Below are 54,154 nucleotides of genomic sequence, written 5' to 3' on the forward strand. Positions count from 1 at the left end.
GCAACTGCCACTCAGACACCACAGGCAGCTCCGGTGTTCGTGCCCTGGAAAGGATGCTGGGTTTGCATGGGGAAATGCACACGTGCAGCCTGCCACTTGAAAGATGGCCATAGGAGAGACAGGACACCCGAGCCAGTCTCAAGCTCTTATTTCTCATAAGAGCAATGAATTAAAATGACATGGGACTAGGAAAAGACATACTTGGTTAAGATGAAGAAATCATTGCCATTAAATATCATTAGAATAACATACCCAGAAAGCTTCATAAAAGGAGATATCATATGACTGAATGCTCTCCAGACCCTCATTTTACACAGACCCAAAACACCAACCAAGAGTCTCTTGTAAAATCCAACTCTCACAACTTTCTGAAGGCTTTTTGTGGATTTTGTTTGGCTGTGGTTTTTTGTTTGTTTGTTTGTTGCTGTTGTTTTTTTAAATCCTGAGGAGCTTTTTGGGTTTGCAATTGAAACTACAATTCCTTTAGTTCCTGGGAAAAAAAATAAAAATCATTTAACTGAAGCAAATGGCATTTTTGCTTGTCAAAAATATTTGACACAACTCTGACAGACTCGACCACTGTCAGTCCCATGCTTCGACACACTCTCCCCTACAGACCATGCTGCCTAGGTGCTGCCCGCTCCATCCCAGTGCTGATGACAGGAGGTTGAGCAAACAGGGAGCAGTCCCACCAGTTCCCTCCTGCAAGCCAAACCCCACCAGCCCATATTATCCTGCTCATCAAGCAAACAGCCAGCTGTGGTAGCAGGGAATGGTGATCCCCTCCCTCTCCTTCCACCACCTGTATCTGATAACAGCATCGACCGGGATGCTCCATTTCCTCAGCCACCCCGGTACCTGAGTGCATCAGCATCTGTCCACCTCCTGCATCAGCCATGCCAGCATCGTGGCCACACATGCCATGACAAAATGCAGAATGGTGTCAAAACCACTTTCAGAATCCTTCTATCCTATTCAAGCCAGCGAGGCTTATCTGCATGGATTTATACTGTTTGCCCCAATATTTAGCTACTGAGCTGACTAATCTGTGTGTAAGAAAAAACCCTGGTGGCTCAGAGGCTGAGTAATCTACATCATTCATCATTTAGATTAGCTATTGTCTTAATCCTCTTTAAACTACTGTATAATACATGAGAGGAATGGATGTCCTATCTGCTTGGGATATGTACAAAAAAACAGCCCAGGCGGAAGCTCAGAAACTTGGGCAGAAGCTAATGTGACAGCTCTTACTCCACCACAGAAGAGAAAGGAAGCACCTCCTGAGAGCTGGCTTGCCTTCTCCTTGCTCTCTCCACCCCAGTGGCCTTCAATTATTTCACAGCCAGCCTCCTACAGCAACACACCACATCCCTGCCCTCTCCCTTCATCACAGCCTCTTTATGCCCTGGGGACCCCAAGCCTGCCTGCCTGATGTGGATTTGCTAAAGCCACAGCTCCTGCGAGCCAGGATGCCCCCTGCAAGCATCAGGGTTCTGCTTTTTGGAAAAGTGGCTCAGTGCAGCCAGCACCACACTTTGCATGCTCAGGTCAAGGATAAAACCGTTCCGCTCTCCGGGATCACTGACCCCCCGACCCAGCTGGACCCCAAAGCATCCCTCCTCCTAGGCAAGCTGTGCCAAAACACTGTGCACTGTCCGACCACTTCTGGAGCAGATTCAGGTGAGAGTTAGAAACCCTCCAGCACTTTTCCCCCAAATTTAAAAGCATTTCATACAATGTACTGGGTCGGGCTGGGATGTTAACTTTCCCTGCAGCAGCCCATACAGTGCTGTGCTCTGCATTCGTAGCTAAAACAGCAATGGTATCACACCAGTGTTGTGTCTGCTGCTGAGCAGTGCTGGCACAGCATCAGGACTCTCTCTAACCCCCCTACGGGTGGGCAAAGATGTGAGAAAAGAAACATCACCAGGGCAGCTGACCTAAACCGACCAAAGGGATATTCCATACCATATGATGTCACACTCAGCACTAAAAGGTGGAAAAAGAAGGAAGAGGGGAGGGGTGGGCTCTTGTTGTGAAAACATCTGTCCCGAACACCGGCTACGTGCGTTGAGGCCCTGCTTCAAGGACGTGGTCAAGCATCGCTCATTTGTGGGAAGTAGAGAGTAATTTCTTTCCTCTGCACTTCCACATAGCCTTTACTTGTTTTGTTTAGTTTTCCCTTTCCCCCTCCCTTTTCCCCTTTCCTTTTTTTTCCCCTTTAGTTAAATTGTTAATTTAATTTTAAATTGTTTAGTTAAATTGTTTAATAATAATCTTTTCTTAATAATTATTTATTATTATTTCCTTAATAATTATTTCTTTTTTTTCCTTTAATTAAATCATCCTTATCTCAACCCGTGAGTTGTTCTTTCCTTTACTTCTTCCCCTCCTCATCTAAGGAGGGGGAGTGAGAGAGCGGTTGTGGTGTTCAGCTGCCTAGCACGGTAAAACCACCACAGTCCTTTTTGGAGCCCAACGTGGGGCTCGAAGGGTTGAGATAACAGTAGAATTGATTAAAACGCTTACAACTAACACACTTACTTGCTAGTCACCACGTTCAGTGTCCTGTTAATATTGGCTTGTTTGATCATGTGTCATGCAATCCGTGTCATGTTCTCCTTTCTCCTCTATATCCGATCTGAGAATGTGCTACAATCTGTGTTCGTGTTTTTTAATTCACTGTGCTGCCAAGCACTGGCCTGGAGTTTAATCTGGCATTCAGGCTCTGCACTGTTATCATTTGGGTCTCATGGAAACTGTCTTTTAGAGAATATTCAGAATTACACTGCCTTCCTTTCCTCATCTGGAAGTCAGTTTATGAACTCCTCCTCCTTCTTTCACAGTGGGCTAATTACAACAGTTTCTGAGTATTTTGAATATCCATGTGTAACCCATATATTGCTATTTCTAATTCTGAATAACGGGTTTCCTCTTCTCTCTAAGATTAGTCGATTGTTTAGAAAGCTTACCCGGGAACCTGTCCCGAAACAGTCTTGTGGCAGGTGGCAAGGTGTGTGGGAGGATATAGGCAGGTACCTGTCACAGGTGTCTCCTCCAATAGTTTTGAACTTCACCCCTGAACAAGTGCAAAATCCTAAAAACCTGATAGAATGTTTGAGAGTGGTATGCCCTGACCCTGATAATGCCGGAGAACAACAGCTTGCAGCATTGTGCTGGGTCCTGGCTTACTCTTATCAAACACAGTTTAACATCATCCAGCACCTTGAAGAGAGGGAGGAAGTCTCTGAATCTGATGACCAGATAACACATGCTGTGACTGACCCAGAGGATCAACCAACTATGGTATCAGACACCCCCATAGTCAAGTCAAAACAATGGAAACAGAAGTCAGCTCGTTTACTAAGGGAAGAAGCCTCTCCTAAGAAGGAGGGAGAAGGGGAGAAGGCAGGCACCTCTAAAGCAGAGCCATCACAAAAACAGCAGGAAGAAGAGATGGAAATCTTAAAGGAATCAGAAACCACCCGATCCCTATCCCTGAGTGAGTTGCGAGAAATATGAAAGGATTATGGTCGACACCCAGGTGAACACATCCTCACCTGGCTGCTTTGATGCTGGGACACTGGGGCCAATAGCCAACAATTAGAAGGCAATGAAGCCAAACAGCTGGGATCCCTCTCTAGAGAAAGGCTCATTGACAGAGTAATTGGGAGAGGGACACAGGTTCTCAGCCTCTGGAGGCGACTCCTGGCAGCTGTGAAAGAAAGGTAGCCCCACAAGGAAGATATTGTATATCAAGTAGGCAAGTGGGCCACTATGGATAAAGGTCTCCAGCATCTGCGGGAATTAGCTGTGCTGGAGATGATTTATAGTGATTTGGACAATGCCCAGACACCTCAAGATCCCAATGAAGTCCAGTGCACAACATCCATGTGGCGTAAATTTGTGCAGAATGCACCATCATCACATGCCAGTACACTGGCAGGAATTCATTGGGATGAGGGGATGGGACCAACAGTGTATACTATATCCTGCCAGCTTCAAAAATATGAAGACAACCTCTCTGCTCCGCTATGGGCCTGTGTCTCAGCTGTGGAGAAACTGTCCGAAAGACTTGACCACCTCGTAGAACGAGCATATCCCTCCTCATCCAGACGGAGTGATATTTCAGCCACTAAGAATCAGTATTTTCCTGCTTGAGAGAGAGAGTATCCAAGACGCACACCACGTGGCACCTTGTGGTTTTATCTGCGTGACCACGGGGAAGATATGAGGAAATGGGATGGTGTACCTACTTCAACCCTAGCTGCTCGGGTACGTGAACTGAAAGGAAATACAGCAGAAAGAAGAGGGGCTCCTAAGAAAAATGCTGCTCCAGTTTCTGTTGGGCAGTTCCCCAGAGGCAGTAGAAGGGCTGATGTTATTCTTGACCCTGATGAAGGGACCTCTGCTTCTCATTTGCAAGAATTAAGTGGCAGATACTCCAACCAGGACTAGAGGGGCCCTGCCTCTGGCCAGGTAGAGGAGAGGGATAACCGGATTTATTGGACTGTGTGGATCCGATGGCCTGGCACATTGGAACCACAAGAATACAAAGCTTTAGTGGACATTGGCGCACAATGTACCTTAATGCCATCAGGCTACCAAGGGACAGAACCCATCTGTATCTCTGGAGTGACAGGGGGATCCCAACAATTAACTGTATTGGAAGCTGAAGTGAGTCCAACTGGGAATGAGTGGCAAAAGCACCCCATTGTGACTGGCCCCGAGTCTCCATGCATCCTTGGCATAGACTACCTCAAGAGAGGGTACTTCAGGGATCCAAAAGGGTACCGGTGGGCTTTTGGCATAGCTGCTTTGAGCACAGAGAAGATTAGGCAGCTGTCTACCCTGCCTGGCCTTTCAGAAGACTCTTCCGTTGTAGGATTGCTGAAGGCTGAAGAACAGCAGGTACCAATTGCTACCACAACAGTGCACCGATGGCAATATCGCACCAACCGAGACTCCCTGATTCCCATCCATGAGTTGGTTCATTGGCTGGAGAGCCAAGGAGTGATCAGCAAGACTCGCTCACCCTTTAATAGTCCTATATGGCCAGTGCGAAAGTCTAATGGTGAGTGGAGGCTAACGGTGGACTATCGGGGCCTGAACGAAGTCACGCCACCGCTGAGTGCTGCAGTGCCTGACATGCTAGAACTCCAGTACGAACTAGAGTCAAAGGCAGCCAAGTGGTATGCCACAATTGATATTGCTAATGCATTTTTCTCCATCCCTCTGGCAGCAGCATGCAGGCCGCAGTTTGCATTCACTTGGAGGAGCATCCAATACACCTGGAATCGACTGCCCCGGGGGTGGAAACACAGCCCTACCATTTGCCATGGACTGATCCAGTCTGCACTGGAACAAGGGGGAGCTCCTGAACACCTGCAGTACATTGATGACATCCTCGTGTGGGGCAACACAGCAGCAGAAGTTTTTGAGAAAGGGAAGAAAGTAGTCCAAATTCTCCTGAAAGTTGGTTTTGCCATTAAACAGAGTAAGGTCAAGGGACCCGCACAGGAAATCCAGTTCTTGGGGGTAAAATGGCAGGATGGATGTCGCCACGTTCCAATGGATGTGATCAATAAAATAACTGCTATGTCTCTGCCAACTAGCAAAAAGGAAATGCAATCCTAGGCCTTGTGGGATTTTGGAGAATGCATGTTCCAGGCTATAGTCAGCTTGTGAGTCCTCTATATCGAGTGACTCGAAAGAGGAACTATTTCGAGTGGGGCCCCGAGCAACAACAGGCTTTTGAACAACTCAAACAAGAAATAGCTCGTGCAGTAGCCCTTGGGCCTGTCCGTACCGGACCAGCTGTGCAAAACATACTTTACACTGCAGCCGGGGAGCATGGCCTCACCTGGAGCCTCTGGCAGAAAACCCCAGAAGAAACTCGAGGTCGACCTCTGGGTTTCTGGAGTCGGGGCTATCGAGGATCAGAAGACAATTACACCCCAACTGAAAAAGAGCTACTCATGGCATATGAGGGTGTTCGAGCTGCTTGAGAAGTTGTGGGTACAGAAGCACAGCTCCTCTTGGCACCACGGCTACCTGTGTTACACTGGATGTTCAAAGGGAAAATTCCCACTACACACCATGCGACTGATGCTACGTGGAGTAAGTGGATAGCGTTAACTACACAGCGGGCTCGAATGGGAAAACCTAATCGCCCAGGAATCCTGGAAGAGATCATGGACTGGCCGGAAGGCAGAGATTTCGGAGTGCCGACAGAAGAGGTAACCCGTGCTGAAGAGGCACCACCATATAATGAGTTGCCAGAAGACAGAAAGCAGTATGTGTTGTTCACTGACGGATCCTGCCATGTGGTAGGGAGCCATCGGAAATGGAAAGCTGCTGTGTGGAGTCCCACACGACGAGTCGTGGAGGCTATGGAAGGGGAAGGCGAGTCGAGTCAGTATGCAGAAGTAAAAGCCATACAATTGGCCCTAGAAATTGCCGAAAGAGAAAAATGGCCAGTACTGTATCTCTACACTGACTCATGGATGGTGGCAAATGCTCTGTGGGGGTGGCTGCAGCAGTGGAAACAGAACAACTGGCAGCGCAGAGGTAAACCTATCTGGGCTGCTACCCTGTGGCAAGATATTGCTGCCTGGGTAGAAAACCTGGATGTAAAAGTACATCATGTAGATGCCCACATGCCCAAGAGCCGCGCAACTGAAGAACATCAGAACAACGAAGAGGTGGATCGAGCTTCGAAAATTGATGTGGCTCAGGTGGACCTGGACTGGGGACGTAAGGGTGAGCTGTTTGTAGCTCGATGGGCCCATGAAACATCGGGACATCTGGGGAGGGATGCCACATACAGATGGGCTCGTGATCAAGGGGTGGACCTGACCATTGAGGCCATCACACAGGTTACCCATGAGTGTGAGACCTGTGCTGCAATTAAGAGAGCCATGAAGGTAAAATTTCCCTGGAACAGGGGGAGGTGGCTAGGGTTTCAATATGGTAAGGCCTGGCAGATTGACTACATTGGACCACTCCCACAAACCCGCCAAGGCAAACGGTACATACTCACCATGGTAGAAGCAACTACTGGGTGGCTGGAAACATGTCCAGTAAACCATGCCACGGCCCGAAACACAGTCTTGGGCCTAGAAAGGCAAGTGCTGTGGCGTCATGGTACACCAGAGAGAATTGAGTCTGACAATGGGAGTCATTTCCAAAACAATTTGGTCACCTCCTGGGCCAAGAGACATGGCATTGAGTGGGTGTATCACATCCCTTATCACCAACAAGCCTCTGGGAAGGTTGAGAGGTACAATGGACTGTTAAAGACTATGTTAGGAGCATTGGGTACTGGGACATGGAAACAATGGGACATAAATCTACCAGAAGCCACTTGGCTAGTTAACAACAGAGGGTCCGACAACCATCCTGGTCCTGCTGAAACAAAACCCCTACACACGGTGAAAGGAGCTAAAGTCCCCGTAGTGCATGTAGGGAAGTGGATGGGGAAGGTGGTGTGGGTTGCTCCTGCCTCGGGAAACGGCAAACCCACTCATGGGATTGTCTTCGCCCAAGGACCGGAGTATACCTGGTGGGTCATGCAAAAGAATGGTGATATCAGGTGCATGCCTCAAGGACATTTAACCTTGGGAGAAAACTAATCTTTAATCTAAACTGTGTGTTGTAGGAAGACACTGCAGAACCAATGACAGGCGAACTTCGCAAGGAACCGGGCAAGCGCAGCAACGACTCGAGCTAAACTGGTGCTGGCGTCCAGACATCCAACTCCGCCTGTCCTGAGCGACCACTTTGGCAGATGAAGACTAAATCATCACCAGTTCTTATGAACGTTTTTTGAGAACGGCCTATAGAATGAAAAGAAGTACAGACCTATCAATCTGTTAAAGGACAAGGAACAGTGGCAATGACAATACTTATACGCTAAAGTATGTGGGACCTGAGTGTGACACAAATGTTATGGAATAAGGGGTGGAGGTTGTACTGGGTCGGGCTGGGATGGAGTTAACTTTCCCTGCAGCAGCCCATACGGTGATGTGCTCTGCACTCGTAGCTAGAACAGCACTGGTATCACACCAGTGTTGTGTCTACTGCTGAGCAATACTGGCACAGCATCAGGACTCCCTCTAACCCCTCCCCCCAGAGCCAGCAGGCTGGGGGTGGGCAAGAGGTGAGGAAGGAACATCACCAGGGCAGCTGACCTAAACCAACCAAAGGGATATTCCATACCATATGATGTCACGCTCAGCAATAAAAGGTGGAAAAAGGAGGAAGAGGGGAGGGGTGGGCTCTTGTTGTGAGAACGTCTGTCCTCCCAAACAGTGGCTACGTGCGTTGAGGCCCTGCTTCAAGGACGTGGTCAAGCATCGCTCGTTGGCGGGAAGTAGAGAGTAATTTCTTTCCTCTGCGCTTTGTGAGGAACAAAGTTGTGTTTTTGCAATAGAAGGTGTTTTTGCAGTGGAAAATTCCACTAACCTTGCATATTCAAAAGTGATTGTGTGGCATAACAGTGGGCAGTATGTTAAGCAGATAAGGGGAAGGTCCCACTGTCCCAAAATAAGGAGGATAGCTAAGAAAAACAGGATGAGCAGTACAAAATCAGTAAAAACAAAAATCGCGGGCCCTCTAGTCACGAGTGAAGGAAAAAAAGGAAAAGGAGAAATTAACAGTTGGCCAAATAAAATTGTACATATATGGTATAGAAGTATGTCGAGTAGCTTGTGAACCTGTAGTACTCAGCCAATGAGGAAACAGGGGAGAAATCAGGTGTCGGTTAATAGGGAATAAAAGGATATGATAAACTTTTACTGTGCACTCCTGCTTGCAGGACACCCACCATTGCAATCGCGAATAAAATAGCTTCACAGAAGATCCCGTCTGAAGAAAATTATTGAGATTTTTCTCACAACTTCCACACGGCTTTTGCTTGTTTTTTTTTTTTATTATTATTATTATTATTATTTATTTATTTTCCCTCTTCCCCTTTTCCTTTAAGTTAAATTATTTAATTTATAATAATTTTCCCTTAATAATTATTTTTTTCCTTTGATTTATTATCTTTATCCCAACCCGTGAGTTGCTTCTTTCCTTTTCTTCTTCCCCTCCTCTTCTGAGACGGGGGAGCGAGAGAGCGGTTGTGGTGGAGTTCAGCTGCCTAGGAAGGTAAAACCACCACACAGAGCACTGGAACAGGTTACCCAGAGAGGTTGTGGAGTCCCCTTCTTTGGAGATATTCAAAACCCACCCAGATGCAATCCTGTGCAACCTTCGCTAGGTGACCCTACTTGGCAGGGGGGTTGGACCAGATGATCTGAGGGTGCACTCGAGCCCCTCATCCAGATCATCGATAAAGATATTGAAGAGAACTGGCCCCAATACTGAGCCCTGGGGGACACCACTAGTGACCGGCCTCCAACTGGATTTAACTCCATTCATCACAACTCTTTGGGCCCAGCCACGCATACAGTTTTTAACCCAGCAAAGCGTACACCCATACAAGCCTTGAGCAGCCAGCTTCTCCAGGAGAATGCTGTGGGAAACAGTGTCAAAAGCCTTACCGAAGTCTAGGTAGACCGCATCCACAGCCTCTCCCTCATCCACTGAACCTGTCACCTTGTCGTAGAAGGAGATCAGGTTCGTCAAGCAGGACCTGCTTTTCATAAACCCATGCTGACTGGGCCTGATCGTCTGGTTGTCCTCTAAGTGCCGCGTGATGGCACTCAAGATGATCTGCTCCATGAGCTTCCCCAGCACCGAAGTCAGACCGACAGGCCTGTAGCTCCCTGGGTCCTCCTTCCGGCCTTTCTTGTACATGGGCGTCACATTTGCTAGCCGCCAGTCAACTGGGACTTCCCCTGAAAGCCAGGATTGCTGATAAATAATGGAAATCAACTTGGTGAGCGCTTCCACCAACTCCCTCGGTACCCTCGGGTGGATCCCATCTGGCCCCATAGATCTGCATACGTCTAAGTGGTGCAGCAGGTCACCAATCATTTCCTCCTGAATTATGAGGGCTTCATTCTGCTCCCCGTCCCTATCTACCAGCTCAGGGGGCTGGGTATCCGAAGAACAACCGGTCCAACTACTAAAGACTGAGGCAAAGAAGGCATTAAGTATCTCAGCCTTTTCCTCATCTCTTGTCACTGTTTCCTCCCCACATCCAATACAGGATGGAGATTCTCCTTAGTCCTCCTTTTGTTGTTCATGTATTTATAAAAACATTTTTTATTGTCTTTAACAGCAGTAGCCAGGTTGAGCTCCAGTTGGGCTTTGGCCCTTCTAATTTTCTCCCTGCACAGCCTCATGACACTTTTGTAGTCCTCCTGAGTGGCCAGCCCCTTCTTCCAAAGTTCATAAACTCTTTTTCTTCCTGAGCTCTAGCCAAAGCTCCCTGTTCAGCCAGGCTGGTCTTCTTCCCTGCCAGCTCGTCTTTTGGCACATGGGGACTGCCTGCTCCTGTGCCTTTAGGATTTCCTTCTTGGAAGGAGTCCAGCCTTCCTGGACTCCTTTGCCCTTCAGGACTGCCTCCCAAGGGACTCTGCCAACCAGTCTCCTTTAACAGGCCAAAGACTGCCCTCCAGAAGTCCAGGGTAGCAGTTCTACTAACCCCCCCCTTACTTTTCCAAGAATCGAAAACTCTATTAATTCACAATTGCTATGCCCAAGATGGCCTCCAACCTTCACATTGCCCACAAGTCCTTCTCTGTTCACAAGCAAAAGGTCCAGCAGGGCACCTTCCCTAGTTGGCTCACTCACCAGCTGTGTCAGGAAGTTATCTTCCACACACCCCAGAAGCCTCCTAGACCGTTTCTTCTCTGCTGCATTGTATTTCCAGCAGACATCTGGTAAGGTGAAGTCCCCCACGAGAACAAGGGCTAGCGGTTGTGAGACTTCTCCCAGCTGCTTATAGAACGTTTCATCTGCCTCTTCACCCTGGTTGGGTGGTCTATAACAGACGCCGACCAGGACGTTTGCCTCACCGGCCTTCCCCCTGATTCTTACCCATAATCACTCAACCTTGTTGTCACCATTATTAAGCTTGAGACAATCAAAATACTAACATACAGGGCTACCCCACCGCCTCTCCTTCCTAGCCTATCCCTTCTGAAAGGGGATGCTTTAGATGCTTGTCATGGTTTCAGCTAGGATAGAGTTAATTTTCCTCCTAGTAGCTGGTAGGGTGCTGTGTTTGGGATTTAGGATGAGAAGAATGTTGATAACACCCTGATGTTTTAATTGTTGCAGTGCAGTGCTTACACTAAGCCAAGGACTTTTCAGCTTCTCACTCTGTCCTGCCAGTGGACAGGCTGGGGGTGCAGCAGGACCTGGGAGGGAAAAGAAGCAGGACAGCTGACCCAAACTGGCCAAAGGGATATTCCATACGATGTGATATTATGCTGAACAATTAAACTGGGGGGTTGGCCAGGGAGGCTGTTGTTGCTTGGGGACTGGCTGGGCATCGGTCAGCTGGCAGCGAATGACTATGTCGCTCATCGTTTTCTTTGTTTATTTTTTTGTGTGTTTTTTTTTCTTTTTCTTTCCTTTTTTTTTTTGGTTTGTTTTGGTTTCTGTTTAAACTGTCCTTTTCTCAACCGATGAGTTTTTGTTCTTTTCTTTTCAATTTTCTCCCCCATCCCCCTTGGAGGGTGAGCGAGCAGATGGCTGTGTGGTGTTTAGCTGTCTGCTGAGTTAAACCGCAACACGTGCTTTAGAAGAAAAGTGTAAGAATGAACCCATAGTAGGTAATGAATATTCTTTCTAGTTCCATCCTTTGTTAGTTCTTCCAGATTTCTTTTTTATCAGTTGTCCTGGTTTCAGCTAGGATAGAGTTAATTTTCCTCCTAGTAGCTGGTAGGGTGCTGTGTTTGGGATTTAGGATGAGAAGAATGTTGATAACACCCTGATGTTTTAATTGTTGCAGAGCAGTGCTTACACCAAGCCAAGGACTTTTCAGCTTCTCGCTCCGTCCTGCCAGCGGGCAGGCTGGGGGTGCAGCAGAAGCTGGGAGGGGACGGACCCAGGACAGCTGACCCAAACTGGCCAAAGGGGTATTCCGTACCATCTGATGTCATGCTGAACAATTAATATGGGGGGGCTGGCCGGGGTGGGGGGACCGGCTGCTCGGGGATAGGCTGGGCATCGGTCAACGGGTGGTGAGTAATTGCATTGTGCATCACTTATTTCGTACACATTATTACTATTAATACTATTATTATTATTATTATTATTGTTATTATTTTTCCTGTCTTAATAAACTGTCTTTATCTCAGCTCACAGGCTTCACTTTCCCGTTTCTCTCCCCCATCCCAGAGAGGGAGGGGGGAGGGTGAGCAAACAGCTGTGTGGTGCTTAGCTGCTGGCCGGGTTAAACCACAACATTAGTAGCATACAAGCTACCGCCCTGCATAAGTTTCAGGATTGGTATTTGAGGAAAATAATTTTCAAGTTAGGACTACATAAGTTATCAAGATTTCAAGGTTTAAAAAAATATTTAAGTATCTTGTCTGTGGTGAGAATGAACATTTGCTTTAGTCCTCATATATCAGGAAGACGCGATATTAATGACAAGAACCTTAGCAATCATCGTTGGTATATACGGCCTTACCTAATTCCATCTTTCTACAATAAATATATATTTTTCATGGGGGAAACGTATTAGATACAACAGTAAAGACTGCACAATTTAATGATTAAAACCAAGCTGAAATTACAGTCTCCTGATAGAATTCCTGTCATTACCTCTTTATTGTAGAATAAAGTATCTGTATGTTTTACTATACATTTAAACCATAGAAGAACTTGTTCTAACACACATGCACACACACAGAAGTTTACATATTAAGAAAAAAGAAATAAAATGTAGGAAAAAACGCAAACTGAGCCACAAACTGCTGGAGGCTGGGGATACACGCTTATCCTGTTGTTCTACTCTCTCCTGTGCATCAATTATCAGCTGCTGTCAAAGGCAGGATACAAGGCTGGGGTGACCCAGTAGAACTGCTCTTACATTCAAAAGCAGATAAAAAGTTGGAGGACAAGCCTTTCCCAGATCTGTAACGTTGGTTATGTTACAGGTATCAAATCAGAAATCAAATTAGTACTTTCCAAAACACCAAATATGAATTTGAATGGGCGATATAAGTTTACTGTAATGGTTCAGAAAAGTATCTTTGATTCCTTCCACTCATTTTCTTCTTTCTTGCCAACAATTCTAAACAGAAAATTCAGGCCGGTCACAATTTCTATTTGCTTTAAACAAATCATATACATTGATCATTTCACATCATGCAACTACCGTTTGCTTTGTGTATCAGGGAAACCTCCTTTCAAAAACTACTCAAAAAAAAAACATTGATCATGCATTTCTTTGAATATTATCGAACTGACAAGCAAGTTAATAGTATTATCACTGATATTAGAAAAACATTTCTGAAAGGGAAGAATGTGGCGTAAGGACCACACGGAGGCCAGGGTTCTTTAAGGATCCATAACTTCTACTTCTTTATTGAGGGCATAGCTTCCACTCCCTATTGAGGACAGGCTCCCTTCTTATACCATTCGCTCTACAGCAGTACTTTTCCACTAACTATTCATTGGTCAACAACTTTGCCTGGCAACCGTGAACACCCAGCAACTTCCATGTCTTAACGGCTGGAGAGACAGCAAGGCGTCTCCTGAATCGCCCTTCTTTGTTCCCTCTAAACTCTTTACATTCCTGATGGCCTCATCATTAAGAGTCCGATGTTATCACCAACCACGGAGCTTGTCGACCCCCATGGCCACACTCCCACAGAAGAATATGATCATATCTAAGAACATTTTCCCAATAAGCATTTTGATTATTCCCTGCATCATTTTCATTTGTTCAAGAACCCAAAACCATAAATGCTATCCAGCTAAATTGGCCTTACTGACAAACTGCAAGCTGTCAGTAATTAGCCACTGTCCCTAGAAAATCCTGTTACATAGTCTGTCACGTAAGAAGCAATAGCCTAGCTCCATTAGCAGATGTAGGATCACCAAGCCTGCTGATAAAGACATGAAAGGCAATTTGGCAAATCGGGAAAAGAGCAAAGTAATAACATCTTCAAATCCAAACATTAATAAAGGTACACACAACTGCAAACGGCAGGTAATTCACAAACAGTACTAACAACAGCAAGAAACCTTTATGCTATGGTGGCCCAGCCCCAGAACTACAACACCACTGGCATAAGCGAAACCTGGTGGGAAGAGGCCTGTGACTGGTGTGTTGTGATGGACATTTACAGGCTCCTCAGAAGGGATAGGCATGGGCAGGCAGCGCCCTATGTAACAGAGGCACTGGACTGTACAGAGCTTGCAATTGGCGAAGACACGGTTAAGAGCCTCTGGGTAGGGACTAAGGGACAAGCAAATAAAGGGGATGTCATTATTGGAGTCTATAGTAGACTACCCAGCCAGGATGACAACACCAATGACTTATTCTTTAGGGAACGAAGAGATACCTCCAGATCAGCTGCTCTTGTCCTTATGGGGGATTTCAACTTGCCAGACCTTAACTGGGGAAAATCACACAGCTGAAACAAACAGACCCAGGAGACTCCTGAAACACATTGATGATTATTTCCTTCGCAAAAAAAGGAAGCAAAAAAACAGCGTGCTCTGCATGATTTGCTCTAACACAAGCATCCTGTTACAGTTAACCATCACAATGATGGCATACTGTGAAGCAAGGGTTAAACATGCCCACACATTTCATTTATTTTAAAATAATGTTTTTAAGGTGCAGAGGATACCCACTTCTCCATATTTTCAAGCCAAATTACGTATCACAAGAGTATCACAGAACCCCCTAGGTTGGAAGAGACCTCGAAGATCACCTTGTCCAACCTCTGACCTAACACTAACAAGTCCTCCACTAAACCATATCAGTAAGCACTAAACGTATTTTGAAGACCTCCAGGGATGGTGACTCAACCACTTCCCTGGGCAGCCCATTCCAATGCCTAACAACCCTTTCCGTAAAGAAGTTCTTCCTAATATCCAACCTAAACCTCCCCTGGCGCAACTTTAGCCCATTCCTCCTTGTCCTGTCACCAGGCACATGGGAGAATAGACCAACCCCCACCTCATTACAGCCTCCTTTAAGGTACCTGTAGAGAGCGATAAGGTCGCCCCTGAGCCTCCTCTTCTCCAGGCTGAACAAGCCCAGCTCCCTCAGTCGCTCCTCGTAAGACTTGTTCTCCAGACCCCTCACCAGCTTCGTTCCCTTTCTCTGGACTCTCTCGAGCACCTCCATGTCCTTCTTGTAGCGAGGGGCCCAAAACTGAACACAGTACTCGAGGTGCGGCCTCACCAGAGCCGAATACAGGGGGACAATCACTTCCCTAGACCTGCTGGCCACACTGCTTCTGATACAAGCCAGGATGCTGTTGGCCTTCTTGGCCACCTGAGCACACTGCTGGCTCATATTCAGCCGACTATCAACCAGTACTCCCAGGTCCTTTTCTGCCAGGCAGCTTTCCAACCACTCATCTCCCAGCCTGTAGCTCTGCTTGGGGTTGTTGCGCCCCAAGTGCAGGACCCGGCACTTGGCCTTGTTGAACTTCATACAGTTGGCCTCAGCCCATCAGTCCAGCCTATTCAGATCCTCCTGCAGAGCCTTCTTACCCTCGAGCAGATTGACATATGCACCTAACTTGGTGTCGTCTGCAAACTTACTGAGGGTGCACTCGCTCCCCTCATCCAGATCATCGATAAAGATATTGAAGAGAACTGGCCCTAATATTGAGCCCTGGGGGACTCCACTAATGACCGGCCTCCAACTGGATTTAATTCCATTCACTATGACTCTTTGGGCCCGGCTACCCACCCAGTTTCTAACTCAACGAAGCATGCAAAGAAGTCTCTGTTACAGTCTTGCCATTAGTATGGAAGACTGCTTTTGAGCCACCAAGAAAGCATACACCAGCTAGCATCTCTGCATCTTCCTTACTGTCTTGTTGCAAAGACTCCAAAAGCTTTCCCACACACACAACTACTTGAGCTCTCATCATTAGACAGATGTGCAGCATTCCTCCCTGCTGCTGCTTTACTGATGAAGGAAGTTGGAAATAGAGAAGAGATTTGGTCACCAAATCTCAACCTGAATTTGAAAACAAAATTCATCCAAGCCTTCTTTGACTATCCCTCTAACAACCCTTGAAAATTCCCAAGATTTTGTGGGCTGTAAACTGCCAATAGCTTTCTGAAACATTTGCCCTACATGCAATGCATTTTGATTTACCATGTAGAATCAAATACAACACAGTTTAAAATTATGTAAGCACAATAAGAAAAGCAATACAGCTCAGATTTTGTGAAGTTTATCAGAACTTGTGTGTCTTATTTTTACCTGTGTTAGAAGGAAATGATGTAAAAAGAAGGAAAAAAGGAACATTGTATTTTTTTTTCAGATAACACTGCCAATTTGTGAAACTCAGTCTTGAGGAGAAAAAAGCTAATTCTCAGCTGTTTTATTCATATTTATCTCCTGTTGTAACTAAGAGATTCAACACTTGCAGGACAGAGAGAATTGGCTGTACAAGAAAAGCTGCTAAATCAAAGTATCTTGTAATGCATGTTGAATTATTTGAAATGTACCTATCCCCAACATTGATACTTTATTATAAATAAATTTCACAGATTCCGTGAAATGTATTTATAATAAATGAAAGTATCAATGTTGGGGATAGGTACATTTCAATTAATTCAACAATGTCAAAAAGCAAAGACTGTTACCCTCAAAAATGAAGAAACTGAGACATAGGTACGAACAGCACTTGGCCTCATCCATGGTCAGCAGTTCTATTTGCATCCTTGTATCTCTCAAACAGTTCAGTAAATAAATGAACTTAGGAAAGTTTCCAGTAGCCACTTCTACATAAGCTTCTACAGTTCAGCTTGGAATCCCTGCAAAATAGTCAGAAACTAAGATGAATTATGCTAAAAGCACATAATGCTTGCAGCACAGTTATACACACAACCAGGACTAGACTCTAAGCAAGAATTCCTACCAAATGTGATAATCTGGTCAATCGCTCCAATTGTCCTCTCCGGCCTTTAGAAGTTATGATCTTGATTTCAGTAGTCTAATTAAACCAGTCTGCCTCACCTCCTATTGCTAATTCCTTCCATATGACTGCAATGGGAGTTGCACTGGTGGTTAATGTCCTCTTTTTCCTCTTCTGTTCTATTCTGAGCAGGTAACGTAACAAAAGGCCAAAATCTGAGTACTATGAATCCCAATTAATAATTTTTAACCAACAGAAGATACAATACATAGCCTTAAATAGTCAAAAGCAACCAGTAACCTGTATCTTCCCTTTTTTTTCTTACTGTACCAACATTATGCCCAACCTTGTTTGTGCTGGAGACAATTTTTCAAGCTCATCATATTTACAGCAAACTGATTTCTTAGGAAAAAAGAAAATTGTTGTCCCAAAATAAGATTTATCAGAATTGTCTTAAAATATGGGGTACAGCCTGGGCTGAGTAGCCCAAAGGTTTCAAAAACAAACAAAAAACAGAAACAACAAAACACAAACTTTACATTAATACCTTTAACCAAGCTAATCTTGTACATAGAGAGTTCTCACACACACTGCACCATAATATAAAATACCCTTCATAAACATTATTACATCATTTTGAAAACGCAGGACACTAAAATGCTCTTAAGAGTAAAATCGTACTATACCAGGCATGGTAAAAATACATAAGAGAACAGCAAGGTGTGTTCTGGGAAAACATGGGCAACCCTCAAACTACAGCAGCAGAGAAGAAAAAAAAAAAGGCAGAGAAAGGTAGATCAACTCTACATGCCACAAGACATGCCCAGAGTCTTTACCGCACAAAAAGACAGGAAGAAGTAGGACCAAAAGCAGTACAAAGAAAGCTAGCATTCTCCCTACACCTATGATTACTTCTGAAATACTTAATAATGGCACAATCAAAAGTCAGACTTGTATGCTAAATCATTTATGTCAAGTCAACTGCTTAAAACAAGGCAATAATAATCTAATTTCACATATTCATAACAGAGACCATTGCAACTAGAAGCATATGGCTGAGGCACTGTTTATGTTAAGTTGACAGAGAAAGCGAAAAAAACAATAGAATATTCTTTTAAATTACTGAAAATATGAGCCTTGAAGAAAACTACACGATCAGGTCAACACAGTGAATTAAAACTGTATTAATTTAAAATATTTCAACTAAACACTTATGTAACTATTCTAACAGTTGGAAAAAATAAACATCATGTGTTCAGTGGGGAAATCAAGTTATCAACTAGCTTAGCTAATGGTGTGCTGAGACATTTTCATTTTTTAACTTGATTGTAAAGATAAAATTAACACCTACCATGGATACCTATACGATCACTGATCAGTCAGCTGTAGTTTCTCCAACAGAAAAAAAAAAACATCTTTGACAAAGGGTGCACAACTAAATGCAGAGCTGTCCCTTACTCAACTGCAACCATCACAGTCACCTTTTTTTTTTTTTTAACAGGGCTATACACACAATGCAAAATGCCTGTGTTTTTTTTTCACAGAATCACAGAATTGTAGGGGTTGGAAGGGACATCGAAAGATCATCGGGTCCAACCCCCCTGCCAAAGCAGGTTCCTTAGAGCAGGCTGCTCAGGTAGGCGTCCAGACGGGCCTTGAATATCTCCAGAGAAGGAGACTCCACAACCTCCCTGGGCAGCCTGTTCCAGTGCTCCGTCACCCTCACTGTGAAGAAGTTCTTTCGCATGTTGGTTCGGAACTTCCTGTGCTCCATCTTATGGCCATTACCCCTTGTCCTGTCCCCACAAACCACTGAAAAGAGGTTGGCCAAATCCCTCTGTCTCCCACACCTCAGGTATTTATACACATTGATGAGATCCCCTCTCAGTCTTCTTTTCTCCAGGCTGAACAGACCCAGGTCTCTCAGCCTTTCCTCATAGGGAAGATGCTCCAGGCCCCATGTCATCTTTGTGGCCCTCTGCTGGACACTTTCCAGGAGATCCCTGTCTTTTTTGTACCGGGGAGCCCAGAACTGGACACAGTACTCCAGGTGAGGCCTGACCAGGGCAGAGTAGAGGGGGAGGATCACCTCCCTTGACCTGCTGGCCACGCTCCTTTTAATGCATGCCAGGATCCCATTGTCCCTCTTGGCCACCAGGGCACACTGCTGGCTCATGGTCAACCTGTCGTCCACCAGGACCCCCAGGTCCTTCTCCTCAGAGCTCCTCTCCAGCAGGTCATCCCCCAGCCTGTACTGATACATCCGGTTGTTCCTTCCCAGGTGCAGGACTCTACACCTCTTCGGTTTCTTTCTGCCCATCTCTCCAGCCTGTCCAGGTCTCGCTGAATGGCAGCACAGCCTTCTGGCGTGTCAGCCACTCCTCCCAGCTTTGTGTCATCGGCGTACTTGCTGAGGGCGGACACTATTCCCTCATGAAGGTCGTCGATGAAGATGTTGAACAAGACCGGACCCAGCACCGACCCCTGGGGAACGCCGCTAGTCACAGGTCTCCAGCCGGACTCTGCGCCGCCGATCACCACCCTCTGAGCTCGGCCAGTCAGCCAGTTCTCAACCCACCTTACTGTCCACTCCTCTATCCCACACTTTCTCAGCTTTGCTATCAGGATGTCATGGGAGACAGTATCAAAAGCCTTGCTAAAGTCAAGGTAGATGACATCCACTGCTCTCCCCCCATCTACCCAGCTGGTGATGCCATCATAGAAGGCAACGAGGTTGGTCGAGCACAACTTCCCCTTGGTGAATCCATGCTGACTACTCCTCATAACATTCTTCTCTTCCAATTGCTTGGAGATGGCATCCAGAACGAGCTGTTCCAACACCTTGCCAGGAACAGAGGTGAGACTGACTGGCCTGTAGTTTCCCGGATCCTCCTTTTTGCTCTTCTTGAAGACCGGAGTGACATTGGCTATCCTCCAGTCTTCAGGCACTTCTCCTGTTCTCCAAGACCTTTCAAAGATGATAGAGGGCGGTTCAGCGATCACCTCTGCCAACTCCCTTAGCACACATGGATGCATCCCATCGGGACCCATGGATTTGTGTGCGTTGAGCCCACTCAGACGCTCCCAAACTACTCTCTCATCAAACAGGGGGGAGCCCTCCATTTCCCAGACCTTTTCTCCTCCCTCCAGGGTCGAGGAGTCCCGGGGGGGAGTCCCTGAAGCAAAGACTGAAGCAAAGAAAGCATTCAGTATCTCCACCTTCCCGGCATCTCCCGTTACCAGGACAACCCCTCATTCAGCAAGGGACCCACATTATCCCTAGTCTTCCTTTTACTGTTTACATACTTAAAAAAACCCTTCTTACTATCTTTTATCTCTTTTGCAAGCCTCATCTCTAGGTGGGCTTTAGCCTTCCTCATCGCATCCCTGAAGGCCCTGACAACACTTCTATACTCCTCCCAAGAGGACAGGCCCTTTTTCCACATTTCATAGACCTTCCTCTTCCTTTTGATCTTGTCGATGAGCTCCTTGCTCATCCACGCAGGTTTCCTGCCCCCCTTCCCCAATGTCCTACTCTTAGGGATGCACCGATCCTGAGCTTGGAAGAAGTGCTGTTTACATGTAGCCCAGCTCTCACAAGCACTCTTGCCTTCTAGCAACTTAGCCCAGGAGATACCCCCAAGCAGGTTCCGGAAGAGGTCGAAGTTGGCTCTCCGAAAGTCCAGGGTAGCAATCTTGCTTTTAGCCTTACTTCTTCCACCAAGTTCCGTCTTGAACTCCACCATCTCATGGTCGCTGCATCCCAAGCTGCCCCCAACCTTCACATCCCTAACAAGCCCATCCCTGTTGGTAAGGACAAGGTCCAGAAGCACCCCCCGCCTCATCGGCTCCTCCACCATCTGCGTCAGGAAATTGTCTTCAACACATTGTAGGAATCTTTTGGACTGCGCGTGCCTGGCCGAGTTGCTTACCCAACAGATGTCTGGATAATTGAAGTCCCCCATGAGAACCAGCGCCCAGGATCGTGAGGCTACTACCAGCTGCTTGTAGAAGGCCTCATCGACCTCCTCCTCCTGATCTGGTGACCTGTAGTACAGCCCCACAACAGTGTCCCCCATACCAGCCCACCCCTTAATTCTCACCCACAAGCTCTCCACTTGTCCTTCACCCTCCCCCAGGTGGAGCCGGGTACACTCTAATTGCTCCCTCACATAAAGGGCAACCCCACCCCCTCACTTCCCCAGCCTGTCTTTCCTAGAAAGGACATAGCCCTCCATGACAGTGTTCCAGTTATGCGAGCTGTCCCACCACGTCTCTGTGATCGCAACGAGATAGTGGCCCTGCGACTGAACACAGATCTCAAGCTCATCCTGTGTGTTTCCCATGCTCCGCGCATTGGTATACAGGCACTTGAGGGAAGCAGCAGGCGCAGTTACCCCTGGAGGGATGCAAGAAAAAGATTCCAGATGGGGTATCGGGATCATTACCTTCTCTGAGGAGCCCTCAGACAATCCTGTGGGACAACTCAGAGGTTTTTCCCTATCATCTTCAACAGTGACAGCAGTGACAACTTCCCCCAGCCCTTCTCTGTCACTTTTAGCTCCCCTCCCTTTCCCCGTCAAACCTAGTTTAAAGCCCTGGTAATCAGCCCAGAGAGCTTGCTCCCCGACACACTTGTGCCCCACTTGCTGAGTTGGAGTCGGTCAGCAGCCCACATACCTGGCTTCTCAAAGGACTGCCCAAGATCGAAATACCCAAAGCCCTGGTCCAGACACCACCCCCTCAGCCAGTCGTTCACCTGTCCCATTCTCCTCCTCCTTTCTGGGTCCTGGTCACCCAGTGGGAGGACAATTGCAAAGTAATCTTAATACAACGACTATGCATCTTAATTGAGAGCCTTTTTTATAAGATGATACAAATGAGGTAATTACACTGCTACCACTACAGGTAGCATGGGATCAGTAGATGGCTTAAAACACCTCATGCCAAAAAAAAAAAAAAAAAAAAAAAAAAAAAAAACTAGTATCATCATGACAGTTGCCTTTTGAATTCTCAGTAAAAGATTTCAAACAGACAACATCTAAAAATCACCACTCCAGCATTTAAACTTTGCCCACTGTTCTTTCACATCGAATAATTCAATTACACAATGTGAAAAAGTTACTGAATATATTCATTAAAATCCTGATTCTGTAAATTTCATACACAGATAACACTACTTACAGTAGTAAATGTCACACGTTTGAACTGTTAAGGCCTTTATCCTGCATTTCATTGACAAAAGTTTCACTTGTTTTTATTTTCAAGACAGTTTTAATTTATTTTCAAGCAATCATATCTGTTTGGAGATGGGGTGAGATGGAGAAGACATAAGAGGTTGTTGCTTTAAATTGAAAAAACTCTGAGCTTCTCCTAAGAACTAAAGTACGTTTGTAAATAAGATATGCATACAGGTACGTAGGACCAGGGATGTATGCGGGACCAGACGTGACTGCAGCGGCGCTCCTCAGAGGCATTCGGCCCAACCCACCACGGCGCGGTCCGGACAGCCCCGTCCGCGGACCGACCGCCAGTGAACAACGACCTAAAACCAGCCCAAGACGCGACCGAGGCGCCCCCCGCTCCAGCCCCGCTCGATGTTGCGGGGCCCCAGGGGTGCCCGCGCTGCCCCGCTCGCTCCTCAGGCAGCGGGAGCTGGGGAAAGGCTTCCACCTACGGGCAAGCCTGTTCACAAGAGGCTGCCGAGCAGCCTACCGACCCCGAGCATCCAGAGCCCCCAGGCCCTTCTCTCCCCAACCCGCTCCCCAAGCCCCTCGGCCCAGTAGTGTCAGGCCCCCACAACCAGCACCAGGCCGCTGGCCACCGACGGTTCCCCCTCGGCTTGCACGCAGTGAGGTGGCAGGCAGCGACCCCCGCCCCACCGCCCCATACCTCGGTTGAGATCGAGGGGGACGTTCTCCTCACCGCTGTCGTTCCGACCTGCAGGAACGGGGGACAGAAACAGAGAGCGCGTTAGGCTGGCGGCGGGGGGAGAACGAGGGAGCGGAGGGGACGGTTTGGTACTGACAGGAAACGGGGGCCGCTAGGGGAAGGAAGGGGAAGCCGGCACCAAGGCAGAGGGAGCCTACCCTACCCAGCCTTCCCAGGCCCCTTACCTCGAATAGGAAGGTGCCTCAAAGAGCATGAGTGGACACTCACCGCCATGTTTATGGCCCCACAGTCACAACACCGGAAACCTCGCCCGCTCTCGCGAGAAGCCTGCGGAATCGCTGCCGCAGCCAGCACCCCCCTCCCCACTCCATCCGGCCTTTCCTCCCTCCCTCCGCCTCGCCAGCAGGAGGAGCACAGTGGCGGCGGAAGCGAGATGAGGTGGAGTCGAGAGGCCACTGCCTCGCCGAGGGGGATCCAGTCTGCCCCAGAGGGGCCTTGTCCCCTCTCTCGTGGCGGTCCTGGGGCCGTGGATGTGTGAGCGCTATACTTCCTCAGTCAGCCCCAGTTGTCCGATAAAAAAGTTCGGGTTCGTTACCTGGTGTGCAATAAACCCATCCACGCACTAGGTCGAGATATTGTTTATTTCAGAGTTGTGCAAGTCTGGGTACCAGGTGGTTTCCCACAAAGCTGATATAACTAAGGATTTTCCACACCACTCTTTATACAGTCCCTTATTAATACATGTTTGTACAATCCCCTCGCCTCTGATTGGTTAAATAATTATCACACTGCTGACATGACAGAATCATTCTGTGCATCCTCAGAGAGGAAGGGTCCCTTGTTGGGCCAGAGTCTCACAGCCTAGAGCTGTGATTTTTACTACTGTAATAAGGATAGTACATATTAGAATACTCATAATTTTGGTTTTTCAGCCAACTATTCACATTACGTTGATTGGTGATATATTCAAGGAAATACCTCGGGATTGTCAATATGTCAAGAATGTCAATATAAGGGTCTTCCTGATTAGCAGTTCCTCACTTAATCATCCTTTAGAAACATCTCCAAGGCCTGGGGCACCTTGCTGTGGGAACAAAAATGTTGTTTTTGCACAGTTACATTGTTTAAAGGGAAGGAATGTGGTATTGAGATTATGCTTGCAGTGATAAGAAAGCTTAACAGATGACCTTGTAAAATGCAGACAACCAGACTCCTTAGAGCAATTAGGAGAAAATCACACTGTCAAGTCAAATCAGATAAGTGAAGAAACATTACCATTTCAAACAGTAAAAAAGTCAAAAGAAATTTGAAATTTAACAGGCCAGCAACTGAAAGCCATGTATTATCTGTGAAGCACCGGATAGATTGTGAACCTGGATTACCCAGTCACTGGGGAAACAGGGGAGGGTCCCGGTCGTTGAGAAAAAAAAAGTATATAAACTGTGTTATGGAACTAGTAGGTGTGCTCCTGCTCGAGGGATACCTGCCATTGCAATCGCAAATAAAAATGCTACTTCACTGAGATCCTCGCCTGAGCCTGAGTTATTGGCTACGGAGTGTTTCTCACAATTTGGGGGCTCGTCCGGGATCCAGTCACCTACCGGGGAGCCCCACCGCCGCAGCAGCAGGAAGGCATGCCCCGCTGATTTCAGCGGTCCTGTGCATCGATGGTGGCGGTTCTGCGGAGAGCTGACAGAGGGCCCGAGACTGATTAAAGAGGCAGGATCCATGAAGTAGTGGGGAAGGGAAGAAGGTAGGCATTCCGGGGTTAAGAACTGATCCGGTAACTCTGTGCACAGACCAAGGTAATGTAAGGAATGGTCCAGCAATTCGTGCCACTAAGGGATTTGAAGGGTTAACATTGAGGCCTGGGTTTAGGTGATAAGAGAACAAAGGGATTTCATTAGAGAAAAACTGCTGACTCTGCACGGGATGTGCAGTAGTTTCTGACATCCGGCCAAGAGACCACCAGATAAGGAGGAAGAATATGAGCCTCCCTGTCCGAGCGGCCCCCGAGAGACTACCAGAGACTGATAAGCAGGCGCCCCTGGGAGGACTTCGGATTCGGGAAACCAATTATAATAACCCTGCCTCTTTCAGAAGTAGTAATAAATATGTATTAGCCTAGGAGTATAAAAAATTAGGCGCCTTACGTAACGGGTGTGCGTCTTGGTGGAGCAGAGACTCCCGGCGCACCCAGCGCTGTTTGCTTGCCTCTATTCGTTTAATAAATTGTAAACTTTGATTGCAGTCCTATTTGGGACTCAGTCATTTATAACAATTGGGGGCTCGTCCGGGATGGTCTTGGTTCCTGAATTCTGACTTGATCTAGGAGGGGCGCCCCCACCATTTGGTGGCTCCTGTTCGAGTCGGGTCGGGACTAATGCCATCTTGAACCTGAATAAGGGCAAGCAAAGATTTAGATTTTTTATGAGCTCCCTTTGCCGGCTGCAGCACTATATTTTGCCCGTAATTCTGCGCGCGAAGATCCGAACGAAGACGACGGAGTCGTAAGTATTTAAGGCATATACCGTTCAGTTGGGTGGGATTCGGTTGCCTATGTTTGTGTGAGAGTGTGACTGAGACGGAACGTAGTTCCGAAGCGATTGTGGAGGTCTTCTAACCGCGGTTCCAATCTCCCGCGAGGGACTTGGCCGGTGAAGGACCGAAGTGATTCCTATAGGATTCGTGGGTGGGTGATAGGTCCTAAACCCCCTGCAAGACACTCTCACTAAGGCAACCAAGGGCTGTAGGAATTGCCACAGTAAAATTCCTAGATGGGTCAGACAAAATCGTGACCCGGGACCAGAGAAAAGGGAGCAAATTACCAGACATACCACCAGAAAGTCCATTAGGGATAATGATTAGAAACTGGAATGATAGGGGCCCCAGAAAAGGAAAAAGTAAATTAAAAATGATCCAGTATTGTATGATAGAATGGCTGAAGGAGCCTTTAAGACCACATGTCTTTTGGCCCGTTTTTGAATCCTTTGAAGACTGGGTTTGCCAGGCCTTAAATATACATGTTAATTCAAAGGAACCTTTTTAGCCAGGAGGAAAGTGATTATGCAGGATTATGGATCAGGACTTCACGTCCTTTTCCAGACTCAATATTTACACTAAAAGCAGACGAGAAGTTTGAAGAAGAAGAAAAAAGAAAAAAAAAAAAAAAAAGAAAAGAAAAAGATGATGAATGGGAGTCATTGGATAACCTACCACCTCTATATCCTAACAATCCACCCCCGGTGGTGCATCTTGTAATCCTATTTTGTTCTTAAATATTTTGAGTGTGTCAAGGAGGAAGGTGGGAGCATTATCTAAGTAACAGTTTAGAAGTTTCGGTATATTTGAGGTGGTGTTTGGTCAGTTTCCCAAGTATCGGGGAAGGGGGGCTGACTGATTATCAAAGTCGTAGAAGGGAGAGTCACTTCTTCGGTGGTTCGGGCCTGAGCCCTGGGAATTTGGTAAGAAGGGGGAGAGCGAATTTATTTAGGCCTCAATACCTTTTTAAACCCCCATCTTGACGGATACACAGGAGTGATTCCTTGTTTTGTGTGAGCTTACTAACAAAGTGCATGAGAAAAATTAGCATTCGGCTTGAAATTCGGTCTTGTTGAAATGTAAATTTTGTGACAAAGGTGGTATTGTTTGTCTAGAAGACGGAGGGCTGAGTGCTTCTGGTGTTTTTCCGAAGTCCTGTGGATTTATGATTGGAACGGGGCTCATTAATAATCTGAAATAGTGAAGTTTGTATGTGGAAAGAAGAGTTTAATCCCAGAGAATTGAGACATTTGGGAAGAAGATTAGGAAAAGATAGTAAAAACCTGCAATAAAAAGGTTTGCGTGGAAATTGAAACAAGGGACAGTAACTAATATAAATAAATAAAAGGGAATGGGAAATCAAGGAAATGGGTAATATCCAAAACAAAGACGTTTTAAAGAAAGCCTCCTTGGGTGCATATTGGCACATTGGAAGGATATTGTTAGAAATGGGGGCACAGAAAGCAAGAGGACTTTCACTAAGTATTGCAATCAATGGTGGCCACTATATAAACTAAATGGCCACTTTATGGGTCAATCGACTATAACAGTGTCTTGCAATTAATGTTGTTTTTGAGGAGAGAAGGGAAATAGGATGAAATGTTGTATACTGATACTTTGTTTCAGCATCGTGGAGGGAAAAGGTATGGAATTAAGTTGGCCCCTGACTGAGCCTTTGGTGTTGGCATTAGAAAAGTACAGGCTGGAGGAAGATAAAGCAAGTGTTAAAAGGGTTGTTGAAGGTGTTAAAGGTTGCGTGGCATGTAGTATTTAACAGAGCTGTTTGAAGCTGAATGAGCAGGGAAAGAGGATGTAGGAATGCTAATAGTTCTGCCTCCACCCGAGGCTGAGATCTCTAAATCGCGGGTGTGAGCCCTCTGGGGCAGAGGGACCGTGATGGGTCCGAGAGAGTTGTCGTGGAAACAGAAAAGCAGCTAACTCTTAAAACAACCTGAGTTCATGTGTGAGCTCAGATTGCCAGTGGGACCGCTCAGGGAACTGTCAACGATTGCATTCCCCTGACCGACCCCCCCACTGAGACCCTAATCACCCCGGAAATTATGTAAATACCAAAATCTGGTTAAATTGGGAATTGAGAATCTGTTCCAACAAGGTCCAAAAGAAACCCCTATGGAATTTTTGAATTTTTGGACCAACTTTGAAATGCAATGAAAAAAAAATGGACCTGGCTTAAAAAAAAAAAAAAGAAAAAAAACACAGACAGAGGCAATTGGCTAGCCTCTTTCTAGGGCAATCGGCCCCTGATATCAGAAAGAAATTGTCTTAGGCTGCAGGACAAACTTACAACAGTCAGGAATGACGGGGACCTGGGGCATCTACCCTAGCAGGTCCACTAGTTGAAATAAAGCTAGGCAACGAAGACAGAGGCTTGAATTTTTTGTTGGTTATGGGAGCTTCTTTCTCTGTGTTAATTAGTCAGTAAACGTAATAGGAGCAACATATTCAGTGTTAAATAGTTTAAAAGGACGATTAGGAACTAAGACAACTACAATAATTGGAGCCACAGGGAAGGAGGAGGAACGGCCATTCTTACGACCCCTTGATTTGCGTTTTGGGGGTAAGGAACTAACCCATGAATTTTTGTATGTACCAGAATGCCCGATTCCACTCTTGGGATGGGATCTATTAGCCAAATTAGATGCAACAATAACCTTTGAGGATGGAGAATTAATAATGAAGGTACCTGAGTCCAAAGTAGGACAAATCCTAATGATCAAAGATAAACCCTTTGCCTTCCGACAGTTCTTCCTGAAGAACTGTCGGAATAAGAAATTGGAAAAATAATCCCAAAATTAGAGGAGATGATAAAAGAAGAAAATGGTTAAATATTGTGTATCAGTCTGGACAAAAGAACCAATTAAGGAAACAGCAATATTTTGGCCAAAATACGGGTCTGATGAAAATTCAGGCTTTAAATTTATGTGTAAACAATAAGATTCCTTTTTCGGAGAAGGAGCCAAGTTATGCTCCCTATAATCCTAATATTGCACCGGTGGCAGCAGCAGTCGCTCCAGGAAGGGAGACAGGGACTGCAATTAACACTGTCCCTAGAGAAGGAGCGTACTCTAGGCTCTGGCAAGAATTAGAACAAAGTAGAAGAGATATTGAGAGTTTCGCCTTCCCTGATACTAACAGTACTAACACTAACTGTGTATCCTCTTAGGTGAACTTCCCCCTCTCCTTACCAGCAGAGAGGTGTTAGGGGTTTTAAGAAGGAGATGAAGTCTTTAATTGAGGACCCCATCAGGCTAGCTGAACTATTAGACCAGTTCCTGGGACCTCTTGGGGGGAAATGATGTCTATACTAAGTATGTTGTTTACAGGGGAAGAAATGGGAATGATCAGGAGGAGAGCTGCTATACAAGAATGGGAAGGAGCTCATCCTCCAGGACCGGGGGTAATACTGGCAGAGCAGGGGTGCCCACTTGCCGATCCTGGCTGGAGTGGTTATAGTGCGCAGCACAGGGGTCATGTGGGAGACTTGAGGTCGGGGTGGGGGTGTGCTCGGGGTGAGTCCCGGGGACCTGGTGTCCCGGGGGCTCTTGAAAGTTCATTTTGTGGTTGGAGCCTGGTCAGATACATGGGGGGGGGCTCCGGAGGGTGGGAGGATGTAGTGAACAGGCACTGTGGGGGGCCCTCCTTCAGGAGGCCCTGAAGGTGTATGTCAGGAGGGGAGATGAGAAGGAAAAGCAGAGAGCGAAACTAGTGGTATTGACAGTATAGCAGGTAGTGAGGCAGAGGGTTGGAGAAAGAGGAAGAAAATCTTCAGGGGGAGTCAGGGCCAGGATGGAAAGGAGAGGAAGAGTGATGAAGGAATGGCAGGCAAGGAAAGCTCAGGGACTGTACTGGGTCTGGCTGGGATGTTAACTTTCCCTGCAGCAGCCCATACAGTGCTGTGCTCTGCACTCGTAGCTAAAACAGCAATGGTATCACACCAGTGTTGTGTCTGCTGCTGAGCAGTGCTGGCACAGCATCAGGACTCTCTCTAACCCCCCTAGGGGTGGGCAAAGATGTGAGAAAAGAAACATCACCAGGGCAGCTGACCTAAACCAACCAAAGGGATATTCCATACCATATGATGTCACACTCAGCAATAAAAGGTGGAAAAAGGAGGAAGGGGGGGGGGGTGGGCTCTTGTTGTGAAAACGTCTGTCCTCCTCCCGAACACCGGCTACGTGCGTTGAGGCCCTGCTTCAAGGACGTGGTCAAGCATCGCTCATTTGTGGGAAGTAGAGAGTAATTTCTTTCCTCTGCACTTCCACATAGCCTTTACTTGTTTTGTTTAGTTTTCCCTTTCCCCCTCCCTTTTCCCCTTTCCTTTTTTTTCCCCTTTAGTTAAATTGTTAATTTAATTTTAGTTAAATTGTTTAGTTAAATTGTTTAATTAATAATAATCTTTCCTTAATAATTATTTCTTTTTTTTCCTTTAATTAAATCATCCTTATCTCAACCCGTGAGTTGTTCTTTCCTTTACTTCTTCCCCTCCTCATCTAAGGAGGGGGAGTGAGAAAGCGGTTGTGGTGTTCAGCTGCCTAGCACGGTAAAACCATCACAAGAGGGAAACTGAGTCATGGAGCAGCAAAGTGTTTGCTCTGGAGCTGTGCCAGAGCTGGGAATGAATCCAAGGATCCTGATTGTCATGCTCTTGACCCAGACACCGCCCCACGCTGCCTCTTTATTAAGCATCCTCTAAGATGTCTTAAAAAACTCACAAAAAGACTCTCTTGTTCTCTTGCATGCTGTATATTATCATCTGAAACAACCGTGCTAAATTTGAGGAGGGAGGATGAGGTAAAAACATGAGTAGCTACTTTGATTAGCTAATAAAGTATCAATTTATTTTTTATAAGTACAGGGAAAATTCAAACCAGCTGGAACCCGCAGTACCTCTTTGAATGCCACATTTCTAGCAAGATTTCATCCGATTCCCTGGAATCCACCCGAGGCATTGTCATGCCTATGGTTGCGCAGATACTCTCTCTGCTGTCCCTTTGCTGGGCGGCAAGCCTCCAGGCTAGGAGCAGGGAGACATCACAGTTGTTTTTACTGGCTGCACAGCCCATGGCACCGTGGCTTTGGGAGAGCTGGTTAATTCTCCGCCATCTCTGAAACCTACGTTGCTGCAGGCACTGTGAGGATGCTTGCAGGGAAAAGGGCTGAACCTGGTATGCGCAGGTTTGGAAGCACACGTGTGGGTATGTGAGTTGATGGGAAAGTATTTCTTGGGTGTCTGCTGCTCTTGTGTTTGTGTCTGAGAATTTACCCATGTCACTCCAACCGGACCTGTAGGGAGAAGGCTGCAGCAAGGGTGGGAATGATCCACGGCCCATGGGCAGGAAAGGAGGAACGAGTCTAAACTGCAGGAAGGGGATTTCAAGCAAGATACAAGTAAATCAAAGTGACAAGAGTTAAGTGTTTACTGACTGCCTGGAGAGAAGTAGACCTGCTATTTTGGGGAATCATCAAGAATTAAAGGTCTGCCAGAAAGGGCTTTGCAAAAGGCTGGTTTTGGGGAGGGGGTGACCAATGGCGCTCCGTGTTCTTTCCAGACCCCTCAGCTGTGACCCCATGTCCCACAGTCTACAGAAGGAACTGAGTCATTGTGGTTGGTGGCACTGAAAAAAAGTTTCTGAGTGCAACCTGAAGGCCATCCCCACTGCACCATGTCTCCAGACCCTCAGGGCCTGTGCTGGATGAAACAAAAACTTGTTGAACTTAGATGATCCAAACCCCCTACATTCTAACCCAAAGAAATAGCATCTACCAATGCAGGCTGTGCAACAGCTCGTGGGCAGCCCATAAGATTCCCTTTCATTTTTTATTTTTTTTTTCCTTTTTAGCATTTTTTTCTAGTTTGAGGCCTATATTTTGCAACACGCTGAACTCCACAAACAAACTAGGATTCTATTTTAAACTCCAAATTGATGTATCCAACCAGCAAGGAAATTAGCATGAATTAATTAGAGGGAAGATGAAAGACTTTGGTAAGCAACGTTATGAGCTGCAACCTTTATTAAAGCTGCACAATGCATTCTCCTCTTATCATAAGGCATAGCATGCAGTGAATACTAGATCTGGGCGAGCCACTGACTGGGACTGACAGGATCGTACCAGCACTTAACCAGCACTTAACCAGCACTTAAATCGTACCAGCACCTATACCTATCCCTTCAGCCCAGCCCCATGCTGCAGCCTCTCACAAAATTCAGCCTCACATAACCAAGCCCCCGTGCAGTGCCGCTGATAAAGAGGCTAACCAACAATATGATAAGTAGTAGCTTAGCTGGCAAACGATTTGTCACGTCAACAAAAGTTTTTAAGGGGGAGAAAGGGGAGCCAGCGAGACGAAACTTGAGAGAGTGTAGTTGCTGTATGTTGTTAGTAAGGCAGCACGGGGGATTTGCAAGGATATGTGCTTCTCCCCATGGTCTTGTGTGGTGCAGGCATTGGACCCTATTGTAGGGTTTCCTGGGGTTTCTGCTTGGGCTAGCAACCTCTTTCACTTCAGGGCTCTGGCTTCTGCCTTTTGTGGTGTCCTGGAAGGGCGCAAGGACAAACCTACTGAGCTAATAAAGTTTGGGGCAGTTAATTAGAGAAGAGCTCGGCGCCCTGTAACCGTCCCCTCAGCTCATCATGTCATTTTGAGAAGTTGGATAACGCGTTACACTTTGGTCCGCCAGGATGGCAGCTGATTTTAATGAGAGATCCTGAATGTTTACCCCTATAGATTTACAGGAGTCCTCAGCTTCTCCGCAGTGCCCTTCTTCACCTCCTCTTCCTCCTTCTGATCTTGAATTGCTCCTTCCTACCACGTGCTGCTCCCTCAGACCAATCAACCCCGGCAGCCTTCTGATACACGTTATATATTTCCCGTTACTTGGGTTTAGGCTGTTAACTATTTTCTCTTTCAATTCCCTCTCGGCCCTCAAGTTTCCACCATAAATGTGTTAAGTTGCAACATCTGTTCTACCAGAGCTGGACTTCCACACTCCCAGGATTGTTCTTTTGCCTGAAAAAGCCCCAACATGCTGCAGCCCCCCCCCCACCCTGCTGCTTCCTCCCCCCTTTTTGTGGTCCTGATCCCCTCCTGCATGACATTTTTCAATGATGTTGATGAAGCAAGCTTAAAAAAAAAAAAAGGAAAAAAAATGTTTGCTTGTCCAAAACTGGTTCTGAGTCAAGCTCCTCTTAAGTAATTATTTATATGCAGGCAGAGACTTTGCATGATAACCAGCATCACAGCCTCACTGGCAGAGGTGCTAAAGAGGTCCTCAAGAAACAAGGTAGGAGGGAGTGAAAAGCATGGCCTTGAAGGGCTCTCAAATGCAGTAGAAGATATGAGAAATGCCTTGCTTCAGTTCACGAAGCAGGATGGTAGCAAAAAGTGTGGTCCTTCACCTGCCTGCCACCAGTGCAGATGCAACCCATCTGACCCAGGGCTTGGAAAAAGTGTGTTATTGTCATGCAGGTGCTGATGGTGGACAAACAAGTCTGAAGACCACACCAGAAGCAAAAGAGAGCTGGTTTCAGGGGATGCAGGTGTCCAGGTGGGGTGGACACGTGTGTAGTGGGCTCCCTGCATGGCCCATGTACTGCTCCTGAGCAGGCAGAGCTGTCACCCACTTCTATCACCCACTGCATCTGTCAGAAAGAGCAACACAGTGAAATTCAGGGCCGTGAAAGACATCTGGCTAGCATTTTCTGCTCATGGTTTGGGATGTGCAAGTTTAGAATCAATGCTCTGCCTTGTTTTTAGCACAGCTCACTTGGGCTAGGAGGTTTATCTGGGGCAGCTGGAGAGTCAGAGGTGCCCTGGGCTTCAATGCCTTGGCTTTGCACTGCAGAGGTCATCCCCAGAAAAAAGGAAGCAGTTATGCAGGAACCTGGGGTTATTTTAAGGTTTTCTGTTCTGGAATAGAACAAAGGCCAGGGAGATTTAACTACCTTCTTGAAGGAAAACAGCAGGGGAAAAAGGTAAGATGTGGGGATCAGTTGAAGGGTTCTGCTTCAGTTTCTGCTTTTTACATTTTGCATTTGGTTTTACAATGCATTTCCCTTTTTGAAACAAGAAAAGAAGTCATCTTGAAAGACTGCAATCCAAAAAGACCCAAATGAAGCGTTTCAACTTTATCAAAGTGCTCTTCTTCTTAGTCTTCTTTTTTTTTTTTCCAAGAAAAGTTTTGTCCCAAAAGCAAGACTTTGAAACACTTTGCTTTTGATAAATCACAGAATCACAGAATCGTCTAGGTTGGAAGAGACCTCCAAGATCACCCAGTCCAACCTCTGACCTAATACTAACAAGTCCTCCACTAAACCATGTCACTAAGCTCTACATCTAAACGTCTCTTAAAGACCTCCAGGGATGGGGACTCAACCACTTCCCTGGGCAGCCCATTCCAATGCCTAACAACCCTTTCAGTAAAGAAGTTCTTCCTAATATCCAACCTAAACCTCCCCTGGCGCAACTTGAGCCCATTCCCCCTTGTCCTGTCACCAGGCACGTGGGAGAATAGACCAACCCCTACCTCTCTACAGCCTCCTTTAAGGTACCTATAGAGAGCAATAAGGTCGCCCCTGAGCCTCCTCTTCTCCAGGCTGAACAAGCCCAGCTCCCTCAGCCGCTCCTCGTAAGACTTGTTGACCCAGACCCCTCACCAGCTTGGTCGCCCTTCTCTGGACTCGCTCGAGCACCTCCATGTCCTTCCTGTAGCGAGGGGCCCAAAACTGAACACAGTACTCAAGGTGCGGCCTCACCAGAGCCGAGTACAGGGGGACAATCACTTCCCTAGACCTGCTGGCCACACTGCTTCTTATACAGGCCAGGATGCTGTTGGCCTTCTTGGCCACCTGAGCACACTGCTGGCTCATATTCAGCCGACTATCAACCAATACTCCCAGGTCCTTCTCTGCCAGGCAGCTTTCCAGCCACTCATCTCCCAGCCTGTAGCTCTGCTTGGGGTTGTTGCGCCCCAGGTGCAGGACCCGGCACTTGGCCTTGTTGAACTTCATACAGTTGACCTCAGCCTATCGCTCCAGCCTATCCAGATCCTCCTGCAGAGCCTTCCTGCCCTCGAGCAGATCGACACACGCACCTAACTTGGTGTCATCTGCAAACTTACTGAGGGTGCACTCAATCCCCTCATCCAGATCATCGATAAAGATATTAAAGAGGACCGGCCCCAGTACCGAGCCCTGGGGGACACCACTTGTGACCAGCCTCCAACCAGATTTGACTCCATTCACCACAACTCTCTGGGCCCGGCTATCCAGCCAGTTTCTAACCCAGCGAAGCGTACACCAGTCCAAGCCCCGAGCAGCCAGTTTCTTGAGGAGAATGTTGTGGGGAATGGTGTCAAAAGCCTTACTGAGGTCAAGGTAAACCACATCCACAGCCTTTTCCTCATCCACTAAGTGTGTCACTTTGTCATAGAAGGAGATCAGGTTTGTCAAGCAGGACCTGCCCTTCATAAACCCATGCTGACTGGGCCTGATCGCCTGGTTGCCCTGCAAGTGCCGCGTGATGACACTCAAGATAATCTGCTCCATGAGCTTCCCTGGCACTGAGGTCAAACTGACAGGCCTATAGTTCCCCGGGTCTGCCCTTCGGCCCTTCTTATAGATGGGCGTCACATTGGCTAGCCGCCAGTCAACTGGGACCTCCCCCGATAGCCAGGACTGCCAATAAATGATGGAAAGCGGCTCGGCCAGCTCCTCCGCCAGTTCTTTCAGTACCCTCGGGTGCATCCCATCCGGCCCCATCGACTTGCGCACATCCAAGCTCCGTAGCAGGTCGCCAACCATTTCCTCATGAATAGCGAAGGCCACATCCTGCTCCCCATCCCCTTCCGCCAGCTCAGGGCACTGGGTATCCAGAGAACAACCGGTATTGCCGCTAAAGACTGAGGCAAAGGTGGCATTAAGCACCTCAGCCTTTTCCTCATCCTTAGTAACTAGGTTTCCCCCCGCATCCAGTAAAGGATGGAGATTCTCCTTAGTCCTCCGTTTCGCGTTGATATATTTGTAAAAGGATTTTTTGTTGTCTTTAACGGCAGTAGCCAGGTTGAGCTCCAGATGAGCTTTGGCCTTTCTAATTTTCTCCCTGCACAGCCTCGCTACATCCTTGTAGTCCTCCTCAGTGGCCCGCCCTTTTTTCCAAAGATTATAAACCCTCTTTTTTCTGCTAAGCACAAGCCGCAACTCTCTGTTGAGCCAGGCCGGTCTTCTTCCACGCCGGCTCGTCTTTGGGCATGTGGGGACGGACCGCTCCTGTGCCGTTAAGATTTCCTTCTTGAGGAGCGCCCAGCCTTCCTGGACTCCTCTGCCCTTCAGAACCACCTCCCAAGGGACTCTGCCAACCAGCGTCCTGAGCAGCTCAAAGTCAGCCCTCCGGAAGTCCAATACAGCAGTTTTACTGGTCCCCTTCCTGGCCTCGCCAAGAATAGAGAACTCTACCATTTCATGGTCACTCTGCCCAAGACAGCTTCCGACCACCACATCTCCCACCAGTCCTTCTCTGTTTGTGAAGAGAAGGTCTAGCGGGGCACCTCCCCTGGTAGGTTCACTGACCAGCTGCATCAGGAAGCTATCTCCCACGCTCTCCAGAAACCTCCTAGACTGCTTTCTCTGTGCCGTGTTGTGTTTCCAGGATATGTCTGGGAAGTTGAAGTCCCCCACGAGGACAAGCGCCGATGATTTTGCAACTTCTGTCAGTTGCCTATAAAACTCCTCATCCGTCTCCTCATCCTGGTTTGGCAGTCTATAACAGACCCCGACCAGGATGCTAGCCTTGCCGGCCTTCCCACGGATCCTAACCCACAGGGATTCAACCTTATCATTCCCAGCCTGGAGTTCCACAACATCAAAAGATTCTCTAATGTAGAGAGCCACGCCACCACCCCCTCTGTGCTGCCTGTCCCTCCTGAAGAGCCGATAGCCAGGCATTGCAGCACTCCAGTCGTGGGAGCGGTCCCACCACGTTTCCGTGATGGCAACCAAGTCGTAGCCTGCCTGCTGCACGATGGCTTCCAGCTCCTCCTGTTTGTTACCCATGCTGCGTGCATTAGTGTAGATGCACTTCAGCTGGGCCATCGCCTTCTTCCCCAGCCTAGCCATTGTTTCCCCCGGCACAGCTCCAACAAGCCTTGTTTGAGCCCCGTCCCCCTTCTTACCTAGTTTAAAGCGCTCTCTATGAGCCCCGCCAGCTCCTGGCCTAGGATCTGTTTTCCCCTTGGAGATAGGGACCCGTCTGGGGCCATCAGGCTGGGCGCCGAGTAAAGCTCCCCATGGTGAAAAAACCCAAAATTTCTGTGCTGGCACCAGCCTCTGAGCCACCTATTAACCACGTGAGCTTTCCGTGTCCTCTCCGTGCCTCTCCCTTCCCCCGTAGGGATAGACGAAAACACCACCTGCACTCCCGCTCCCTCCACCAATCGTCCCAGCCCCCTATAGTCCTGTTTGATAGCCTTGAGGCTTCTCTTTTCAACATCATCACTGCCAGCCTGGACTATCAAAAGCGGGTAATAGTCAGAGGGGCGAACCAGGTTTGGAAGCTTCCTGGTAACGTCTCTGACCCTGGCCCCAGGGAGGCAGCAGACTTCCCTATGCGTGGGGTCAGGCCGACAAATAGGGCCCTCCGTTCCCCTGAGGAGGGACTCGCCCACAACAATCACCCTTCTTTCTTTCTTGGTGGAGGCAGTCCTGAGGCGTGGAGTCAACTTCCTCACCTCAGGCATCCTCCTGGGTAGGCTTCCTACCTCGTCCTCACCCACCGGTCTCTCAAGCTCCAGGGCCTCAAACCTATTGTTCAAGGGCACCTGGGAAGGCGGCACCGGAAGGGGAGGGCACCTCCTGCGAGGTCGAGAGGGGACCTGTCTCCATTCCTCCTCAACTCGCAGGTCCCCTCCCTCTGCCCGATGGCGACAGGGCAGGGGGTCCACCCCCCTTTGGGGCGTCTCACCCTGGTCCCTCTCCCTCTGGTCCTGCAGGGAGTTGCTCCACCAGTCTATCTCCCGCTCGCACTCCCTGATATCCCTCAACCTCTGCACCTCCTCCTTGAGTTCCGCCACCATGCGGACCAGGTCGTCCACCTGCTCGCACCTCACGCAAGCAGTCTCTCTGCCTCCCGCCGATGGCAGCAAGAGGCTCAGACACTCCCCGCATCCGGAGACCTGAACTGCCGCATGTTTGGACGGGCAGTCGGTCTGGGTGTGTACTGACTTCCTAGAGAAAGCACCGTGCCTGGTGGAGACCATTGCAGCCCAGCTGACGGGAGAGTGCCGTTAGAGGAGTTGTCCCTATGGGCGGGTGTGAGCGCTCTGCCCTTCCTGCCCACCCTGCCTGCGCTAACTGCCTCGCTAACTGCCGCGTCACTCCCCCCGCGTCACTCCCTGTTTGCCAGCCCTGTTCGCCGCGCTCCTGGTCGCTCGCGCTCCCTAAGGGCTGCCTTTGAACGGCCGGGGGGAGGAGCTGTCGCTGACGCTGCTGGCTCCGCCTACGCCTCGTCAGCCTCCCTCGCGAGGGCTGCCGGTGCCTGGCGGCTCCCTCACGTAGGCTCGATGCCCGAAAAATAGCCCTGCCTGTCCCGATCCTGCGTTCCGCTGCAGCATGCGTCTGCCCCGGAGCCGGTCGCCTCGGCAAGTGGCCTGCTATTGCATGGCACTGGAGGGCATTTGTCAGGCTGGAAGAACAATCTGTAGTCTGGCTGTGAAGAAATCACCAATGTAATAACGTTCAGCAGCTGGTTTTAAACTGGCCAAACTGTCTGCACTTAAGTTGTCTCTCTGCACAGAAGAAAAGCCACTGGGCGGGGGGAACCCAAGCCCCCCAGATCTCAGTCGGAGAGGCTAAACTCCCCCAGCTCCCTGCAGGATGCTGGTGATGCCCTGGACACTGCGGCACTCAGATGACTTCCAGAGCAGCCCAGCACATGCAAAGCGCTCCTAGGAGTGATCGGGCTGTGATTGCAGGTGCTTTCATGAGTTTACACAAGCTGTCAGCTCCCCCCAAAATCTGTCTGCAAATTGCTGATTGCCCCATTCCTCGGAGGAGGCAATGCTTGGATGCTGGCAATGTACTGACAATGTGAAGAAGATGGGAAGAGGGGTGTGATTCTTGTCCACAGCACTCCTGAGCAACTGCTTAAATCATTTAACGCTGAATAAATTATGGTGTAATTTAGCTGCATAGCATTTCATGCTCAATTAGTGCCACTTTAGAGAGAGGCAGTTCTCTACGGAGGGTGAAGCTCGTGAATTTCAGTCTGCATTGGGAAAAAAAAAAAAGTATCTTTAAAGATAAAGGGGTAACAATGGTAACAACACAACTCTCTGGAAGAAGCAGGGAGGAGAGGAGCGACTGCAAAGGAGGAAAAGGTAGATAAGAGAGAGGCCACCAATAGGTCTTCTTTGGGAAACAGATATATCTGCTAGAGAAATGGTGCTGGCAGCATTTCTGTAGGATACAGCCATTTCGTTAGGAATGATCTACCCTCGGGACATGGTCACCCCTGGCCAAAGCAAACCCAAGAGGCTGGATCAGTGAGTGAGGTAAGGCAAAGGAAAGACACGAAGCCCTACAGACAACATCCCACGGGAGAAAGCTGGTGGGGAAAGCAGAGGGGCCTGGTGGTCACGCCAGGGCTTGGAGACCACTGCTGGAGGTGAGTTTGTACCCATGGTGTGACCTAGCTAGCTGTGACCTCCCCTCCTTGGTACCCACCGCAATGCGGGGGCATGGGTGAGGACATCAGATTTGGAATGCCTAGGGAGCCCTCTTCCTCCTGCCCATCTCCACCGCCAGTGGCATCTGAGCAGGTGGGATGAGAGCCACCCAGGGGTCAACCCATGGGAGAAGGCCACAGCAGCTTAGGGTCAAATACCACAAGGAGCACTTTCCCCCTCCCCAGTCCATGCTGGGAGAGGTCCTTGAGGTCCCACCGAGCACCCAGTAGCATGAATGTGCATGAATGACAGCAGTGCTGCGATGGTCTCAATTTGACACAGCTCCAAGACGCTGATACCTCCGCAGGACATCTCCCTTCAAGCTCACAGGCCCACAAAGTCTGTCTTGAGCAACCATGTTCTCACCCCATGCCCAAGGAGGCAATTCCCCAGCCTAATATGTCTCTGTGACAGAAAGCATTTCCTGATGTTCAGATGCAGTTTTTCTTGCTTGATCTCATTCCTTTCCTCCCAGTGAAGCCACAAGGGGACCCTAAATATCCTCCCCCCTCCTTCCAAATTCCTGCAGGCAGGCAAGTCCCCTGAATACTCCTCCTTTAGGGCCTTCCCTTTCATCACTCCTGCCCATTTATGAAGTGCCTTCATGTTTCTGGCAATGTCAGGGTGCCCAGGCAGTCCCACAGGCACTGTCTCCAGGAGAGGACTGATCCAGACATCTTGCACAAGACCTGTGTGCAAGCAGGCAACACACTTGGCCAGTTCCCTTACCCACCTCCTGATATCAGGTTGCCTCAGCTTAAGAGAAGATGAGGCTGTGCTGCCAAAAAGGATGCTAGATTCATGACTGAAAAGATATTTAACAAGCACAGAGAAGTGTAAAGCTTTCCTAAAAGGGAGCACAGCATAAGCTTCCTTCAATAACAGGCTCCTGCAGGTCTGCAAATAAAACAGGAGCTGTCCTATAAAGATCTTAACCACAGGTGTGGAAAATGCATAGGGAGCAAGGGACTGTGCTTTGAGATGACAGACATCAGTGTAGGGTAAATGCAGACACCAGAATAGCAAGCACCACAAAGCCAAGTACCCCACAGTGTCTGGATAGGACAAACAAAGAAGAACGCAGACGAGGAATTAAGGCTGTGGAGAGGATATAATAAACTGCTTAGCAGATATGCCAGCAGTTGTGGAATGGAAAGGAATGAAATGCAGCATAAGGCATTTAAACATCCTCTTTAAGCCAAATAATTCTGGAAATAAACCACAGGTCATCTGTCACGACCCCCTCTGTAGCACAGCCCTCTTGTCAGGAGTCGCATCTGGTTTCTGCTGAACACAGTCCAGCAACATGGATCTGACCAGAGCATCTTACAGAAAACCATCCCTTGTTTCAAAGATGTGAAGAAATCACCACGTCCCAGAAGTTACTACATCCCTGGGATTTTGACTGAACAGCTAGTCACATTTTTTGCTGCAAATCTTACTGGAATTTGTCTGACCTTAATTTCCAGCTGCTGGCTCTTGTGTTCCTTTCCCCGTGTGACTGAAGAGCCTTTCATACCTTGTATTTTCTTCCTGGGAAGGTACTTACACACTGCAATCAGTTATATCTCAATCTTCTTTTTGATGAGCTAAACAGATCAAGGTTTTTAAGTCTCTCATTGCAAGGCTGTTTTTCTTCCAGCTCCGCAGTCATTTTTGCAGCTCTTTCCTGCACCGTCTCCACTTATTGAACATTCAACACCTCATTTACCTGCCCTCGCCTTCCTCCCAAACAGTTTTGCTCATAATTTCCTTGAGATGTGGAAAATTAGTCTTTCTGAAGCACTGTGTGTGTATGTTTCCTCAGCCAGGGCTGTCCTCTGAAAGATGCCACAAGTGACATCAAACTAGGATTGCTGGCATCAGGCAATCACCAGTTTCCAAAGTAGTGATCTTGCTGATTGCTTCATGCTTACTTATCTGTCCCTCTTATTGGCACAGCATTCCCTAGTCCCCGTGCAGTACCCCTGGAGTCAGGAGAAACAGCATCTCTAATTTTAAACACTTGCCTAAAGCTTCCTTGGAGGAGCATAATGTCTTGAAGGAAGCATCTAGCTGTGAGGGTGTAGATTCTGATTTCTACTGCCTGTTGGATGTGCGTATAGTGCCCCTTCACTAAAACAAAGGCTCTCCAAGGGCTATGACATGGGATCTGCCCCAAAAGGGCTTTCCCTCAGTGTCTCAGAGCATTCATCTCATGTCTCCTGTCTGGGCTCCTCTTCCAGACCCCTTTCCCCGCAACAGCCCCTGCCCCACTGCCTGTCCCCAGACTATCCCTTGACCTTGATAACAAAAGTCAAGCAGCCCTTGCTTCACAAATTCCTGCTCTTGGCTGTATATGGAGTTGCACTGTTTAGTATCATCTCGGGACATTATTAATGTGTTGTTTACTTCTCTCTCCCTATCATTAATAAAGATGTTAAACTAAACCAGCTCTAACATTGATCCCTGTAGCACCTTCCGGACACCTTCCTCCTTGCATGGTCCCCTGTACTTTATCATGGCTCAGTGTTTACCCACCTTAAGCCAATTTTCTGTCAGGTGTCTCAGCTTGTATCCACTCCAATTTGAATTAATTTCCCGGGTAAGATTTCGCAAGGCACTGCATCAAACACTTTATTAAAGGTGGCCTCTAGACACTTGCATTTTTAATTGAATATAAACAGTCTCATCTGAAGAGATAACGCACAGGTTGGAAAACACATTTAGAAGAAGATAGGGACACGCTTTGTGTACAGGGAGTGGGTATCAGTGTGGGCTTTCAGTTGTTTGAACTGTATATCAGTTCAGGGAATGCTGATTAAAAGTGCCCCTGCTCCTTGCAGCTGGGTTTTTGATTCTGGTCACTTTTACCTGGTGTGAATGTTTTGATTCACTAGGTTTGCTTTGTTTTGCTTTGGTTTTAAATGCAGCTATAATTTTTTAAAGACTTGCCTTATCCCACACCTCTGGGACAAGTTTCCAAACTGCTTGAAAATGCTTAGCACAGGTTCATTTTCTGGCAAAACCCAATTTGCCCAAAAGCTTTGGTTTGGAGTGACTGATACCACTCACAAATTTGGCCCAAATCTAGCAAAGAAGGGCTTGGTAGGGGATGTCTCTTTGGGGACTTGCATCATGGTTATTTCCAATGTGAAATGTTCAATTTCCATGTCAGAGCACCTATGTGGGCAGAGGGAGAATATCAAGTGATGGACTGGGTGTACAGATGGACTTCAGATTTTGCCGTCTCTCCATGTCTTTGAGTGGGTCCTGTCATCAAAAAGTAGGCTAGCAGCTGCATGCTGAAACTGCAGCGGGGCCAGACCTAAGTGACACTGATTAGAGCAAGGGGTAAAAAATTGTCCCTGGATGGCACAAGGAGATGGGGAATACAGGCTTCTATGGGGATTGTGAGAAACACAGGACCCACTCAGTGGGGAAACAGGGGAGGGTCCTGTCATCAAAAAGTATATAAACTGTGTTTTGGAACCAGTAGGTGCGCTCCTGCTTGTGGGATGCCTGCCATTGCAATCGTGAATAAATTACTACTTCACTGCGATCCTCGCCTGACCCTAAGTTATTGGCTACGGAGTGTTTCTCACAATTTGGGGGCTCGTCCGAGATCCAGTCACCTACCGGAGAGCCCCACCGCCGCAGCAGCAGGAAGGCATGCCCCGCTGATTTCAGCGGTCCTGTGCATCGATGGTGGTGGTTCTGCGGAGAGCTGACAGAGGGCCCGAGACTGATTAAAGAGGCAGGATCCATGAAGTAGTGGGGAAGGGAAGAAGGTAGGCACTCCGGGGTTAAGAATCAATCTGGTAACTCTGTGCACAGACCAAGGTAAGAAATATTAAGTATTGCCTTGGGGGTCGGGTGAGACTCTGAGTGACGTGTGATTGAGACGTACTTTTGTACGAAGCGAGTGTGGAGTCCTGATCCGTGGTTCTGTAGCTCCGCGAGGGGCGTGGCCGGAGACAGAGGAAGCGTGAGATAAGGGAGAGAAAGGAAGAGTCTCGGGAAATTTGGTGTACGGTAATCCTTGCACGGGGAAGTGCTTGGAAGTACACCAGGGAATCTGGTAAACTCATAGGTGTGCGGTAACCCTTGCACGGTAAAGTGCTTGGCAGTACACCCCCATTTTCCAGAATCAGAACGTTAGTGTGTGGTACCCTGCAGGAGGGACATTTCTGTAGCAGCACACTGACAAGGGCTAGGAAAAATGGGAAAATATGAGTTCCAGGGGACAGGGAGATATCCCTGGGGGAGTGCCTACCGAAAGTTCTTCCTGAAGAATGATAAGAAATTGAAAAAATAATCTCAAAATTAGAGGAGATGATAAAAGAAAAAAAAAAAAAGGTTAAATATTATGTATTAGTCTGGACAAAAGAACCAATTAAGGAAACAGCAGTATTTTGGCCAAAATACAGGCCTGATGAAAATTCAGGCTTTAAATTTATGTGTAAACAATAAGATTCCTTTTTTTTCAGAGAAGGAGCCAAGTTATGCTCCCTATAATCCTAATATTGCACCGGTGGCAGCAGCAGTCGCTCCAGGAAGGGAGACAGGGACTGCAATTAACACTGTCCCTAGAGGAGAGTGTACTCTAGGCTTTGGCAAGAATTAGAACAAGGTAGAAGAGATATTGAGAATTTCGCCTTCCCTGATACTAACAGTACTAACACTAACTGTGTATCCTCTTTGGTGAACTCCCCCCTCTCCTTACCGGCAGAAAGGTGTTAGGGGTTTTAAAAAGGAGATGAAGTCTTTAATTGAGGACCCCATCAGGCTAGCTGAACAATTAGACCAGTTCCTAGAACCTAATTTATACTCTTGGGGAGGAATTATGTCTATAAGTATGTTGTTTACAGGGAAAGAAATGGGAATGATCAGGAGGAGAGCTGCTATACAAAAATGGGAGAGAGCTCATCCTCCAGGACCAGGGGTAATACTGGCAGAGCAGGGGTGCCCACTTGCCGATCCTGGCTGGAGTGGTTATAGTGCGCAGCACAGGGGTCATGTGGGAGACTTGAGGTCGGGGTGGGGGTGTGCTCGGGGTGAGTCCCGGGGACCTGGTGTCCCGGGGGCTCTTGAAAGTTCATTTTGTGGTTGGAGCCTGGTCAGATACACAGAAAAAGCTCCAGAAGGTGGGGGGATGTAGTGAACAGTCACTGTGGGGGGCCCTCCTACAGGAGGCCCTGAAGGTGTATGTCAGGAGGGGAGATGAGAAGGAAAAGCAGAGAGCGAAACTAGTGGTATTGACAGTATAGCAGGTAGTGAGGCAGAGGGTTGGAGAAAGAGGAAGAAAATCTTCAGGGGGAGTCAGGGCCAGGATGGAAAGGAGAGGAAGAGTGATGAAGGAATGGCAGGCAAGGAAAGCTCAGGGACAGGCTTTGAAGTGTGGCCAGGCTGGCCACTTCAAATAGGAACAGGAGGAGAGAAGGACAATGGGAAAGTACAGGCTGGAGAAAGATAGAAAGAAGTGTTAAAAAGGGTTCTTGAAGGTGTTAAAGGTGTGGTATGTAGTGTTTGACAGAGGTGTTTTTTGAATGAGTTGGGAAAGTTGAATGAGCAGGGAAAGAGGATGTAGGCATTATCTAAGTAACAGTCTAGAAGTTTTGGTATATTTGCTGTGGTGTTTGGTCAGTTTCCCAAGTATCGAGAAGGGGGGGGGGCGGGGGGGGGGGACAGCCTGCTCCACCAGGGGCCTCTCCACAGGCCGCAGGGGGCTTCGGCTCTGGCGCCTGGAGCTGTTATAAATTACTCTTAGTCAGAGAGAATTTGAATTAAGTCAATTAGTTTATTGAGTAAGCGATCAGCAAGCAAAACAGCGCTGGGCGGCCGGGGAGCTCATGCTCCTCCAAACGGCGCGCAACTTCCCCCTTTTGCAGTCCCCTTTTATCATCAGGCTCTTCCGGGGTTACGTGGCTTTCTTCTACGCGGCTGCGTCAGTTGTTGCTAGGGAGTCGTCTCTGTCCCTCTGGTGGTCGCACAGATGAAGGCAGTCATCCCTCTCTCTCTTCCTTATTTGGTTATATTAGTCCTCAAGACAGGGGAGTACGTTATCGGTTTAGCAACCCACTATTTACACAATGTTCCCTTAGCCATGTATCTGAGATAACCTGTTTCTGGGGGATGTCTCAGCATTCCAACCTTGAGCAACTCCCTTTGTTCCCTTCTTAATGTAGCAAAATAATGAACAAACATTCTTATTGTCCATCACAGAGCGCCTCCACCCCCTCCTTCTGTGCTGATTTTGGTGTCTGCGGGGAGGTTTCTTGCTCCTCGCTCTCCCAGCTGCTGTTGAGCAGCAGGTTTTTGTTTGTTTGTTTGTTTGTTTGTTTTCTTGGATGTGCTCTCACAGGGGCACAGACTGTGTTGCTCATGGCTTGGCTCTGGGCAGTGGTGGGCCCCTTTGGGGCTGGATGAAATTGTCCCTTATCTGCCACGGGGTGGTTTCTGGATTCTCCTCGTGGGGGCTGCCACTGCAGCCCCCCCCACCGAACCTTGCCATCAAACCCAATACACTGGGGCAGCTAGGTCATTACTGGCCTGTAAAGTATCAGGGATTAAATTAACTAATGAAACCCTAAAAAGTGATGGGGTAGAAGGGGCTGGGATAACAGTGCCACCTTTGGGGGATACCAAGCTGAGACTAGGGGATAAAATGATCTCTGGGCAATTATTGTATGTACCCAAGGCAGGGACTAACTTGTTGGGAAGGGATTTGATGATGAAATTGGGCATTCAAATAGTAAATTGTTAGACTGGAATAACAGTGTTATTAATGGGGTGCTCTCAGGCCCTGAGAGCAAAGATATATTCACCTCTGACTGGAAAGACCCTGAAATGGGGGTGGAAGCAACAATACAGATGGACAGTTTTACCTCAGGGGTTTACAGGGCCACCGATTTATTTGGGCAAGTTCTAGAACAGATTTTGGAGCAATTACAACCTCCCGAGGAGGAATTACTGTTACAATATGTGGATGATCTTTTATTGTCAGGACAGAAGAAAACAGTTGTGAAGAAAGCTACTAACAAGCTATTCAACTTTCTGGGAAAGCAGGTGTCCTGGTTTCAGTTAGGACAGAGTTAATTTTCCTCCTAGTAGCTGGCAGGGTGCTATGTTTTGGATTAGGATGAGAAGAGCGCTGATAACATGCTGATGTTTTAATTGTTGCAGAGCACTGCTTACACTAAGCCAAGGACTTTTCAGCTTCTCGCTCTGTCCTGCCAGCGAGCAGGCTAGGGATGCAGCAGGAGCTGGGAGGGGACAGACCCAGGACAGCTGACCCAAACTGGCCAAAGGGGTATTCCATACCATCTGACGTCATGCTGAACAATATATAGGGGTGGCTAGCCGGGGTGGAGGGGGGGCCGGCTGCTCGGGGATAGGCTGGGCATTGGTCAACGGGTGGTGAGCAATTGCATTGTACATCACTTATTTCGTACACATTATTACTATTAATACTATTATTATTATTATTATTGTTATTATTTTTCCTGTCTTAATAAACTGTCTTTATCTCAACTCACAGGCTTCACTTTCCGGTTTCTCTCCCCCATCCCGGAGAGGGAGGCGGGAGGGTGAGCGAACGGCTGTGTGGTGTTTGGCTGCCAGCCGGGCTAAACCACAACAGCAGGGCTTGGGAGTACTGAAAAATAAATCACAGTATGTAGAAAGAGAAGTCAGGTATTTAAGGCATCTAATGTCTGAGGGAAAACGGAGAATAAATCCAGAGAGGATTCAGGGAATTGCTGAAAACTAAGAAAGAACTAAAAAGTTTTAAGAGAGAGATTTTTTTTTTAAGGAATCAGGAGCCACGAAGTCTGAGGGAAAATGGATACTCCCTGATGGGAGAGAAATGCTGAATAAAGCACCAATGAGGCAAATAGTAATCGTTTTACGTCAAGAGAGTCATTGGGAGGTGCAAGCAATGTGTGCTGTTGTGCTAAGAAAGTATGTCTGTGTAGGAATATACACTTTAGTGAAGCAAATATGCAGAGGATGTACCATATGTCAAAAGGTAAATAAAAAGGTCATCCGTAACCCACCTAGAGGGGGACGGGAGCCAGGGATTCGACCTTTCCAAAGTATACAGGTAGACTTTACTGAGTTACCTAAAGCAGGGAGACTTAAGTACTTGTTTCTCCTAATTGACCACGTGACTGGATGGGTGTAAGCTTTCCCCTCGGTATCTGCCACTGCGAACAAGGTGGCTAAGGTATCACTGGAGCAAATAGTCCCTAGATATGGGATAGCTGAAAACATTGATTCAGATCAAGGAAGTCATTTCACTTCACAAGTACTGCAAGGGTTAATGCAGGCCTTAGAGATCGAGTGGGATTTTCACACTCCCGGCACCCCTCCTCTTCTGGGAAGGTGGACCGAATGAACCAGACATTAAAGAAGCAATTAACTAAATTAGTGTTAGAAACCCAACTTCCTTGGGTAAAATGCTTACCTTTAGCACTCCTACAGGTTTAAACAGCACCAAGAAAGGATATAGGAATTTCACCATATGAGATGCTGTTCGGATTGTCCTATCTGGGCAGAAGGGATGAGATACCGCAATTCGAAACAAGAGAGTTTTCTTAAGAACTGTATTCTGGAGTTGTCCTCTTCTTTGTCATCTCTCAGAACCCGTGGGAAATTGGGTCCTGATTCGGACCTGGAAAGGATCAACTCCAGCCTGAATGGGAAGGACACTTCCAAGTACTACTAACCACTGAAACAGCCGTAGGAACTGCGGAAAAAGGTTGGACTCACTATACTCGAGTGAAGGCATCCGTCGACCCTAGTACCTGGGAAGCTGTTCCTACAGAAGACCTGTTGGAAGTTGAAATCGAAGAGAAAAATCTCATAGTGGACTTTGAGCGGGATAAAAGTTTACAATTGTAAACTAACCTTTTATTTTCACAGGTAACTAATGAGCGTGACTCGTGATTGAGAGAAAGGACAGACCTATAGCGAATTGAAGTGCTCCCAAGGGGGGTTTGTTATAGTAGTAGTGTACATCTTATTCTTTGTATTGATAATTATTTGGAAACCTAAGGTTTAAAAATAATGACATGGAAAAATCAATTATTAATTTTGTTTCTAGTGATTGTAGGCCTCAGAGAAGGCCTTGGTCAATTGGCAGCTTGGAAAAGGCATGACCAGATAACAGTAAGACGGGATACCCTGTCAAAATAGGGGTGAATGTGACAGAGGGTTATGTACCACAATCCGTCATGTTTGATGCTTGTGAGGTGTTAGCTTGTGGAGGTTTAAATGCCCAATGACAATTGAGCAGAGAGAACAAATAACTGGCAGAGACCCAACAGCCAGATTGAGAATAGCTGTATGGAAACGATCCTCTATTGCCATCAGAGAAAGGGAGAAACTCAAGGAGAAAACAGGAGAGAAAACAGGAGGCCCTCTTTGAAATGCGGCAGTTCAAACATTTGAGATTGAAACAGGGTATGGGGATGTGAATGCCTGGATAGAATGGGTCAAATATACTGTCCAGAGTCTCAACCATAGCAATTGCTATGCTTGTGCCTCGGGATGACCGATTGCCCAGATAGTGCCCTGCCCATTGGGGTGGACCAAGGATTCCCAGGGGATGCGATGTATGATTGCATTGTACCAAGAAAAGACTGCCTGGGGAAATGAGGCCTGTAAGTCTCTCTCTTTGCTGTTCCCTTCCTTGCGTGATAGCAATATCAGGGTTCCCCCTGCATTCTCTACAGCTATAGGTAACCATACAGCTTGCCTCTCACGGCAGGGTGTGAGTGCTACCCGGCATCTGGGAGAATTTGCCTTGTGCACGAGGACCTTGAATGCTACCAAGGACTCGATGGGAAATTGCTCAAGACTTGAGATCCCCAGGGCAGATCTCTGGTGGTACTGTGGAGGGAAGATCTTACGGTCCACCCTACCATCTAACCGGGGAGGCACTTGTGCACTTGTTCAATTAGCTATACCCTTCACCCTGGCATTTGAAAGAGAATCATCACAAATACCCAGAAGAAGTAAAAGAAGTTTAGGAGTATCATTCGATGATAGAGTGTACATAGATTTTATTGGGGTGCCTAGAGGAGTTCCCGATGAACAGAAAGCCAGGAATCAAATTGCTGCAGGGTTTGAGTCACTGTTCTGGTGGGTAACAATCAATAAGAATGTGGATTGGATTAATTATATTTATTATAATCAGCAGAGATTCATAAATTATACAAGGGATTGCGATAAGAGGAATCGCTGAACAACTAGATGCCACCAGCAAAATGGCTTGGGAGAACAGAATAGCATTAGGTATGATGCTCGCAGAGAAAGGAGGTGTGTGTGTGTGATACTGAGCAACCATTGTTGCCCTTTTATACCCAACAATACTGCCCCAGATGGCATAGTAATTAGAGCATTGCAAGGGTTTACCACCCTTGCCAGTGAATTGGCAGAAAAATTAGGCATATTTACATCCTTGATCGTAGTAGCAGGAGTTCTGACAGCCATTGGTTGTTGCACTATCCCCTGTGTAAGAGGACTAGTACAGTGGTTAATCGAAACTGCACTATTGAAACAAATGACCATGGAGCCACCACCTTACTCAGATAAGAGGATGATATTAGAGGAGATGGAAAGCAAAGAAGGTGAAGAAGAGGAAGATATCTACCAAATTACACCTTAGAGAAAAGTTTTGCAAAAATCAACAATTTATAAAAAAAAGAAAAGGGGGGAATTGTGGGAATAAAAATGTTGTTTTTGCAGAGTTACATTGTTTAAAGGTAAGGAATGGGGTATTGAGATATGCTTGCAGTGATAAGAAAACTTAGCAGGAGACCTTGTAAAATGCAGACAACCAGACTCAGAGCAATTAGGTGAAAATCACAGTGTTAAGTCAAGTCAGATAAGTGAAGAAACATTACCACTTCAAACAGTAAAAAAGTCAAAAGAAATTTGAAATTTAATAGGCCAGCAACTGAAGGCCATGCATTGTCTGTGAAGCTTCGGATAGATTGTGAACCTGGATTACCCACTCAGTGGGGAAACAGGGGAGGGTCCTGTCATCAAATAGTATATAAACTGTGTTTTGGAACCAGTAGGTGCGCTCCTGCTTGTGGGATGCCTGCCATTGCAATCGTGAATAAATTACTACTTCACTGCGACCCTCGCCTGAGCCTAAGTTACTGGCTACGGAGTGTTTCTCACAGGATGGAGATGGTCTGGAGAAAGAGAGAGTCCCAAGGCATCCAAGCAAGACAGCATGCTGGAGCCCAGTGAAGCTGACAGGGAACAAAGCAACCTGAAGAAGTTGGTTCCTGGTGCTATTTCCCACAGCAAGCCTTGACTGTGGCCACGTTTTCTTATTTGTGAGCAGCACCTGAGTGCCCATCTCATACCCAGCAGCAGTGGGCACTGCTAGCTCCATCGCTGCTGGTCAGAGCAAGGTGGAGGGCAAAGAGGCACAGAAAATCAGGACAGTGCACTAAAAGGGGCTTGCTGCTTCTCTGTCTCCTGCTTCAGCAGGGGAGGTGGCAGGGGGAGGCACTCCTGTTACTCCTTATTTCATCCCACCCAACGCCTGGAGCAGCAGCCTGGGAGCAAGGAAAGGGCAGAGAACCCAGCCAAGGAAGTGGAGAAGTTGTAAGGACCCCAGAAAGGATGAAGGAATGTGGCGTAATGACCACACGGAAACCAGGGTTCTTATAGGATAAGTAACTGCTACTTCTTTATTGATGACATAACTTCATGATCTTTAACTGAGGGCCTAACTTCACCTCTCATATTGAGGACATAACTTCATTATTCTTGTTGCCTCCCCATACTGAGGACAGGTAATCAGAAAAGGTATCAGTTGAAACATAAACATAGCAAAGTTTTCCGAATTCTGGCAAGTGTTTAACAAACAATCCTTTAAGTCTATTACTATTAATGTCCATGACTGGGGGAGCATAGTTGGAGTTGGTAATCCCGGCTGAAGTGCTCCCATATCTTCCATGACTTCATTAATTTTTCTCAGATCATGTAACAGTCTCCATTTTCCATTCCTTTTCTTGATTACAAACACCGGAGACTTCCAGGGCTAGTCGTGGGAACAATATGTCTCGCTTTAAATAGTTAAGCAACTCGGCCTTCGGGCCCTACGCATCCTATTCCTCCCGGATCGAAGGGAAGCAGATCCGGCTCCTTTTCAGGGCCCGTAGGGCCTGGATCAAAAGGAACGTTCAGGTCACCAGGGGGCATAACAGCAAAGGCCTGCGTTGGCTGTAGCGGCGGAGGGGCCGATGGCGTAGCAGGTGGATCAGTAAACGAGCCCGCAGCTCCCTCACTGTCTGGCAAAGCACACGTTTCTGATTGTGGTCCCACAGGGCTCTTTAAGGCCTCAGAGACTGCTCGCCAGGTGCCGAGCAATCCCGCCACAACCTTGTCATTTTTAGTAGCAGAGTCCCACACCTTGACCTCAATTTGGTCCCATGTTTCAGGATCATAAACTGTCTGATTCGTAATAAAGGGAAAAAGCTGTAAGGTTACGAGGACATTTTTTGTTTCTAAGGACATATGATTCCCCATAGCGTGCAACTGCTTACCTTCGGCCAGTGAGGGGCAGTTGTGTGCGCGGGTCTGCTTCTCTCAGCTTGAGCTTCCAGCTCGGGTGCGCCTATTTCCAGCGACATTCAATAGGAGCCTCTTTCCAGCTCCGGTGCGCCTATTTCCAGCGACTTTCAGTAGGAGCCTCTTTCCAGCTCCGGTGCGCTTATTTCCAGCGACTTTCAATACGAGCTTCTCTGAGCGGTTTGCTGAGTTCGGCCGAACCTATCTTCATGAGGCAATCAATGTCCCTGTTCCTGTCCTGGTCCCTGTTCTGCTAGCCTGTCCCTATTCATTCCTTGTTTGGTTTTGTCCCTGTTCTGTTAGCCTGTCCCTGTTCCTGTTCTTCATGTCCCTGTTCGGGCACCATTTGTTGCGTAACGACCACACGGACACCAGGGTTCTTTTAGGATCAGTAACTGCTACTTCTTTATTGATGACATAACTTCATTATCTTTTACTGAGGGCCTAACTTCATCTCTCATGTTGAGGACATAACTTCATTATTCTTGTTGCCTCCCCATATTGAGGACAGGCTTCCTTCTTATACCATTCGCCCCACAGCAGTACTTTTCCACTAACTAACTATTCATTGGTCAACAACTTTGCCTGGCAACAGCAAACACCCAGCAACTTCCATGCCTTAATGGCTGGAGAACAGGCAACCCGAGACAGCAAGGCGTCTCCTGAATCACCCTTCTTTGTTCCCTCTGAACTCTTTACATTCCTGATGGCCTCATCGTTAAGAGTCCGATGTTATCACCAACCATGGGGCTTGTCGACCCCCATGGCCACACTCCCACATCTCCCCCTTCTTTATTAACATAAAAAAGCACGATTAACACAAATTAAGAAAGCACGATTAACACAAATTAAAACACAGAGAAAAACTACCAGGCATACTAATTCTATCTTTAACAAACTTTGTAACCACATCCCTGGCAGAGGCAGGCACTGAGTGCTGCCCAGCCGGGGGGGCTTTGGCTGCCCCTCCAACTCCTGGAGTCCTTCTTTGTGGGTCCTGCATATGCCAGCGGGACCCTCCCATACGGTGTTTTTTGTTTGAGCTGGAGTCCAAACCGCGGAGGAGAGTGCTGTGATCATGTTAAGGCAGATGATGAGACGGCCGGACGGACCCAGCGTGCTGGCACCCATCTAGGACCGGCTCCTGTTAAAACACAAGCACAACCTCGGCCCCAATTTATTAGAGCGTAGTGCCCTTGCCAATGATTGGTGCTTTAATTTTTTACCATGACTTGTGCCCTTTCTTTAACTGAGTTTCTCCCAGATCTGTCTCCCAGATCTGTCTGTCTCCCAGATCTGTCTGTTGCCTTTTCTCCTGCATGGACAGATGCAAGGACCTTCCTCTGTCCATCGGTTTAAAAAATTAAGAACATAGCATGCTTTAGCTATCTTTTCCTGGGGAGTCACACCCCTATTCCCCTTTTTTTTTGTTTTAGAAGCATAGCTTTTAGGGTATCATAGGCCTGTTCAATAATTACTTGACCCGTGGGGAGAACCCGTCAGATGTTGAATACCCCACTGTTGAAAAGAAAAAAAAAGTGGGTTGCATGAGTGCCCATATCCTGGCCCATTATCTGTTTTAATCATTTTTGGAACTCCTAATTTCGCAAAAGCTGACAGAAGATGTTGACACACATCCTTTGCCTTTTCTCCTGCATGAACAGATGCAAAAATACAATCAGAAAAGGTATCAGTTGAAACATAAACATAGCAAAGTTTTCCGAATTCTGGCAAGTGTTTAACAAACAATCCTTTAAGTCTATTACTATTAATGTCCATGACTGGGGGAGCATAGTTGGAGTTGGTAATCCCGGCTGAAGTGCTCCCATATCTTCCATGACTTCATTAATTTTTCTCAGATCATGTAACAGTCTCCATTTTCCATTCCTTTTCTTGATTACAAACACCGGAGACTTCCAGGGCTAGTCGTGGGAACAATATGTCTCGCTTTAAATTGTTAAGCAACTCGGCCTTCGGGCCCTACGCATCCTATTCCTCCCGGATCGAAGGGAAGCAGATCCGGCTCCTTTTCAGGGCCCGTAGGGCCTGGATCAAAAGGAACGTTCAGGTCACCAGGGGGCATAACAGCAAAGGCCTGCGTTGGCTGTAGCGGCGGAGGGGCCGATGGCGTAGCAGGTGGATCAGTAAACGAGCCCGCAGCTCCCTCACTGTCTGGCAAAGCACACGTTTCTGATTGTGGTCCCACAGGGCTCTTTAAGGCCTCAGAGACTGCTCGCCAGGTGCCGAGCAATCCCGCCACAACCTTGTCATTTTTAGTAGCAGAGTCCCACACCTTGACCTCAATTTGGTCCCATGTTTCAGGATCATAAACTGTCTGATTCGTAATAAAGGGAATAAGCTGTAAGGTTACGAGGACATTTT

At 47.4% G+C, this 54,154-nt stretch overlaps 2 long non-coding RNA genes across 2 annotated transcripts; both read left to right on the plus strand.

The window, feature by feature from the left end:
* The first annotated feature begins 14,229 nt into the window (after positions 1-14,229).
* On the plus strand, positions 14,230-27,413 carry LOC121063005. Its single transcript, XR_005815780.1, has 3 exons — positions 14,230-14,241; positions 17,970-17,977; positions 26,555-27,413. It is a non-coding gene; the product is annotated as an uncharacterized LOC121063005 (long non-coding RNA).
* Positions 27,414-36,710: 9,297 nt separating this feature from the next.
* LOC121063008 lies at positions 36,711-49,787 on the plus strand. The gene is made up of 3 exons (XR_005815783.1): positions 36,711-36,721; positions 43,065-43,070; positions 49,627-49,787. It is a non-coding gene; the product is annotated as an uncharacterized LOC121063008 (long non-coding RNA).
* Positions 49,788-54,154: the final 4,367 nt, after the last annotated feature.

Source organism: Cygnus olor, assembly GCF_009769625.2.
Source record: "Cygnus olor isolate bCygOlo1 chromosome W unlocalized genomic scaffold, bCygOlo1.pri.v2 SUPER_W6, whole genome shotgun sequence".
Taxonomy (NCBI): domain Eukaryota; kingdom Metazoa; phylum Chordata; class Aves; order Anseriformes; family Anatidae; genus Cygnus; species Cygnus olor.